This window comes from Onychomys torridus, chromosome X (genome assembly GCF_903995425.1).
Source record: "Onychomys torridus chromosome X, mOncTor1.1, whole genome shotgun sequence".
In the NCBI taxonomy this organism is placed as follows: domain Eukaryota; kingdom Metazoa; phylum Chordata; class Mammalia; order Rodentia; family Cricetidae; genus Onychomys; species Onychomys torridus.
Genome location: NC_050466.1, coordinates 15,033,546 through 15,105,634, shown reverse-complemented (window position 1 = coordinate 15,105,634; position 72,089 = coordinate 15,033,546). Strand labels below are relative to the sequence as shown.

The 72,089-nt window shown below is 38.1% G+C and overlaps 1 protein-coding gene across 1 annotated transcript; it reads right to left on the bottom strand.

Annotated features, from left to right (window-relative positions):
- Window positions 1–31,791: 31,791 nt before the first annotated feature.
- On the bottom strand, window positions 31,792–62,261 carry Slc6a14 (solute carrier family 6 member 14). The gene is made up of 14 exons (XM_036175306.1): window positions 61,967–62,261; window positions 60,740–60,905; window positions 58,114–58,245; window positions 55,370–55,531; window positions 54,473–54,608; window positions 52,217–52,349; window positions 50,550–50,690; window positions 45,591–45,819; window positions 42,525–42,650; window positions 40,637–40,755; window positions 40,025–40,124; window positions 39,644–39,753; window positions 34,152–34,319; window positions 31,792–33,171 (listed from the first exon to the last, which is right to left on the bottom strand). Exons 1-14 carry the CDS (start codon window positions 62,012–62,014, stop codon window positions 33,025–33,027), a joined length of 1,917 nt encoding a protein of 638 aa, XP_036031199.1. The 5' UTR covers window positions 62,015–62,261; the 3' UTR covers window positions 31,792–33,024.
- Window positions 62,262–72,089: the final 9,828 nt, after the last annotated feature.

Sequence of the window (72,089 nt, the reverse complement as noted above, 5' to 3'; positions counted from 1 at the left end):
TTTGTTATTAAATGTAATGATAGTTTTTGAAATTACTATATACTTTTATATTCCTCATGAATTTAAAAACAGAATAAATAATATGAATTTGGACTTTGTGTTTTTTCTTTAGAACACTCTTAATGGGTTTTGGGGATGTTTTATTTAGTGTTGTAAACATATCATCTCACATAGTACTTAAACAATGTAGAAACTTAGCAAATGATCATTGAGTAAATGTGGAACAATGAGAGAGTCCACTCAACATTTTGGGATGTGTTTGGAAATGTTTTTCAATTTATATCACATTTTTCTCTACAGAGAATCTTTTAGAGCAACACACAGACAAGTAAAAATGAAACAATTTTTAAATTTTAAAAATTGGGATAGAACATGCTGCTTATTCTCTTAGTCATCAAAAGGTCACTAACAGTGAACTTTATATATCAGTCAAAATAAAACAATGTAATTTAAAATGAAATATTAGTTGTAATAGACATCCTACTTATATAAACATTTCACTTTAAACATATTATATACTATGTTGCAACATCAAGAGTGCAGGTAAAGACTAAAAAATTTTGTGTTGTGTTTGACTTTTTCAGAACATACATACATATTCTTCATCCATTTTTCTTTTAAAAGAAAGAACATTATCTAATAATTTTTACTTAGATACGACTAATTTTAATTTCCAAATTCATTTTGCATGACTGTGTGAGTTTATTTGCACCATAAGTATGCAGGTGCTACAGAGGTCAGAATAAGACACTCAATACCCTGGAACTGGAGTTAAAGGTGGTTTTAAACTACATGATTATGGGAGCTGGGAACTGAACTTAGATCCACTACAAGAGCAGCAAGTACATTTAACTACTGAGCCATCTTTCCTGCTTCATATGACTAATTTTAAGTATCTCCAACACACAACGCTATGGTAATTTATATAAAGGGATTTATGATTATGGCATTGTGGACCAGTGATCTGAGTATATTTTACTACTACTCTACTTGTTTACTTGAGTGAATAATATGGTGTAACTCCAACTATAAAAAAAAATTCCATAGCGGAAAAAATAGAGCAACACAAGATAATTTATAAATGAAATACATCTGCAATGCCCTCTGTTGATGAAATGTGTGATAAGAGAATATGTGATCAGAAAGAAAACTTCAACATGGAAGTTTCTTAGTTTATTTTTATTTTAATTTAGATCAATTTCTAAAAGAAAAAGAAAGAAATCATATTTTTATGTAGTTTTTCAGAATTTAGTTTTGCTGCATACACTTGGAATGCCTTGTTTTTCTCTCAGTCAGCATAAAGTTATGTCACTTAATAGAAACTTGTCAAATTTTAAACTGTCAATGCAGTAGATTCTAGTGCATGGCCATGAGCAATCATGATCTAGTATGGTTCCAGGAGAATAAAATATGGAAAGAAGAACTAGTTTTTGACCATTTTAATTAAGTAACAGTTGAAGGGATAAACTGGTGATATTCTGAAAAAATTAAGGGAATGGTGTTAATTTTCACTAATGTTAAAATGTCAATAAAAAGCTTCAGCAATGGATGATCTCATTTGTGAATTATTAGCACAAGATTAGCTGGTATCTGAGAGAAATCTATATCTCCTCCTAAAGAATATATTACAGTTTGAGAAATAGCCTAGGGATAATTCTTATTTATCCTATCTTTAGTAACATAATCATAAATTTTATATTATTGTACTGGTCACTCACTTCTTAGCTTCATTTGCAGCAAACTTCAGCTATAAACATACATTCTAATGAAATAAAAGCAGCACCACAGAAAACTTTGGAAAAATATTTATATAACATAGCAAGCATGTCATTTTTTCAGTTTTCAAATGAGAGCAATTCAGAAACCTTGAACTGTGAAGTAGATGTATGAGGACAATAGCAAAGAGCCAGGATTCCAGATGGATTTGTAAATCTGTTCTCCTTGTGCTACATTTCATGGCTACTAATCAACTGGTATTATTTATTAAATTTATTTATTGTATTTTATGTTCTGTGGTATAGCTTAGTTAGTATACTGTTTGTCTAACATGCGTGAAAGCATGGCTTTAATTCCCAGTACTACATAACCAGGCATGGTGGGGAGCATCATTAATCTTAGCACTCAGGAGATGAAGACAGGAGGATAAAAAGTTAAAGGTCACCCACAGCCTTGTAATTAGTTAGTGTTGTTAGACGATATATCACTAGTCTCTACTAACCTTAAAGCTAAAAAATCTATCTTGTAAGATAACATATTAAATGTATTGAAAATATTTCCCTGCTGTGCTGCAGGCCATCTACCTGGTGCATCACCATTATGTGTATGAAATTTTTTATTTACAATTCTGTTTTGTTTTGTGACATTAAGAGTTCATATAAACTCTTCTAGTATGTACTATGACAGAGTATATTCCATTGGTTAAGATGCCTATTTAACTTGAGGTTTAATACTACAATTGTATGTCATGTGTAAATTTCCTATTAGATACAGAGGGAGAAAAAACACAGAACTGGTGTGATACAGACCAAGGGATATCTTCTTTAATAGGTTTAGCTGCTATTTCTCCCCAGAGGACTACTTTCCTGAAAACGCAGTCTCCACTTTATGAGATAGTATGAATGAGTGATTTGGTCTCCAGAAGCACAAAACATGATGCTTGGAGCTGGAACAGATGGCTCTGAGATTGAGAGTTCTTGTTGCTCTTTCAGAGGACCTGGGTTCACTTCCCAGCATCCACATGGTGGCTTACATCCATCATGTAACTACAGTTCAAAGGAATCTGACACTGTCTTCTAATCTCTATTGCACCAGGCACACAGAGGGTTCACATACATACATTCAGGAAAAACACCCATCACTTAATATGAATACATAATACAGTTGAAAGAAGCTCCTGATGCCTTAGCTTCTCTTCAACAAGGAACTGTACCTTGAACACTGAGCCAAAATAAACTATAAGCTGTTCCAAACAACAGGAAGTTAACTAACACACATATGAAATCTATAAAAGATATTTCTCCTCTCTACTGCAGCCAACCTCCCTGAATTCGCACAATCTATTTAGTAAATTCATTGCTTTATGACATTTTTCTTGTTCTGTGGCGAAAGAGTTTTCCACTGTGAAACATGATTCTACTGATGGGCCATGCTCACTCATATTTGGCTCAGAATAAATTATCTCTGGAGCAAAAGCTATGTTTTGCACTGAAAATTTTGGAGCCCAATATTTGATATTACTAAATTATTTTTGAACACTATGCTAGAATTCCTGGGCAATAAAATAGAAAATCATTAATAGAAAGTATACTTTAATTGAAATTTTAGAGCATCTACAAAAATGAATAGACATGTTAACTTACAAAAACTTATAGTTTTGAAGATTATCAAAATTTTATAAAGACATTAGAATGAGAAAATCAATTTTAAAAATTTAGAGAGTGCACTAAAACTAAAGATAAATCCTAAGTTTTCTCAAATTGCTGTTCCCATCTATTCTCCACAAAAACAATTTAAACTTCCTCTTCCATTACAATCCCCTCCAACTCTCCTCTCTAGCATTCACCAAAGATAAAGTTTTGTATAAAAAGGAAAGATTGTTATGACCTTACTTAAGATAAAACCTAAAGGGACAGGAGATCCTTGTACTAACTATGTTCTCTAAACAAAAGATTATCTAGAAATGTTGCATATAAAGTTTTCCGATCTGTACAGGACCCTCTTAGGTTTTCAAAACTAAATAGGAGCATCTTTCTGGCTTATGAGCAATGGTTTGCTGGCTTTAGGAAACAATGCTTATGGGTGGCTCTGTTTAGGAAATTATAGAAAGACCATAAGTACTTTAACAAAATAGATGTTGATGGTAAAACTACCTACAAAATACTAAGATAAGATACTTACTCTGCACTATGGTACCAAAAAATATTCCCAGAAGCTATTCATGAGACTAGAAAGACTTTAAGATAAGACCAAAAGAAACTATAACCAACTTGAAGACATCCATGGATTGTTTTATGTGAATGAGACTTTTGCCTACATGTATGTCTGTGCACTTCATACTTGGTGCTGGCAAAGGTCAGAAGGTCAGAAAACAGTTTCGGATACCCTGGGACTGGAGTTACAGACAGTTGGGAGCCACTATGTGGGTTCTAGAAATTTAAACCGGGCCCTCTACAAGGGCAGCCTGTGCTCCTAATACCTGAGGCATCTCTGCATCCCCTAGTTCAGACTTTTTAAAATACTTAAACAGGGCCAGTATGTAAATGTGTCCTGGAACCAAGTAGTGGGTAGAGCACATCTGTGGGCATATAAACAGGCATGTACACAATTGATTAAATAATAAATAAATGATAATATAGCCAAACTACACTCACTAATTCTTCCTGAGGACACTGAGTATGGCAAAAGTGATGCCTTATGCACTCTGCATTTACAGAAGTGCTAAGAGAGGAACTGGCCACTTTGATTACAGGAAACAACACAACATAAGCTATACTTGCCTCAAATAAACTCATTAACTTAGCAGCCAAACTCTCAGGCAAATGGACCTATTGATGCTTTCTATACTAAGAGAATTATTTATTCATAACTATTATTAAAAAATCCTGGCCCACTCAAAAAAAAAAAAAACTTGTGAGACTTACTTAAATAGGTGCTGTTCCAAAATGAAGAATAGACCTGTGAGAGAAAATTTGAATAAAAGTAAAGAACAAAATATGGCCACTCTGAAGTAATTCAGGGATATATTCCTTTTCTTCTTAATAACTTCTTAGAAGATATAATTATTAACAAAGAGAAAACAAAGGTCCTAATAGATATAATAGCTATATGGGCAATATTTTACAATTCACCAAGTTGGAACTGGAGATGCTATATGCATATGTGTGTGTGTGTGTGTGTGTGTGTGTGTGTGTGTGTGTGTGTGTATTAGCACTTGTATCCCCTGAGCAACATTCTAGGCTCAATTCCCTTCACTGCAAAAGAACAAAGAGCAAGAGAGTAAGAGTAAAACACAACCAAACTACAGGCCTGCTCTCCAGAGTGTTACTGCCAGGGTCGGCCAGTGCCTGGTCTGCAACTGTCTTGGCCTCAGGGCTAGCTCACTCACCCACCAGGGGTGACAAGGGGTGGGAGAAGGAGAGGGTCATCTCTTTCTCACCCACTCCACCACATGGCAGACGTGGGATGGGTCCTAATCTCCCTCCTGCATTCACATGTCCTGATCACCTGCACCCCCATTAAGGGGGTCAGCTCTCCTGTGCTGCCTGGCAGGGCCCACTCTCCTGAGTGCTGCAGTCTGTGAGGGGCAGGGTCAGCTCTTCCACTCTGGTGACCCTGGGACCAGCTTTTCCTGCCTGCAGTAGTTAAGGTAGGGCTAGGGGTGAGGGACGAGGGGTGAGGGGAAAGGGGCATCTCTTCCTTGCTCATGCTACCATGTGTCATACCATGGTGCTAGCTCTCCCACTCCCATGTCTTCAGGGCTGGCTCATCCGCACCCCCACCAGCAGGGACAGCTCTACTGTGCTGCCCAGGCAAAGTGCAGGGCCCTCTCTTCTGAGTGCTGCAGTTGGTGGTGGGCAGGGCCAGTTCTCCCTAGTGCTGCAGCCAGTGAGGGGCGGGACCAGCTCTGGCAGGCCTACCCTCACTGCTTTCAGGGGTAACAGGAACCAGGGACATCACCACAGACTACAGCTGCAGCAGGGTCACGGACCCAGACGTGACCACTGGCAGCAGCCCAGGCCCCGATGAAACCTTTGCCCTTGGTGACAGCACAGGCTACTCAGATCTGCAAGGCCCCGACAGAGGCTCAACCCTTGGACACTAATATGGCCCTAGGTGGTGGCCCAGACCCCTGACCTCTGAGTGGCCTTTCGTGGCAATATGGGCCACAGATAGCAATACAGACCCCAGCTGTGTTGGACCATGGACCCAGACACGGTCCTTGCTGCAGCCCAGCCCCAGATGACACCATGGCTCTGCTTGGCAATGCAGGTCCCTCTGATCAGCATGGACCCACTGGCAGCGTGGCCCTTGAACACCCACATGGGCCCAGGTGTAAGCCCAGATCCCCGGCATTCACAGGAGTCTCAGACATCAGTGCAGATTCTAGCTGTGGCAGGGTCACAGACCCAGACATGGCCTCTGCTGCAGCTTGGTCTGTATGATGCCCTGACCCTGGGTGGCAGCACTCAGGTCTGTATGGGCCTGGCAGCAGCACAGCCCTCAGGCACCAGGAAGGCCATAGGTGGAAGCCCAGACCTTAGGCATCAGTGTGCTGTTTGGTGGCAACATGGGCCATGAACATCAGCACAGACTCAGGGTGCAGCAGGACCACAGACCCAGACATGGAGAGCTTGCTTGGGTGGTGACAATGAGGGAAAGCTGGCAGGCTGAGCCAACCCAGCTACCACCCAGACCCAGAACCAGGATAACAAGGTAGTCCACCCCCACATCCACCCCATCTATGAACTGCTGGAGCATGTGAAGGGGCCGGTCCTTCAGACCCAAAGGTGCAGGGTCTCCATGACACAGGCCAACATCAGGATATCCAAGAGGAGTTCCAGTGAGGACCCAGCATCAATAGTGCAGCAGAAGCCAAGGGCCTCAACCAGACCAATGATTCCTTGCAATGAACACTTGCAAGTAAAGATGTATGGACTAAAGGATATACTGTGATACACTATAGCTTCCAGACGGAGATTTGGAGGCGGGGCTTGTTGTTTGATTTGTGTGTGTGTGTGTGTGTGTGTGTGTGTGTGTGTGTGCGTGTTTGGTTTGGGTTTTTAGTTTTACTTATAATTTTTTTGTTTTGGGGGGCAGGTTGCAAAGGCAGAGGGCAGAATCAAAGACACAGGGAAATGGGTGGGATAAGATGCATGATGTGAAATTCACAATGAATCAAGAAAAAGGTTGTAAAAAATTAAAAATAAAACACAATATTAATAAAAAAAACTAGAGATGGCATTAAAAATTCAAGAAACACTCAGTGTTTTACAGTATTGTATCTACCCTTTTAGATCTTTGTGGCATTCATGAGACTGCCTGGGTGCTTCCAGGATCACACATGGTACAGAGGGACACTGAATAGAAGGTGTATTTCCATAGTTCCAAAGGCCTCACCCCCCACCCCTCATGCAATCTATAGTTATAGAAGTGCCATGTTCTCCTCCATAGGGCTGGACTTCCTCAGGAGGTTACTGATCGGAAAGGCTCCCCAAGCCCTCTGAACTCCTGCTTCATTCTGACCCCTCACATGCAACAGGAGAGATGCAAGAGGGGCACCAGCAGATCAGGGGAGCAGAGGGGGAGCTGGAGTGGAGTTCTCCCCTAAGGACCTAAAACACGAGATGGGATGGAAACACCTGGATCCCCAAACAGGCTTTTAGGACAAAACTAAATTCACACAATTTTTTAAACAAACATGACTAATTTTAAAAACCAAATTCGGCCCATTGCTCACTGCTCGACAGGAAATTGAGAAGTGAGAGATGGAACTGATAAGATGAGATATGAAATGGCTATACATCTCTTTCTTTCCTTCCTTCCTTCCATTTTTTATTTATTTGTTTGTTTGTTTGTTGTTTGTTTGTTTGTTTAAGACAAAATGTCCTAGGCAGGGCTAAAACTCACTCTGAAACCAAGAATGACTTTGAAGTTATGATCTTCCTGTGTCACAAGTATTTCAGGCTGGGACACCCTGCCACTTTATGGAATTGGGGGGGGGGGCTCTAATCCAGGTTTTTATGCATGCTACACAAAGACGTGGCACAATGAGCCCAGAAATCCCCAGCCCAGAAATGAGTGTCTTTATAATCACAGCCAGAAACAGTTAAATAATTCAAAGGGCCCTGGACACTTCACCAACAGCAGATTCAGGTTATACAGCAAAGACAAAGGACAGGAATGACGCATGTGCTGCTTTAGTAGTGAAGTGGTTACCAAAACTGTGAGATAAATCTTTTCTTAGAGAAGAAATCCAGTACCAGGACTCTAGAATATTCCCACCCCAAAATAGGAACTTCCTGGACACATGCTAGTACTTCAGGGCCCCTCCTATTTTAAGAGTGACCAGAAAATGTTGGGAATAGTTGGCTGACTTGGAACCAGTCTGACCACATGCCAGCGAAGGGGCTGCTTGACTGACAGTTCTGGGATGGGAACCAGGGAATAGGTCTGCTCTTGACACTTTGACTATTCAGAGAAGACACCAGAAGTGTGTGAGGTGGGGGAGGGGGAGTGTGCAAGAGAAAGGTGAGGAACCTCAGCCCAGGTATGACAAGTCTCACAACTTTTGTCGGCACTCATGAAGGCTGAACAGTACTACTAAACTCCTCCCCAGTATCCCTGGTGAAGATGAGCCCTCTGATCTGCCTGCTGAACAGCGAGCAGGCCCTGCAACCCTGCCCATCTGCTGGAAAGGCAGAGCATGGAAGCATGACAGGATCTAACTTCATTTTCTGTGAAATTCCAAAGAAGAACCTCCCAGTTAAACACATTAGGTTAATATCCATTCTTTGCCAAGTACCAGGGACCCAGTGTGGAATACTAGACCAAGAGATATGCTCCACACATTTCCACAAGGCCTCCAGAGCTACTGGAGGAATCTCTTCTTACTGCCAGCACATCAGTTCCTGTAGTTGACCATCATGAGTTCCCTAGGAAGATAATTCACCAGGGCAAAAAGATGCATAAAGTTACAACTCGGAAGGGCCCTTTTATACTCCACTTGCCCAGGAGCCATGCCTTCCCTGCAAACACATCCAGCTCACTGAAGCTCCAAACTGCCCTCAATTTTGCACCTCAGAGGCTCAGTCCATAGAAACAGGAGGTTACCTGGAAGCCAGGACAGCACGCCCAGTATTGGATACATGCTAATATAAACCATGGGGCCCTGGTACCAGAAGCTAGGCCTTACTGGTTGAGAGGCCTTACTTCCGGGACGGTAGAGGGCTCCACCTCAGAATCTTCTTCAGCGGCCTTAAGGACAGCGAGCCGCAAGCGGCTCCGACGGTGTTCAGAACATGAAGCGTCAAAACGTCGATTACCTGCTTCATGTGGGACCTGACGAGGACGAGGAAAACTGGAGTGGTCAGTGTGTGCTAGGAACAGTGGGTTGGTGATGTCCGTGAGGGGAGAAATGGCCTTCAGAGGTGACCGGATGGGCCCTGCGCACTGCCGGCTTCGCCTTCCCTGGCGCCATAGTGACTTTGCACCACCCTGGGCCCTGTCACCCAATCTTTCTGTTTCCCCTCTTCTAGGTGCGAAGGCACCCATGGTCTTGCCGGACGGAGAGGGGAGAAATGAGGAAGCGAGTGGACAAGGCCAGCCTGGACGGGAAGCCGCAGCGGCGGCAGAAGGGGAAGGAGCCGGAGAATTAAGTGGAGAAGGCCCCTCTGCTGCTGATGCTGCAGGCCTCGCGGATGACGGGAACCAAGAGGGCGCCAGTGGCGGTGCCCGGGAGAATGAGCTGCTACCTCAGGAGCTGGTTCACGAGGGCATGGGAGACAACGAGGGTGTGCCGCCACCTGTGCCAGCACTGGTGACCCATGTACAGCCTACACCACGTACAGTATGTCATGTACAGCCTATATCAGTTACAGTTCCCCGGGTACAGCCTATTCCACCTATGTTGTCCCATGTACAGCCTGTGCCAGTTAGGGTGGTGGCCTGTGTACAGTCTATGCTAATTAATGTACATAGTATACCCCCTATGTCAGTTATGGTGCCCAGTGTGCAGCCTGTGCTAGTTACAGTGCCCAATGTACAGTTCATGTCAGGCTTCTGCCCGGATTAGAGCATATGCCACATATGGTGTCCCATGTACAGTTTATGTTAGTAATGGTACCTGTATGGCCTATGTCAGTAACAGTGCCTGCTACGCAGCCTATGCCAGTCACTGTGCTCAGGAGACAGATTGTGCCCGTTAGTGTGCCCTGTGTCCAGCCTATGCCAATCACTATGCCCAGGAGAGGGCCTGTGCCTGTTAATGTGCCTTGTGTACAGCCTATGCCAATCACTATTCCCAGGAGAGAGCCTGTGCCTGTTAATGTTCTCTGTGTACAGCCTATGCCAATCACTGTACCTCATGTACAGCCTATGCCAATCACTGTGTCCCATGTACAGTCTATGCCAATTACTATGCCCAGGAGACAGCCTGTACCTGTTAATGTGCCCTGTGTACAGCCTGTGCCAATCACAATGCCCAGGAGATGGCCTGTGCTTGTTAACGTGCCCTGTGTACAGCCTATGCAAATCACTATGACTAGGAGAGGGCCTGTACCTATTGATGTTCTCTGTGTACAGCCTATGACAATCACTGTACCCAGAAGACAGCCTATGCCTATTAATGTGCTCTGTGTACAGCCTGTGCCAATCACTATGCCTGAGAGAAGGCCTGTGCCTGTTAATGTGCCCCCTGTCCATCACATGCCAATCACTGTACCCAGAAGACAGCCTGTGCCTGTTAATGTACCCCATGTGCAGCCTATGCCAATCACCATGCTCCATAGACAGCCTATGCCAGTTAATGTACCCCATGTCCATCCTATTCCAGTTACTATGCCCAATGTACAACCTATGAGAGTTAAGGTAACTAGCACACCACATATGTCAATTACTATTGCACAGCCTATGCCAGGTAGGGTGGCCTCTGGACAGCCCACACCAATTACAGTACCCAGTGTTCAGTCTATGCCAGGTATGGTGCCCAATGTGCAACATGTGCCATTTATGGTATCCTGTGTCCAACCTATACCAGTTACAATGCCCCATGTTACACCTGTGCCAGCAATGATGCCCCATGTGCGGCCTGTGACAGCAACAATACCCCATGTGCAGCCTGTGCCACTTATGATGCCCTGTGTGTGGCCTGTGTCAGTTAGGATGCCACAAGTACAGAATATGCCAGTTACGGTGCCCAATGTACAGCCTCTGCCAGCACTGGTGTCGAGGCTGCACCTGCAGGAGCCAGAACAGTTTTTCTAGAGAAATGACTAACTGCTGAAGAAGGGTAAGGCCCTTGTGTGGCTTCAAGTCCTTTCATAGAGAACAAACTGGTACAGAGAGGCCTCTGGATTGCTGGCAGCTGTCCTTCTTGTCTTCATTTATTAAAAAGTTCAGATTACATTTTGAAGTTTTATTTTGTCTTGGCATGAGTGTGGGTGGGGGACATGGGGCAGGAGCTGTGTCTCACATTTGGAGGTCAGAGGACAGCTTGAAGGACTTGGTTCTCTCCTTCCAAGATGTGGGTCCTGGGCTCAAAATCATCTCCTGAGACTGACTGGCAAGCATGTTCATCCGCTAAGCCAGCAATGAGCAGGAGAAGGAGAGGAGGACACCAGGAGCCAGTCACCCAGCCACACAGCCAGCTACAGAATAAGAAGGAAAGAAAAGATATACAGAAATAGAGAAAGGTCAAAGCACAGAGGCAAAAGATATATGGAATAATTTAAGTTAAGGAAATCTGGCAAGAAACAAGCCAAACTAAGGTTGGGCATTCATAAGTAAGAATAAGTCTCTGTGTGTTTATTTTGGGAATTGGGTGGTGGACCCCCAAATAGTAAAAACAACAAAAACAAACTAAGTAACAAACTAAAACTACAATGCTCATTGATGTAGGACACTGCCTGCTCTTCCAGAAGAACAAAGTTTGATCCCAAGCACCCATATGAAGACTCACAAATACCTACCCGTAACTTCAGTTGCAGGGGGTCAGAATCTCTCTTCTGGCCTCCACAGGTACCAGGTACACATGTGCATTTATATATGCAGGCAAAACATTCACATACATAAAATAACTTAAAACTACATAAAATGATAATTTTAAAAAGAAGACAGAGATGGTCTTAAGCATAGGAGATATTTAGTGTCTACAGCCAACAATATATTCAATGTCCTTTACAAAGGAGTTAAAAATGACAACACAAAGATATATCAAGAGATTTCTGTCACCAATAGAACATGAGCAAAATACATTGGTCCCTAGGTATATTGCTATGCCATTCTGTTTTAATGATAGTACCTTTATATTATAGCTTGAAATGAGTAGGTATGATTTTTACAGTTCTCTTCCCTTCTCAAGGTCACTATGAATATCTGGGCTCTTCTCTGACTTCATGTGAACTTTAGGTTGTTTTTCATTTTTCTATGAAAAATGTTCTTGGAATTTTATACCTACTATGGATTGTGATAAAGGATGATAAAATATTACTTTACTGTTTATTATCAAGCAAAATGCATGCACAAATATCACAAGATATATGAGGAACCTGAAATGAGTCATTAGCTGACACTTGCACTCAGCTGAAGCCTCCTTCAACAGGGCCCATGCACCCCTTGGCCCTGCCTTTTCTTTCCATCATGGCCATTCCCAATGAAAACTCTGCCTCTTGAACCAAAACACTCCTCTCAATTGGTTAGCAGACCAGTGAGAAAATTCTTATAACAGGATTACTTTGTGAAGTATGGAAAATTTAATAATAAAATCCATGAACACAGAATATCTTTCCATCTATGTGTGTGTGTGTGTGTGTGTGTGTGTGTGAGAGAGAGAGAGTGTGTGTGTGTGTGTGTGTGTGTATGTGTGTGTGTGTATGAGAGAGAGAGAGAGAGAGGAGAGAGAGAGAGAGAGAGAGAATGGTACATATACATCCCTTTTGCAGTCCCCCTACCTTGTTCTCTTCTAATATCCACAAAATCACATATAGCATATTATTTATTTTTAAAAGTTGTATTTTACATGTATGAATATTTGTATATATATATATATATATATATATATATATATATATATATATATATATATATATATATATATATATATATATATATATACCAACTGGGTACCTGGTGCCCATGGAGGCAAGAAGGAAATGTAACATCTTCTATAATTGGAGTTAAAGATAGCTGTAGCCACCATGTGAGTGTTAGGAACTGAATCTGGGTCCTACACAGAGTAACCAGTACTCTTCTCCACTGAGCCATCTTTCTAATTCTTGGGAATTTTATACAAGCATACAGTGGAATATGATCTTACCCCAATTTTCCCTTCCAACACCCCAAGTTCCTCCAAACAGTACCCCCCCCCAATTTTATGACCTATCTTAATAATCCATTAAGTACAATTAGTGCTGCTCATATGTGTATGCACTGGTGTATAGCCAACCACTGGAGCAGTGGTTCTCAACCTTTCTTATGCTGTGACCCTTTAATATAGTTTCTCATGATGTGATGACCCCTAGCCATAAAATTATTTTCATTGCTACTTTACAACTATTTTTGCTACTGTTATGAATTGCAATGTAAATATCTGATATGTAGGATATCTGTTGTGCGACCCCTGTGAAAGGATCACTTGACCACCAAAGGGTCATGACCTACAAGTTGAGAACCACTGCACTAGAGTATGAAAAAACTATCAGTGGTTGTAGCTTAAAGTTTTCCTGTGTCCTGCCCAGTCTGCAGCTGCTCAGATCCAAGTAAACATCCATAAGCTTGTATTAATTAAAATTGTTCTGCTGTTAGCTCAGGTCTTCCATTGACTAGCTCCTACACTTAAACTCGGCCCATTTCTGTTAATCAGTAAATCACCACATTTTCCATGGCTTTACCTGCGTCCCATTACATGTTGCTCCTTGGGTGGCTCACTGGCATCTCCCTCCTCAGCCTTCCCATTCCCAGTATTCTCCTCTTCTACTTGTCCTACCTATATTTCCTGCCTGGCTACTGGCCAATCAGTGTTTTATTAAACCAGTGCACAATAACATTATCCCACAGCATTTCCCCTTTTCTGTTTAATTAAAAAGGAAAATTTTAACTTTAACATAGTAAAATTACATATAACAAACAGTTATCAAGCAAGAATTACAGTTACAATATCCAGTCTATTTGTATTTGGCAAAATTAAAGAAAATATTCTATCTATCCTATATTTGTGAGTCTTAAAGTTTTATATCTAATTTATCTTTTATGATAACCAAGGAAAATTTTAACTATATAGTCTTCAACTACATCAAAGACCTCAGAAGGATATAATATTACCTAAGTAAATAGGAAGTACATTGTAAGCAACTTCCAAAAATCTAGAATGACAGAGACAGCTGGCTGCTTAGATAGTCACCTAACGATCTTCTGCAATGTTGGGGTGTTCATTCTTCAGCCTACAGACCTAGGATCTCTCAGTCATTCCTTTCTGCATCCTGTTGAATATCTGGCAGTTTCTTCTGCAAAGCAGGAACTTGAAGGACCATCTCACCTTGCAAAGTTCAGTGGTCAACTTCCTATGGGTCCTGCATGACTAGTGTCAATACAACATTTTGTCAAGCAGTCCAGGAAAGAACAGTTTCTTGCCCAAATGGCTATTTTTTGCCAAGAAGAAGATAAATTTCATATGGAGTGTCTTCAAAGCTCATCCTCCTCTCTGAAGTAAATCGGTGCTGCCAAGAATAGACATGTCTTAGTGTCCAGGAGAGTCTAAGTTTTTTTTGTTTGTTTCTTTGTTTGTTTTGTTTTTTCAAGACAGGGTTTCTCTGTGTTCCTTTGTGCCTTTCTTGGATCTTGCTCTACAGACCAGGCTGGCCTGGAACTCACAAAGATCTGCCTGGCTCTGCCTCCTGAGTGCTGGGATTAAAGGTGTATGCCACCACCGCCCACTGAGTCTAAGTTTTTAAAACATTTTAAATGCCATATTCTGTAGGTCTTTGAAGTGTTTGAAGATTACCTAACTAATTGAATTATATATCTAGAAAACTGTATGTTTGACTATCATAGAAGACATTATTAATCTGTATTTCTTAATTATCCATTACAATTTAAATGAGTTACATAACATATACCTTGAAGAGTAGAAATATATGTATGTATATATGTATATATTATAACAAAATCAACTCTAAATTTGTATCAATAAACTAAAATCCATACCAATGTAAAACATTTTAAACAAGTTGCTCTTTAAAAGTAGGTTCAGCAATCCACCCTTTTATCCTATCATGTCTATATTCTATATTTCCATATCATATCCCCCTTTCCTCTTTTGGAAAGATATTGACTATGACCTATAGCTGGAGAGCTTCTCTCCAGATCCCACCAAGCCCCAGAAGTCCCACAACCCATGTATAAAATAATCACTCTGATGCTTATATTACTTAAAAACTGTATGGCCACAGCAGGCTTCTTGTTATCTACTTCTTCTATCTTAAATTAACCCATTTCTATTAATCTATAAGTTACCATGTGGCTCATGGCTTACTGGTACCTTACATCTCACTTGTGATGGGGGTGGCTGGCAGGTCTCTCTGCTTCTGCCTTCCACTTGCCCCAATTCTCTTCTGCTTGTTCCGCCTATACTTCCTGCCTGGCTACTGGCCAATCAGTGTTTTATTTATTAACCAATCAGGCCAACACACCACAGGTAACATACAGAGCATCCTACAGCACTTCCCCGCCCCCTTTTTTTAAAAGGAAAGTTTTAGCTTTCATGTAGTAAAATTACAGATAACAAAACAATTATCTAGCAAGAATTACGGTTATAATATCTAGTCTATTTAAAATAACTAGTTTATTTTGCAAATAATGAAGATATCCTATCTATCTTATATTTGTGAGTCTAAGGTTTCATATTTAACTTATCTTTTATCATAACTAAGGAAAATTGTAACTATCTAGCTTCAACTACATCAAAGACCTCAGAAGGATATACTATTACCTGAGAAATGGGAGAAGGATGCAAGCAACGTTCAGGAGTCTTGCGACAATAGACAGTGACAGCTGGCAGCCTGGATAGTCATCCAATGTTCCTTTGTAACATTGGGGCATCTGTCTTCAGCCCACAGGGCTAGAGTCTCTTAGTCATTTCTCTCTGTGTCCTATAGAATGTCTGGCAGTTTCCTCTGAGAAGAAGGAACCTGAAGGACCATTTCACCAAGCAAAGTTCAGTGGTCACCTTCCTATGGGTCCTGCATGTCCAGTTGTTCAAGAAGTCCAGGCAAGAACAGTTTCTTGCCCAAATGGCTATTTTTGCCAAGGTGAAGATAAACTCCATATGGAGTGTCTTTAATGCCCATCCTCCTCTCTGAAGTAAATCAGTGCTGCCAGCAGCAGACATGTCTCACTGTCTAGAAAGTCTGCATTTTTAAAATATTTTAAATGCCATATTCTGTAGGTCTTTGAAGTATTTGAAGATTACCTATCTATCTGAAATATATCTATGTATAACTAGAAGACTTAACTAACATGACTACGAATATGATTATCATAGATGACTAATTATTAATCTATTTTTAATTATCATTACAATTTTAAATGAGCTGTGCAAACATAATACCTTAAGCAAGAGTAGAATTATACACACAGTATAGCAAAATCAACAGTTTGTGTCAATAAACTAAAATCTATACTAATGTAAAACATTTTAAACAAGTTGTTGTTTAAAAGTAGGTACAGCAATTTACCCTTTTATCCTATCATATCTATATCATATCCCCTTTTCTTCTTTAAAAGGAGATTGCATTTATATTTAACCTGTTTTAAATAAAAATATTGGTTTTTCTCTGTCCCACACCAGAGGGCACTTCTGATTTGGGACACAAGAATCTCTTAACCTATTCTTCTAGTAATATGTCTGGGTTTAGAGAAGGAGTGAGCCAATTCCATCTCCAAAGCCAGCTTTGGGAATTTGGGTGTAGTTTCTCTTACTACTTCCTGCTGGAGGGGGGCTCTGTATCTTATTGGGACACAAAGAAAACTTTAGAATTATGGAGTAGTCTGTGAGGGTGTACCATCTGAGCCAGTTGCCTTGAAACTGTTGTGGATGTTGGATCATCTGGGCCATGGTGACATCAGAGACCTTTCAGGTGGTCTTGGCTGATCAAACCTGATGTACCTTAATCTGGAACAAATCCACAGCCTCTGGCTTTCTGTGGAAACAAAAGCAGAGCCTCTTTTCTAAAGCAACATATCCTTATATCCTAATTTTGAAGTCAAGGTACCTTTAAAATTTACATATTTGTTTAATTCAACATATTTTAGGATGAAATGTTTTTTGAAGTTAAAAATCCCAAAGACAACACAATCCAGATTCTCTGTGTAATATCCATCTTTAAGTGGCTTATTTTTTATATTACCTTTACTGTCTCTTTAAAGGCTTTATTTTTAAAAACTATATATTTCTTTATATTACTGTACATATATTTTCTCTCTCTTACAAGCCTACATACAGTTTTACACACATTGTAAAGCATTTAAAGTCTTGTTCCACCTGAATTTGTCTTTTTGTGAACCTATCGCTTTAAACTGCAGCATTTCTAAGACTGAAATGCCACTGTGGCTGCTGGCTCTGCCCACCTCAGCTTCCCAAGGTGGCAGTGGTACAGTTTACTGCCAGCTCTGGGTCTGGAGCCATGTGTACCATCAACTATCAGAAGCAGTTCTATCAAAGCAGCATGTAGCCCAGAAACCTCTTTTTTTTTTAACTAGCAAAAATTATATCCAACACACAGAATAGTGCACAGCTTGGAAATACCTCTGTGTAACATAACGTAGGTCAAGCCTGCATGCATGCATGCCACAAACCTGCCACTTACTTGAGAGAGACAACTAGGAAGCTGTTTTTAGCTCCGTTTTGAATTGTTTATTAAATATTTTCATGTTTAAGGTGTAAACTCAAGCCATTGGGCACCATTTATAGCTGGAGAGCTACTCTCCAGGTCCCACCAAGCCCCAGGAGTCCTACAACTCATGTATAAAATAATCACTCAGACACTTATATTACTTATAAACTGTATGGCTGTGGCAGGCTTCTTGTTATCTACTTCTTCTATCTTAAATTAACCCATTTCTATTAATCTATAAGTTGCCACGTGGCTCATAGCTTACCTGTACCTTACATCTCACTTGTCATGGCAGTGGCTGGCAGGTCTCTCTGCCTCTGCCTTCCACTTCCCCCAATTCTCTTCTCTTTGTCCTGCCTATACTTCCTGCCTGGCTACTGGCCAATCAATGTTTTATTTATTACCCAATTAGAGCAACACACTACACATCACATACAGAACATCCCACAGCAATGACCAATAACATTTTGTAACCAACAACCTAAATAAAGACATCCATAATTCATGTTATAGGAATGTGGGCATAGTATTTTAGGCTACTTCCTGTTGGATGAGGGTGCTGGCAATCTAATGGGAATCTTGAGAAAATTAAAATTTATGGTCAAGTCCTGACTGATTGTCTGAGCCAGTTGCCTTGAAACAATTCTGAATATTGGATCATCTGGGCCATGGTGTCATCGGAGACATTTCAGGGGGTCTTGGCTGGTCAAATCTGATCCATCTTAACCTGGAATAAATCCATAGCCTCTTACTTTCTGTGTAAATAAAAGCAGAGCCTTGCCGTGCGGTGGTGGTGCACGCCTGTAATCCCAGGACTAGGGAGGCAGAGGCAGGTGGATCTCTGTGAGTTTGAGGCCGGCCTGGTCTACAGAGCTAGTCCAGGACAGGCTCCAAAGCTACAGAGAAACTCTGTCTTGAAAAACCAAAAAGAAAAAAAAAGCAGAGCCTCCTTTCTAAAGCAACATATCCTTATATCCAAATTTTGAAGTCAAGATACCTTTAAAATATACATAGTGATTTAACTGAGCAGCCTTTATAATCAAATGTCTTTCTGCAAAAATACCAAAAACAACACAATCCATATTCTCTGTGTGATTTCCATCTTTAGGTGGCTTATTTTTATACTACCTTTACTGTCTCTTTAAAGACTTCATTTTTAAAACCATTTCTTTATATAACTATCCATATTCATTTTCTTCTCTCTTCCAAGCCTATGTACAATTTTACATACACTGTAAACCATTTAAAGTCTTATTCCATCTGAATCTGCCTTACTGTGAATCTAGTGCTTTAAATTGCAGTGGCTGGTACTGACTCAACCCATCTCAGCTTCTCAGCATGGTGGAGATAATTCACCACCAGCTCTGGGAGCCATGCTGTCTATTGACTCTGGGAGCAGCATGTATGCCAGAAACCTTTTTTTTTTTTTTTTTTTTTTTTTTTTTTTAGTAGCAAAAGCTATATCCACCATGCACCATATTGCACGGCTTGAATAAACCACTCTGTAACTTGGCGGGAATGTGTCATGATATAGCTCCAGCCCTCATGCCACAAACCCGCCATAGAGTAGCTCAAGCCCCCATGTTGCAGTGCAACATCTCTCCGCACACATGAGACATGAAGCAGGAACCTGCTTTTGGCTCCATTTAGACTTGCTTATTATTCTCAGGTTTGAGATGGAAGATCAAGCCATTGTGCACCATTTGTGGATTAAAGTTTTCTTGTTTCCCACCCATTCGGTAGCTGTTCAAATCCAAGTAAACACCCACAGGCTTATATTAATTAAAACTGCTCAGCCATTACATCAGGCCTCCCATTGACTAGCTCCTACACTTAAACTCAGCCCATTTCTGTTAACCTATAAATCACCATGTTTTCCATGGCTTCACCTGCATCCCATTACATGTTGCTCCTTGGGTGGCTCACTGGCTCTCCCTTTTCAGCCTTCCCATTCCCAGTATTCTCTTCTGCTTGTCCTGCCTATACTTCCTGCCTGGCTACTGGCCAATCAGCATTTTATTAAGCCAGTGTATAAAAACCATTATCCCACAGCAAGTGGCCATATGTTTTGTTTTGTTTTGTTTTGTTTTTAAGAATGATTCTCCCATGCCTATCAGCTTCAACTGAGCAGTTCCTCAGTAAAGGATAGGGACTGAAAAGCACCCCCCCATAGCAACATCAACTGGCAACAGTTCTTCAGTAAGGAATAGGGAATAGGTCTCACAGAGCTCATCCCTCATATCAGTTATAACTGCCAACAGCTCTTCAGTAAGGAATAGGACCCAGAGAACTCCTCCACCATCTTTGCTGGAAATTCGGCTAGCCTGATCTTGTGCATACCTGTTATGAATTCATGAATACAACATCCATGTCATGTCCTACAGTTTACATTTGACAGCAATCCTTCTCAGCTTCCAGCTCTTATATTCTTTGTCTTCTCTTCCATTATGCCCCCTTGAGCCTTAGTCAGGGTGTAGAGTGAAGGAAATGTCACATTTTAAGCTGAACATTTAATCTCTCATTCTCCACACCTTGGATAGTTATTCATTTCAGCACTGACTGCTGCCAAGTGCAAAGAACAGCTTCTCTGACCAAAGATGAATATTTAGAAGACAATATGACCATTTAGCAAAATAAGATATCAGGTTCTATGCTAAGACCAATGACTTCCCCAACCATGGGCTTTTGACCAGGAATACAGTCCTTGGCAAAAAAATCCCTCAAGTTCAAGCCTGAGATCCTATCAAAATTTAGTTATCATAATAGTCATGTGTTATAACATGCAGTGTCCAGCACTGAATAAGGCCATTGATATTTTTTCTCCCCCAGCAGCCTGGAAATATGAAAGTTAGGCAACAGGAATATCCTTCTCAGATATTTTAAATATTATTCAGGTGTATTGATGTTTTTCCTGTTTCTATATCTATGCACCACTTGCATGCTACATGCTCATAGAGGCCAGGGGAGACTCATATTCCTTGGAACTGGAGTTACAGATGGTTGTGAACCACCATGTGAATGTTGGGAATTGAACATGCATCCTCTGGAGGAGGAGCAAATGCTCTTAAGCACTGAGCAATATTCCCAGCCCTTTGAGGTATTTTTTAGATTAATGAAATTCTCTGTAATATTTATATGTTTTGTGTGATTCAACCTATGAAAACTATCTCATACATGTCAAGCTTTCTGACATTTTCATATCATTTTAACATGAGAAAAAGAATTAGATAATCACTAATGCTTTATTAAGGGATAGATATTTGGGAGTTACCAAGTTGAACTCACATTGTTAGAAACCCAGAGAAAGGTCACCAAAGTAGATCACTGAAATGCACAATTATTTCCTTTGGGGCATGTAAGATAATCTGTATATAGAAATAAAAGTCACTATTAGGCAGAGGCAAATGTTTCAGCAAAGTTGACAATATTGGAAATGATCAAGCCTGAGAAGTAATGTTTTTTCAAAAGCAACACATAGAACCTAATAGATTTGTGGTACACTCTCGAGAATCCAAAATAAGACAAGAACACAAAGAGAAGGAAGACAACTTGAAGAAATGATGACAGAAAACTTCCCAGATTTGAGAAAATATACAAATGTACAAACTTGAATAAGTATCAAGTAGAACAAAGCAAAAGATACACATACCAAGATATATTTCTGAAAACAAAAATACAGAGAACTGTAAAATATCAAGCATTATCGGCAAATGCCCCCGTACATATATGAGTGGAATTCTTAGGTGATACCACAAGAACAGAAGATACTGAGACAATATATTTAAAGTGGCAAAAGACAAGGTCTACTGAAAATTATGTATTCATAAAAAATTAGTATTTAAATTAAGGTATGCCAAGCATGATGGCACATGCCTGTAATCCCAGCACTTGGGAAGCCAAGGCAGGGCAATTTTCTGTGTGTTCAGTCACCACTCTTGGCTCTATTCCCTAGTATGGCTCTGCTTGGCAAATGACTGGATTAAGGGCGTGTGCTCCCACTGCCTGACGTTTGTGTTTATTTAAAATGCCCTGCTATTTCCTCTCATCTCCAGGCAAACTTTATTTATTAACATACAAATAAAATATCAACACATTTCAGCACAAGTAAATTATCACCACATAAATAGGTGAGCAAATGTAAAAATATACAAATTTAGTGTGCACCTCTTTTATTTTCTTAGTATGAAAGTGTTTTTAAAAGACACAAAGCCAGGCGGTGGTGGCACATTCCTTTAATCCCAGCACTCAGGAGGCAGAACCAGGCAGATCTCAGTGAGTTTGAGGCAAGCCTGGGCTATCAAGTGAGTTCCAGGAAAAAGGCACAAAGCTACACAGAGAAATCCTGTCTCAAAAAATCAAAATAGATAGATAGATAGATAGATAGATAGATAAAAGACATGAGTAGATTTGAGGGAAAGAAAGCTTAGGGGGGCAGGAGATCCCAGCTGGATCAAGAACAGAAAGGGAGAATGAGGAATAATAGACCATGATAAATGAAGACCACATGAGAACAGGAATAGGCAGAGTGCTAGAGAGGTCCCCAGAAATCCACAATGATACATCCTCTGTAGTCTGCTGGCAATGGTCGAGAGAAAGCCTGATCTGACCTAGTCTGGTAATCAGATAGCCAAAAAACCTAACAGTCGTCTTGGAACTCTCATCCAATAACTGATGGAAGTGGATGCAGAGATCCTCAGCCAGGCCCCAGGTAGAGCTCCAGGCGTCCAACTGTCGAGAAAGAGGAGAGTCTGCAAGAGCGTGAATTGTTGAATCCAAGATTGCAAAAAGCACAGGGACAAATAGCCAAATGAATGAAAGCACATGAATTATGAACCAAAGGCTGTGGAGCCCCCAGCTGGATCAGGCCCTCTGGATAAGTGAGACCATTGAATAGCTTGATCTGTTTGGGAGGCACCCAGTATGTTGGACCAGGATCTGTCCTTAGTGCATGAGCTGGCTGTTTGGAACCTTGGGCTTACACAGGGACACTTTGCTCAGTCTGGAAGGAGGTGACAGGACCTGCCTGTATTGAATCCACCTGGTTGAAATGAATCCCCAGGGGAGTCTTGGCCCTGGAGGAGATGGGAATGGAGGGGAGGGGCTGGGGGGAAGGTGGGAGCAGGGACGGGAGGGAGGAGGACAGGGGAGCCCATGGCTGATGTATAAAATTTAAAACACATAATAATAAAGAAAAAAATATTTAAAAAGACATGAGTACAAATTATATTTATGTTAGATATTTGTGGTAGTTTGAATGTAATTGGCCTCCATAATCTCATAAGGAGTAGCACTATTAGGAGGTGTGGCATTGTTGGAGTGGGTATGGCCTTGTTGAAGGAAGTGTGTCACTGTGGGGGTGGACTTTGAGGTGTCCTATGCTCAGGATACCATCCAGTGTCTCAGTCAACTTCCTATTGCCTACAAAATGTAGGACTCTCAGCTACTGCTCGAGCAACACATTTGCCTGCATGTTGCCATGTTCCCTGTCATGATGATAATGGACTGAAACTCTAAAATTGTAAGTAAGCCACCCCAATTAAATGTTTTCTTCGTAAGAGTTGCCATGGTCATGGTGTCTTTTCACAGCATTGGAAACCCTAGCTAAGACAAAATATAATATATGCATATGTATGCATGTATTTATAGCATTAATAACATAAAGTTAGGTTAAAGGATCCCTAAATTGATCAGTTTATTTACATACTGAGATGTAATGGAGTTGGAGATACTGCTCAGTGGTTGCTTGCTACACATCTAGAACAGAGTTTGGTTCCCAACAATCACATTTGGCAGTTCACTACCACCTGGAACTCCAAGGGATCCAGGATCCAGTGTCCTCCTCTGGCCTCTGTAGGCACATACAGAGAGAGAGAGAGAGAGGGAGGGAGGGAGGGAGGGAGGGAGGGAGGGAGGGAGAGAGAGAGATCTTAGAGTTGGAGACATGGCTTGAGAGTTAGGAGCATTGATTTCACTTGTAAAGGGCTCAGAATCAGTTCTCAGCACCCACATGGCAACTAACAACAGACTGTAACCAGAGTTCCATGGGATCTGGTCCTTCTTGATTCTTGGAGACACATACTATACATACATATATGCACAAAATCAGTTTTATATTTTTATAAATATATATATATATATATATATATATATATTTATATATATATTTAAAAAATTAAAAAGCAATGCAAGCATGCCAGCTTTTCATCTACTTATGAATGGATAATAAAATATTCCAAATATACATAAATGAGATTTTATTCAGCTGTAATGAAAAATAAAATCATGAAATGGATGAAACTGAGAGGAAAACAACAATATGCTGAGCAAGGTAATCCATGCCTAAAGGCAAATGCTGTATGTTCTATCTCATATGTAAATCCTAGCTTCAACCCTTTAATTCTGGTTGTTTAACACCAAGTACTTGTTAAAAAAATAGGAAAGAACAATGAGGAGATTGCTGGAGGAAAAGGAGTATAGTAGAATGTAGGTAGAAGGAATGAAAAGAGGTAGAATAGTGTGGGTAGTAAGGTTTAAGCAGAAAGGGAAGTAGGAGGGTTGAGAAGAAACGTGTATGCAAAGAGAGGGAGGATTAATAAGGATAAAGTCTAAAGAAGCCATGCAGAAGCCTATTGTCTTATAACCCAAATAAAAAATATAAAAGAGGGATTGAAGATAGTTATCCAGCATTACTTGGTGGCAATGCTCCTAGATAATATGGATTATTGAACATAATTCCCAGTCACAGATATCAGATGCCTCCACAGGAGGGTCAAGGAAGCCACAGAAGTTCCCAAAACACTACAAGCTCTTGTCAATCCTTTTGGCTGCCCACTAGAACTAAAGGATAAGATCATATTATGGAAGAGACCACATATCTTGGTTGTAAGATACAGAGATAACAAACTAGCACTGGGCTCTAAATTTCCTCCATGTTGGCTAGCACTCAAACCATCTGAGGGTACTGAGTGGGTAGCTGGGGGGAAAGACACCATTGGTCTTACTGAGCTATGAACCCTTAGAACCAGAATTGCAACCTGCTGGGCAAGATATGCCCACCTGCATAAGAGGCCTCACTGTGGTAGGTATAACTAGCTTCCCTCTGGCTTTGAGGACTGCTCCACAGGGAAGTAATGCAGGCAGCACATGTCTGGTACCGTGAGTCCTAGTAATAATCCAAGCTTGGGCAGGTTTTAGGCCCAGAAAGGAAACTAATTACTGATGTTTAACAAATTAACAAAGCAAACAGAGAAAACCTGCTTTCATGGTTTTTCTTTTTACTTATTCTTCTCTCATACAATATATCCTAACTGCCCTCCCCTTCCTCCAATCCTCCCAACCCTCCCCCAACATCCTTTTCCCAAGATCTACTGCTTCTCCATTTCCCTTTAGAAAAGAGCAGCCCTCCTATAGATATCAACTGAACAGAATATAGCAATATTCAATAAGACTAGGTACAAACCCTCATATCAAGGCTGGGCAAGGCAACTCAGCAGGAGGAAAACGGTCCTAAGAGCAGGAAAAAGAGTAAGAGACACCCCACTCCCAATGCTAGGAGTCCCACAAAAACTCCAAGCTAAACAACTGCAGCATGTACCAAGAGAAGCCATGTATGCACAGACCCATGCACGCTCTATGATTGCTGCGTCAGTCTCTGTGAGCCACTATAAGTCCTGCTTAGTTGATTCCGTGAGCACCATTCTCCTGGTGTCTTTGACCCCTCTGGCTCCTCCAATCCTTCCTCCCCTTCTTCTGTAGGGTTCCCTGAGCTCCACCTAATGTTTGGGTGTTGGTTTCTTCATTTGCTTCCACCTGCTGCTAGAGGAAGCCTCTCTGATGATGACTAGACTAGGCCTTGAGCTATGTGTATAGAACATTATTAAGAATCATTTCACAGATTTATTTTTTTTTAGTCGTCTTTAGTTCTACCCTAGGTGTCTGGGCTATACACCTTCTAGTTCCTGGCCATCCAGGCCAAATGGGGCATGGGCTCCTTCTCATGGCATGGGCCTCAAGTTAGAACAATCATTTGTTGGCCATTTCCACAAGCTCTGAACCACCATTGGGACTCATTGATCTCCCTGGGAGGAGGAAATAGAATGGAATTTACTAGCAGACTGGGACAATATGAGGGTGGGGTGAGAAGAGACAGCTGGAATTGGGGAAGCATTACAGGGTGTGTTGAAACTTTGTGCAATGTAAACTTCCTTGAATCTATGAAAGTGATCCTAAAGAGGACCTAAGATAAGGGAATACAGAGCATTAGCTGGCCATCTCTTGTAGCCAGGCAAGGTTTCCAGTGGCAGGTCTGGGTTGCATTCAATTGAATTGTTGGCCAAGGGGGTTCCATGAAAATCCCCTACAAAACCCAAGGTATTGCTAAGTCAGTGATTTGCTTTCTGCAAATTGACACCAGCAGGCCCCACTGCTCAGGACAACACCCACACAACTCATTGAATGTGGAGTGTTTCTGTTATTAAAAACAAAATTGGTTAAGTGAATGATGGATGTTGCAGCAAAGCATCATTAAAGCAAAAAAAGGAGGGATTAATGTTTTTTACTTCACACATTTGATAGATCTGTTTATAACCTGTGCTTTTCTCAGCATCGTTGTAATTAAGTCCCACCCTCATTCTCTCTTTCTCTCCAACCTAATGAGCTGATCCTACACCCAGTCAGGCAGTGCCAGGATGCATCCCCCTTCAGAATGGCCAGGACCGTTCTGCCTGAGGGGAGCAGGGAGGATTATGAGGTGTCAATGAAGAGTGCTGACCTCATCTGTAGTATATAAGGCAAGGCGGCAGGCAGCTTATGCCAGTTATCGCCAGGAGGTGAAGGAGTTGTCGATTCTTGATCCTAGACTCTGGCACCTTGCCTGCTAGATACGGCTGCTGGGGCTCCCTCCGCCTGGTGCCTACTGGGCACCTGGGTGCAACCATGAACATCGTATTCATCCTTGTGAGCGGTGTTGCCATCACTCTTGTTCTTTCATTATTAAAAATACTGCACCAGGTAAACTGCCTAAGATTAGACTGCGCTAAGATTAAACTAGCTGAATATTGGATGGGCATGTGATTGTAAGACCACGGAAAGAGGAAAAGAACCCAGGGAAGAACTTCAGTTGCCACTTGCGGTCTCCAAAGAGCCCTGGCATTTGTTGTCTCTCCCGCATGAACTTCTCAAGCTTTCAGCACTGTACTCGATAGTTGTGGTCAGTTAGAAGATGGACGTGGGTCACTAATGATTTGATCAACTTTCTAGGGAACCTCTCACTAACCATGAAAGAACAGGAAAGCTGTAAGTGCCAGTCCCTACCAACACCGTCTCATGTTAAAAATTGGCCACTTCTCTTCTATAGCTTTTCCAATTGCAGCCTATAGGGAACTTTATGGGTACTCAGTTATTTCTTCTCCAAACTGGAGTGTCCTGGTATTTAAAGTCATAAGTGAAGTGTTTTCACATAGGATTAGTGGCAGGGATGGCGGCTACTACTACACTTCCCAAGGCATAAACAAGACACTTGGGCTTTGTACAAGGTGACCTCCATATTTTCCCTTGAATCCGTACCTGCACAAAACACACTTGTGAATCAGTTTCCTTTCAACGTATTTCTTTTTTAAATTTAATTAATTAATTTATTTTACACCCAGATCACATTTCCCTCCTTCCTCTCTTCCCACTGTCTCCCCCTATATCCCCTCTGTTCCCACCCCTCAATCCACTCCTCCCCTGTTTCTGTTCAGAAAGGGACAGGCCTCCCATAGGTATCAACAAAGCATGACATATAAAGTTTCAGTAAGGCTAAGCACCTCCCCCTGTATTCAGGCTGGGCAAGGCAGTAAAGTATGAGGAATAGATTCCCAAGAGCCAGCCAAAGCACCAGGGACATCCCCTGCTCCCATTGCCAAGAGTCCCACAAATAGACCAAGCTACACAACTGCATTTGTCCCCTGCAGCCACTGCCCTGAGTGGAGCCTGTGCAGATGGCTTTAAAGTCATGGGTGCTTGTCAATCACTGTCATACAGACAAGTGACCCTTCCGGCTCAAAACAGGAATGAGGAGACCCACACATTCGTTCCCATACAGACTCTCTGGTTGTTGGTTCAGACTCTGTGAATTCCTGTGAGCCAGGTTAGTTGTTTCCGTGGGTTTTCTTTTGATATTCTTGACCAACTCTGGCTCCTATAATCCTTCCCCCATGTCTGCAGCAGGATTCCCTGAGCTGGGCCTAATGTTTGTTTAGCTGTGGGTCTCTACATCTCCTTCTATCAATTACTGGATGAAGGCTCTCTGATGACAATTGGGTTAGTCACCAATCTGATCCCAGGAGAAGGCCAGTTCAGGCTACCTATCCGCTATTGCTAGGAGTCTTAGCTTGGGTCATCCTAACATATTTCTAACCTCTAGTTGTTAGTATGAACCAGTGAACTTGTCTAACTAGATTGTCACGAAGTAGGATTTGGAACTGGCCTGGCTGCAGTAAGCTACTTAGGTGTAGTAAATATATGACTTGTCTATAATTTCCTTTACAGATAACCATATACAAAGCCACCACAGGCCCATTTATTTTATTTTTTTGTATTAGCATGCAAAGTATTGGGTATCATTGTGACATTTTCAAACAATTCATGTTGCAGTTAGTCGGTTCACCTTAGTTCTCCTCACCCCCATCTCCCTCCCTTCCCTGCCTCCCCTACTTTCAGCTTTTCTGTCACATGTATTCTCTTTACTGGGGGATCTCTTTTTCCTCCTATCTATTTTTCTTTCTAGATGTTTTGTCTTTACCTATGTTTACACCCATTTATATGTATGCGTGTACAGATTACATAGTAAATTCTTCTTGGGAGAACATGCTATTTTTGTCTTTCAGAATTTGCATCACTTTAGTTAGTATTTAACCTTCTAGATACATCCATTTCTATTCAAATTTCATTTTTTCCTTACATCTGAGTGACACTACTCATTTCTTAGTGGACATCTGTGGTGATGTATTGTGTACCCTAATAAACTTTGCCTGAAGATCAGAGAACAGAACAAGCCACTAGATTAAACACCTTTAATCCCAGCACTAGTAAGGAAGTGATGCCTGGATGGAGAAAGGTATATAAAACGTGAGGAGACAGGAACTGAAAGAAGCATCTCTTTCGGCTGAAGCCCTTTCGGCTGGAGCTTTTTCAGGCTGAAGAGTTGATGAGGTAAGAGGTGGTGGTTGTGGCTTGCTCTGCTTCTTTGACCTTTCAGCTTTCACCCCAGTATCAGGCTCTGGGATTTTTTATTAAAAGATCATTTAGGAATTCATGTTATAGACATCTATGCTGGTTCCATTTCTTAGCTGTTGTGTGTGTGAATAGAGATAGCAAAAAGCATGAATGTGCAGTAATCTTCTTGGTGAGACATGGAGTCCTTTTGGAAGTATGCTAAAGAATGGCACATCTAGGTTACATGGTACTTTAATTTTTAGAGAAATCTCAATATTTATTTCTGTAATTTACAAGTGTGCATGCCCACCAGCAGTGAATGTGGGTTACTCTTTCCCTATGTCTTTGGAATACTGTTTTTGTTTGTTTTCTTGATGGTGGCCATTCTATCTGGCATGAGATGGAATCTCACAGTTGTTTTACTTGCATTTGCCTTGTAGTTAGGAAAATGAACTACTTTTTAAAATGTCTGTTGGCCATTTGTGTTTCTTGTTTTGAAGAAGATTCATTTTACTAGCCCATTGTTGATTCACAGGAGACTTTTAGCAGTTTAAATTTTGAAGTCTTTTGCAAAATCTGGATATTAGTTCCCTCCTTTACATATAGTTGGCAAAGATTATCTTCCATTCTGCAAGCTATTTGCTCCTCTGATAATAACTTACTTTCTGTGCAAAAAAATCATTTTCATTTCAGGTAGTTCTGTTAATTCTTGGGGCTCTTTCCTGTGTTATTGCATTCTCATTTCAGAAGGTTCCTGTCTATCCCTACATCTTGAAGTGTATTCCCTACCTTTCAACTTTCATAAAAATCAATCCAAAGTGGACCTAATGTCTTAATTTAAAACTGCAATTTCATTTTAGCAATCAATCCCTCTTCTCTCACTTTCCCTATTACACTCTAAGTCACCCTACCCCATAGCCAAGTTCCTGTTTACCCTGTTTTGTTTTTCTTCTGCCATGGCTCCACTAAACTAGATAAGTGTAATCACCTTTACAGGAAAGTGCATGAATGGCCACCATGATCCCATTTATTTTATTTTTTATCAGTTTCCTAAGTGGAAACTTTATGTATATTCAAATATTTCAGGTCTAAATGCAGGTCACTTGGTGTTGAAAATTTCAAGTGAAGTGCTTTTACATAAAAGTCAAAGGCATCGGTGGAGGATACTATTAGACTTCCCAGAAAATTTATGTAAAAATATAGCACTTTGACATTACAAAGTAACTTCTATGGCTTTTTTCCCTCAGTCTACACATAAGCAAAGCATACCTATGAATCAGGGTCACCCTTCAAAACATTTCTAATTTCTAGCTCTTAGGGTGGATCAGTTGGTTTATATAATTAAATTGGCATGAGGTGAGATCCAGAAATTGTCATGCTCTGATAAAGCACAATGCTATAATTTCTTATCCAGATAATCACGAATAAAAGGCCATCCAAGCCATCTTCTCCAGCACAAAGAAGAAGCACTGCTTTGTCCTCCACCGGAAACAGCAAGGTATACATCCCAGTCAATGCCTTCAATCGCAAAATTTTAACTGGTTCCACGCAGATACTTGCTGATAAACAGAAGATACTGCTCAATATAAAAATTTTAGAATGCAAGCTTGACAAACTGGATCACTTTATGTTGATCAATTGCCTATATGGCTGTGTGAAAATAATTAAGATTTCCACTGCAAGAGTTGTGAATGATGGTAGTGACAGTAATGATTAAAACTGTGGTGGGATTTAACTGATGATGTTTCTTGCAAAAGAGATATTATTTAAAGGAGTACGAGTGTCTGATACAGATTCCAGACACTTACTGCTTTGCTTGCATCTTATTTTAATAATCATTTACATGCATTGCCTAATATACATTGTAGGGGAAGGATGTAGAAGCATACTGTACAGAAAAGGAAAGCCAGTTCAAATATAGCTGACAAATAGCAATGATAACCTCAAGTTTAAAAATCTTCATCTACTTGATTACAGCCTAATATTACATTTGCCTACAAGTTTAACCAAAGCGAGGAGAATTACATGGAGCTGTTGTCTATTATGCAAATGACCACCTACTAGTGTTTTTAAAATGTTTAAAATGAAAAGAAAAGCTGTCATTTTCCACCCTGCAATATATGTTTGCCATAAATTAAGATGGTGATTAAGATCTATTTTTTTTTAACACATAAAGGTAGTGATACAAGCCTTTAACTACTCCTTTTGGCTAGATTTTGAAAAGCATTTATTTCCATTATATCCTCTCTCTGCTCAAATTTTCTCTACAGATTCCAGATGTCACCTCTAAAATTTGCATGCACATATTTAACTAGTGAAAACTCCAACCCTCAAATAGCACCAAAATACAATGGGAGAATGTTTTAATACAAATTGAATTACGATGAAGAAAAATAATTCTAAGCTTTCATCTGTCATCTATATCACATAATATTCGATAAAATAAAGTGTATCTAGAACATAATCTCTTTATTTTTGCTCATACCATTGGATCTATCAACAAAGAGCCTTCAAAATATCAAAACAAGTTCATCTTATATATGAATTATTGAGATGAATTACTTATAGGCCTATTGTTATGCCTGCATATCACCTCCTTTCAGAATCACTTACTTGTACTAATTAAAGAAACACCTTAATCAGTTTGCTCCTTTGATCTTTAATCAAAAGAAGAAGGAAGGAGGAGATTTGATGCATGAGAAAATTGTTCCCTTTTTGGTACTCAGTTGCCAAGTACAAATTAGGTAGTAGTATATGGTTATTAAAGGGCAGGTTCCTTTTACATTTTCATGAAAACAATGGACTCACTCTCCACCAAAAGGCAAATGTACATCCACAGAAAATGATACTTACAATTTTAGTCTTGTAATCTGCTAATGCTCAGCATGACTTGTGAAAAGTTCCCTATCTATTTAGCGTATATTTTATAGTCTTAAACTGTAATTTTTAAATCATATGTCAAAAATACATAATAGAGCACAAGGTATCATCATTTGTGAGGAAATTAGAGTATAAAAATTGTATTAGTGACAATTAACATCAATAAATATATGAATACTTTATTACTCTTAGGAAAATATGAATCCATAAAAGACAAGATTATTGCCCTTGATCTGTTATACATATATCATTATCAAAAAATGCCAGATCAGTAATAATTTCATCCAAATTCTTTCTGCAATTAAATTTAGAATTCAGAGAATACAATGAACTACTTATGTTTTGAAACTCAATAGAAATTAAATGAGCCATGTTTTTATTCCAAATACAACCTAAAGAAGAAAGGTATTATGAAGGGTAAAATGTATTCAAATTTTCAATATTTCATTTTCTAGACTTATCCCTTTTTGGCCACCTGTTACTCATTTTTTTGTCTTACTTCATTCTAAAAAAAGTATAACTTTAAAGTTTACATAGAAAAATCTGAACTATAATAAATGGATGACATGTTTAGACATATTTGTGTCATAGGTATTAAACAGTCCTCATATCATATACAGTCCCTCTCCCTACATATTTGTGACATTTCTTTTTTAAAAGAGATTGATTCATTTTTATTTTCTGTGTATGGGTATTTGCCTGCATTGTACGTACACCATATGCATCCAGTGTCATGGGGATCAGAAGAAGACACTGGATCTCCTGGAACTAGAGTTACAGACAGTATTAGTCACCATGTGGATGTTGAGAATTGACCTTTGCTCTTAATCAATGAGTGATCTCTCCAGGTCCCATTTGTGACTTTGATACATGAGGTCTTTAATTGTATAACTCTTGCCTTTAACTGTATTGACTTATTGTTTCTTCATTCTATGAAAAAGAAAAGTGCATATTAAGACTACAGAAACAAATAATGTCTTTAAAATCACCAAATACAAAGCTTGACTATTTCCTAAGTAATCAGGTCACAGGAAAACTTCAGTATACTAAAAAAGAAAAAACAAGAAATATTACAGTCATATTTACAAAATATCATTGTAAAACAGAACTGGCTGTATGTATTAACAAATAGCTATTCCTAAAGGTACACAAGCACATTATTAAACATTCATAAATTCACATTTTTATATTTCATTTTTGATTAGGTGAAAAAAATACTTACAACCCTGTACTGAGCATGGCATGTACATTTCCCTGCTTGATTAACACACAAATAAATTAAAAAAATTCCCTTACTCTATAAAATCACATTATATAACAAACAGATATTTTCAAAAGGGACATTTTATTCTGGTTTTCTACTGCCACTAATAGTAGGTATTTCATGGTCAGTCTCCTTTGCAGGTTCAGCCATGTCTTTATATCTCTCTCCACGATGTTTTTCCAGGTAGGGGCCCCAATTAGAAGCTGGTCTACAGCAGCTTATGATACGCTGAAATGCAACAACAATAACAAAATCTTGCATTAGAACTTAAGTGTTATCATCCATTTAAAAAAGCAAATATTAAACTACACTTCTACTGTAAGTGCCTTTGCTAGCAACAATGACATAACAATGACAGAAAAGTAAAGAAGTGATAGTCTAAATTTTTAAAACACAATTGGATAAGAAATTGTAGTCAAGTAAATTGTTATTGTTACTAGAAGTATTCTACTAAACCAAAAATAATGAATAATTTCAGTAGGAAGGTATATGAGCCCATTAGAATAATGATGTCACTCTAAGCAGCTTTCCTGAATCCATTTTGTCAGATTCACAAAGGGTCAGATGGAAAGCTAAACTATTGTGCACTGGAATATGTTTCAAAAACTGAGATAAGGGACTTCCAGGTACTGAGCCATTTATTTGGATCTGTTCTTGGATCTGCATAGGATTTTTTTAATTAACTCCCTAAGCCTATCTTGTCATTGTTCTAGTATGAATAGTGATCTTTACTACCCTAGGCCTCTATTGAAGAAAGATGACTCAAGGGCTACAAAGGATTCAAGACAATTTAAGCTCATTCCTTTTAAATACATTACTAGGACTTGTATTATAGCCAGATGAAGATTCAAGAGAGGTTACATATAGAAGTAAATCAGTCATGTGCTTTTTAACATGCACAATGGTGACTGTCCAAATATAGAGATCACCATTGCTACATGCTAAGGAATATAATAGGGCCTGAGGATAGAGTAATGGGCTTCTACAAGAAACTTATAGTAAAATAAAAATAGATACACAAATTTATATAAATATTATCTTATTTCCATATATAATATAATGTCAAACATGATACTATTGTGTGTAAAAATAGTCAGAGGGAAGGAAAAGTGATTATTTTCAACCCATGTACTCTCTTATCTCTTCTGTATAATTAATCTGCATTTTATCACAAGTGCTTATATAAAATAAGAATTGAATATGCTTACCTGAAGGATGTTTCCTTCAGCCTGAACTATTTTTATAATCGCCATAATTGGTATCCAAATAATGCAGAAAATAATCATACACCAGCCTAGAGCAACTCCCCAGTCAGGATATGGAATGTCCCCATAATCAGGCCTGTGAAATTTCACCAGTGACCAGATGAGAATGGCCTAAGAAAGTTAAGCATTCAAAAGACCAAGTTAAAAATTAGACTTGGTGTAATAAATGAGTCATAATTTGAAATTTATTAAACAATAAAATGAATATATAATTAAGGAAATAAGATAAATGGGTAACAAGCCAGAAGACAACAATATGAAGTGAACCAAATTTCTATTTTTACTTTGAAAAATTTTAAAGCCTCGATTTATTAATAAAAGATCTAATATTCAATGTATAAACCTGAGGTGTGTTTTACTGTTAAGCCTTTGATGTTTTTTCTTTTGTATTATTTCATGTGTGTGGATGTTTTGCCTGCATGTATGTCTGTGCACCATGTGCAGTCCTAGTACCCACAGACACCAGAAGAGGACAGCAGATGCCTTAGAACTCAAGTTACAGTTGTAAGCTGCTATGTGGATGCTGGGAATGAAACATGGTTCTTTCGGAAGAGCAGTCAGTGCTCTTACCATCTGAGTCAACCCTCTAGCCTAATTTTTTTTCTTGTGTTTTTGGAAATAGGCTCCCCCTCTGTATATATCTCTCTGGCTTGCCTTGGTGTAGACTAGGCTGATCTTGAGTGCTGGAATTAAAGATGTCTACCACTGTACCCAGCCATTTCCTTTTTAACAGATAATCAAAAGTATAAAAACTAACATAAGTTGAGTACCATATTAAGTTTTCATACATGAGCATACTGTATAATGTGTATACCAGGATAAATATTGCTTAAAACTTTACTCTTTATGGCAATTATTTTCATAATTCATTATATTATAAATTGTTAAATTATATAGTACATTATTGTCCATTGTTTCCCTCCTATGCAATTATATAGAAGAATGTCTTGCTCTAATTGAACTGTGACTTAGTATCTACTCATCAGCTCCCATCTCCACTGTTCAAGACCTCTAACTATTGCCATTCTGTTCTCACTTAAACTAGATAACTTATTTAGGTTCCTCATCTGAATGAGTTTCTGCAATATTTCCTTTACTATGCTAACAGTCTTCCCTCCCATTCATGTCAAAATTGTAAAGATCTAATTATTTATTATATGGCTGAACAGAGTTCAGTGTGTAAATGTATCACATTTTCTTGTTTTGATATACAGTCTCACTCTCTAACCCAGGCTGGCATTGAATTTATTGCAGCCTAGTTTGGTTCTGTAACCAAAGAAACCATTACACTTTAACTTCCTGAATGCTTGCATTGCCAGTGAGCCACCATGCCTGGTATCTGTACTAAGTACCCATTTTGCTTCATCTAGTTATCATTTGGCAGACACTTCAACTGTTTTCATTCCTTAGCTTAGGTGAATAGTGCAACAACATACTGACTTCACATCTTTGAATATATCCAATACTGGAATTGTTTACATGGGTATGGGAAAAAAGCCCTTGCATACCATTTCTTGGAATGTAAATTTAGATCACAATCACTATAGAAAGCATTACAGAGTTTTCTCAAAACTAAATAAGTAGCTACATTATCCAACACCCCTCTTGTTAATACATATATAAGGAGATAGAATTATCTTATCCAAAACCCCTTTTGTGGGTATGTATACAAGGAGATTGTACTGTTAGCATGGCTTCATTCTAGGCCATAAGTTTGCCAGCATATATATTAAAAATCCAGTGAGAATGTAAAAGTACACTTTAGAGATATGTTTCTGTCCTTCCTCAGCAACTGTTTATTATTCATTACACAAGACACTACCTTCCTATAACTCAAATATAAACACGTAGTACTGGCACATGTTTACCAAAGCACAATTCCCTCCTAGGCTCTTCTTGACCAAAAAAGTTTGATGTAAATTCAAGTAGTGTGGCAAAAATGTGGGATTTGTCTGAAATCTCTGCATTCAAAGGATGGAGGCAGGAGGATCAGGAGTTCAAAGTGATGCTCAGCTACATACTGATTCTAAGGCCATCCTGAAATACAGAAGACCCTCCCTCAAAAAAGGTGATAAAACATCAGAAAACACAATTATTTGCATTACGATTCATATTAATAGCAAAATTATTGTTATGAAGTAGCAATTAAAATAATAATAATAATATGGTTGGTGTTCACCACACATGAGGAACTGTGCTAAAGGGACAAAGCATTGGTAAATTTGAAAACCACTATTTCAAATGATTTTTAGATATTTTTCAAAATTCATTAAAAATAAAGAAGCTATTTAGGAGAAGGTCTGATAGCTAATCTCTGACTTACACTGTTCTTTTCCAAAAATAAAGGTATATTTTACTGTCAAATGGATACACATCCACACACATGCATGTGGAACACACCATTTACGTATGTGAAAAGAAGAGAACCAGTTGGAGCTGGCAAGGGAATTATTAAAAACAAAGTAAAATCATACATGTATACACACATACAAAGACTCATGTATTTGCTAACTTAAAATTAATTTCAAAAGTTACCAGTCAGGCCTTCTATGGGGAAAACCCTTTAATCCTAGCATTCAGGAGGCAGGGGCAAGCAGATACTTGAGAGTGTGAGGCTAGCCTGATCTACATAATGAATGCCAGACTAATTAGGGCTACATAGTAACACCCTGTCTCAAAAAACAAACAAAACCTGTTACCAACCAGTACTCAAGGAGTACTAGGAATAGTACTCTCTTTGCCTTAGTCTATTTGGGTTCTCACCCAGAAGTGCCCAATGCTGTAGAGACTCAGTTCTTGAACTTTCAAAGAAACATCCACTGTGAGTACTCCCCAAAAGATTGGAGTCTAATTTCTATGAGTTTGAGGTATGTTTTTATTATGAGTATATCTGCAGCTTTGGGAAGCTTTTCCAGAGTTGTATAAGGTGGTAGATTAGAATTGTAAGTAAACAAGAAGAGTAGATTAGTAATGAATTTACTTTATTCCAAAGAGAGGGAGATTAGAATGTTATCAGAAAATTGAAAAAAAAAATGACTCCTCTCAAAGTTGCTTAGTGGGTAAGGGAGCTTGCCACCAAGATTAAGGACTGTGTTCAATCCCTGGAATCTAAATGGTAAAAAGAGAGAACTGACTCCTACCAGGAGCACTACTTCCCTCCTCCCCTCTCTCTGTAGGTTAAAACTTAAGTGATAGAGCAGGTGGAAAATGTAGAGATTCAGAAGATGACATGGTGAAATGGAGTGGGCCATACATAGCTACCCAGTGTGGGGAAAAGAAACAGAAGCCCAATCTAAGTGGCAAAGCACATAACTCTGATGAAAAAAAATCATATGACAAGCCAATAGTTCTCACAAGTCTTGGATCTATTTATAGTATCTGGTGAAACAGTGACTCATCCTGTGTCAGAATTGAAGAGGGAATCTATGTTGTTACTCCCCAAGTCTTGCAGGGCCATGACTAGTAACCATCTAGACTTAATCGCCCCTCTGCAGTTTCATATAACACACCTCTTCACACTTGATAATTGCTGACACAGCACCAAACCACGTTCAGTGGACAAAAAAAAAAAAAAAAAAAAAAAAAAAAAAGTCTGTGTGCCATGTGGATCACTGAGGTTTGGGCCAAACTGGGTTTTTATCATCTACACCTTTCTACCTAACCCAAAGGTGTTTGAAATTTAGCAGGATTTCAAAACAGCGAGGTTGGTCTTTAGTACATATCTCAGTAACAAATTTATGGTTTGAACATTAGCCACCTTGTGTATGTAGAGATTCTGCTCCGTGGTTGAATCTGCCCATGGGCTGCAAAGCTAAGTGTAGTTAGCAGAAGCTCCTGGTACACAAAGAAGGGAAGGTTCTGAAAAGAAAGAAATGCTACTGGATGTTTGTCCCTGAACTGTCTCAGAATAAGCATACGAGGTAAGAAAGACAAGAGACTCAATTGAATCCACACCTCCGTATAGCAAACTGTAGATAAAAGAAAACCAGAAATAAAGGGTATTATAATACTTTGTAATCCTTTGTGGTTAAATATAAACAATGTAGATTTATTAAGCCATAAAAAAGAATGAAATTCCAATATTTGCAGAAAATAAGTAGAATTGGAGTTCATTGCGCTAAGAACTATAAAACATCATAATTTTCTATTACATAAAAGGGAATACCACTGTTTTCTTAGATAATGAAAGGCTTAGTTGCAATCACCAGTAGGGCCAGAAAAGAAATTAGAATTTAGATCTTGTAAGTTTACAGGATGCTTATTTTATTGAAAAGACTTCAAATAAGGAAAATGTTATTTAGTGACACTTTCAAACACATCTAGCAAGGCTATAGAGCATACAAATGTTTAGATTATTCAAATATAGTCCTACTCACTACCTAAAAGCAATAACAAATATTACAACACAAAAATCTGAAATATCTAAAAGCAATCAAATATTATGGCATGGAAGTGATTCGAATATAACTAGTCCATGGTGTTCTTTAGGAAATCCTTTGAATGTCATGAGAGCAACACATCTTCAAAGCCTTGCTATTCTCTACCTGTTTGATTAACTCTGGACCACAGTAATTCTCCATCTTGAGAACTGTTCAATTTTGGCACTCGGGAACCTAATCTACTGGACTGTTCTTTGAAGATCTTAGATCTGTGTATCAAAGATATTCAAGAAACAATCATTTACTTTTTCTCAGCTCCTAAGTAGTGTCTATCATTAAATTTATCGATATAAAGCATTGCATGTATTGATATAAGTGAGTTTCTTTTAGTAATTTCAGATAATAAATACCTGACCCATCAACTAAAAAAGTACACATTAGTATCTGAATGTTGTTTTTTTTTAAATAATAGTTATTTAAATACAACATATGGTTTGGCATTAGTGGTGCACGCCTTTAATCCCAGCACTTGGGAGAAAGAGACAGGCAGATCTCTGTAAGTTTGAGGCCAGCCTGATCTACAGAGCAAGTTCCATGACAGCTAGGACTACACAGACATGTCTCAAAAAACAAAACAATAAAAAAATAAGAAAAATAAAAACATCATCTGGTTCTTGTCTGGCTTTGTATTTTCTGGCAGAGAAGTTAAGAAATGGTTCACCATATCTTTCAAAGAATGAGTAAATTTATTATTTTCTTTTGTTTATCCTACTGATACTTTTATTCTATCAGTCATTTTAAGTTGTTGATACTTGTAATTCTGTAGAGAGCTGTTTATTGTCTCAAATGGGCAATGTTCAAACTCATGGTGTCAAAAATAACACTACAAAGGGCATTTTAATTCAGACAGTGTGAAGGCACTGGAAGTGAAAACTATTCATCCCCCAAATTATGTACTTATTTTCACCAATGGGAATTGTGCTCCAAGTTCTTTACTAGCATCTAAAGGTATGAGTTAGAGTACTGATACCTGATTCATTGTATATTGGTACTTACAGACAAGAGGATAGGTGTGATGACAAACCAGCAAGCTCTCCACCAGAGCCAGAATATCCATCTCTTGGCTCCAATCATCATTTCTATGTCTTCAATGAATCTATTCCCTCCTGGAGAAGACAGTTTCAGACCGTGAGCCCTTTCCTACAGGGTTCCATGGAGACTGTCATACATATTATCCTTCTTCATTTAAACGTGTTGCTAAAAGCCAACAGTGAAACACACACCTGGAATTCCATTTCATTCATAATGTATTTTGCTGAACAGATCACATTTTACTATTATATGTGTAATTAAAATTGGATGATTACATAATCTTAATGAAAAGGAATCAAATGATACTGTATGAGACTATTAAACAAATCTGCAATCACCACTTACCATAAATCCAGATGATTCCTGCAATTTCCAAGATAGCTGCAATCAAAATCCCCCATCCAGCACAGAAGTGATCAATCAAATGAACCCAGTAAATTCCAGCCTACAAGAAAACAAAAACAAAAACAGAAAAACAAACTCACATCAGTTATTTACAAGTATATTTTATCTATTTTTCATTTTTGTTAATTATTCATGTAGAAAACATTTTGAAACAATATATGAAAAGTATGTTTCATGTATAAACCCAAATATGGGTTTAATTACCTAAAAAAACAGTTTTTTTATTATGTACTAGGACATGGACAAAATGTAAGCATTTAAAACAGTTGATTGTGAAAATGACATGTATTATCTATGAGCTCTGTAATAGCCACCAAGAAATATACAGTTTATAATAAGTTTGTTACTTGGAAAATTGTCATTATTGGGCCTCATTGTCTGAAAAATGTGTACTAGCAAAGTTACAAAGGAGAAAATGGCTGAAATGTGGAAAGCATCCTAAATAGAAATAGGACCTATCACAAGCACCCCCTTGAATCTTAGCATATTTTTTAGATTTAAAGGTATATTCCAACTAACATTTGTCTACAGAAGTTAAAAGCTATACTGTACCTGAGTCACACAGACGAGACCAAGGAGAAACAGAACCAAGCAGCAACCCAAAGTGATGGGAACCCTCATGCGTTTCATTGCTTTGGGAAACAAATCTTGAATTGTTGTTGTAATTGTTTCTAAAGGAGGGGGAAATGAGTTGTTATGTTTCAAGTGGGTAAGACTAATCACAGAATTCAGTATCTATTAATCAAATTTACACATATAAACTGGGAGTATACTGTGGGCATTGCTCATTTCTAACAGTCAAGAAGGTCCTCTCTCTCACAGTTTTTTGTTTGTTTGTTTTTCAAGACAGGGTTCCTCTGTGAAACAGTCCTGGCTGTCTTGGAACTCACGCTGTAAACCAGGCTGGCCTCGAACTCACAGAGATCCGCCTGCCTCTGCCTCACAAGTGCTGGGAATTAAGGTGTGTGCCACCACTGCCAGGCAAGGGTTTTTCTCTTAGCCCTTGGGTTTAGTTCCCAGCATACAGAGAGAGGAAGGAAGAGAGAGGACAGTTTGCAGAACAAGGAATAAGAGGAGGCAGGGAAGAGAGGAGGAGGAGGAAGTGGAGAATGGGAGTAGGAAGACAAGACAGAAGATAAAAGGGCAGAGATGAAGAGATAGGAAGAAAAAGGAGGGGGGAAGGGGGAAAGAAGGAAAAAATAGTGTCTTCTAAACAAGGACTTATCTAAAAGTAGAAAATATGTAAGCCAAAAGATTTATAATAAATATTTTTGACATTTTTGAAGGCTTTGGAAATCAAGCAGAGGAACCTTGATTACTTCTAGATGAGAGTAAGATTCAGTTTTCTGTAAAGGTGTGGCAGTTAGTAGATCATCCAAGCTTCTGTGGATAGCCTGCTATGTATATGGGCAGGGCAAATTGGACACAGTGGCTTATTAAGAAAAAAGAAAACACGAAATTTGGAAGGATATAGAAGTAAGAGTGGATCTCAAAGGAGTCAGGGGTGAATTTGACCTAAATATATTGTATGAAATTCTCAAAGAATTAATAAAAATAATTTTCAAACTTGCTTCAAAGTTTCTCTTTGTATACCTTCAGAAAGTTTCTTTTGTATACCCAGAACCATACATAAGAAGAATGCATTCACTGTGTGAAATTTGTGTTTCTGTATGAGAGTATATGCAAGCACATGTGTGACTCCCGAGTGTTGGGATTAAAGGCGTGCGCCACCACTGCCTGGCAGTGTGTAGAAGTTTAATAAGAGGAATCAAATTACCCATCAATAGGGTAATATGTTATCAATTAAATAGATCCATATGTCTTGTTAAAGTAGCATATATAAACTTTATAGTCATATGAATTTGTTACCAATGGTCATACATTATATATATACATACATACATACATACATACATACATATATACATATATTCATATATGTGTGTACATACACACACTCATGTGTGTGCATGCACATGGACCAAATTATTCCCTCTCAAAAAATGAGAGTTTTGTTAAAACTCTCTTAAGGAAGAACCAAGTTTTCAGGGAGAAATGAGGTGTCCAGGGAACCGTCCCTAGGTATAGAGAGTAGGAAAGAAAAAGTGGTAGCCAGTTTTTCATTGTTTTGTATAGTGTACATTGAATTAAGAAACAAATGCAAAATTCTGACTCTAAAGGGATCAAAAGTGATTCCTTCTAAAATATCTGTCTGGAGCAAATGTAACAAAGCATTAATGTTTGTTTTTTGTTTAAAGTGCAATGTAATTAAGTATATTTTATTTTTATGTATTTAATTTTTAAGTTTAAATAACTCAAAAGATTCATTCTGTTAATAGCACCTAAAAGGAGATACTATGATAATAAAGCAGGATGTTTCCAAATTAACAAAAAAAGGAACAAAATATCACAGTCATTTAACACTAGAAGTATTACTTACCAATCGATGCAAACTGAGAATCCAGACCCAACGTTAAAAGCATGAAGAAAAATAATATGGACCAAAATGGACCACCTGGGAGTTGGGCTAGAGCTTCTGGATAGGCAATGAATGCCAAATCAAAACCTAAGAAAGATGTGTTGTATTTTAAATTAATTGCCAAGAAAATTTGATATTTGAATGTTTTCAATTACAATATAATTTTATATAATATAATATACTTTAATAATCCCATCATGATTTGACATTGCAATCCATGACATACACTCTTTACCAATTAACTTCTTAAAATATTTTACTTGGAGGCCAGAGAGATGGCTTATTGGGTAAATGCACTTGTCACTCAAGCTTGATGACCTAAGATCGATCTCCAGAACCCACAGTGGGAGGAGAGAACAGATTTCTGAAAATCCTACTCTGATCTTCACACAAACACTGTGACATGCACATGCCCTCGCTCACTCCCTTCCTCTCTTTCTCTCCCTCTCCTCCACTCCCTCTCTCTCCCTCCCTCCACCCATTCCTCCTTCTCTCTAATACACAGTAATAAGAAATAAATATACAAACTGTTTTAATTGTTACACTAATGTGAATGTGTGATATGAATTAAGCTAATTCAATTTTTCATGAAAGTTGTTTTAGATTATTAAATCTTTTAATATTTTAATTTCTCTCTCTCTCTCTCTCTGTGTGTGTGTGTGTGTGTGTGTGTGTGTGTGTGTGTGTGTGTGTGTGTCTGTGTGTCTGTGTGTCTGTGTGTCTGTGTGTGTGCATGTGTTCGTTTAGGAATTCAAATGCCACAGTGTGTATGTGCAAAGAATGGCCTTGGATGTTGGTCTTTGCTTTCTGTCTAGTTGAAATGTGGGATCTTTGTTGTTTTTTCTGCTGGATATTCCCAGATAGTTGGCCCATGAGCAAGGATTTTCTTATCTTTGCCTCTCATCTCTCCATTGGAGTTCTGGTATTACAGATTTTCACACTATACATAGACACATTACACATACATGGATTTGGGAGATTTGAACTCAGATTTTTATGCTTAGATAGCAACTGTTTTTATCCAGTCCATAATCAAATGATTAATGGGAGGTGTGATGGTACACACCTATTATCTCAGGACTTTGGATGTAGGAGAAGGGAGGATCAGAAGTTCAAGGTCATCCTCCACCTCAAACAGAATTTGGCACCAGCCTGGCCTCCATAACTCCCTGTCTCAAACAACAACTGTAGCAAAAATATTGGTGAAGGAGAAGAACATATTTCTTAAATGACAAAAGCTTAACTTCACCTTGTTCTAAAATTTGTAAAAAAAAAGAAAGAAAAATTGAACTATCTAGAAAAACACAGGTATAGAATGAAATTTTGTGGTTGTTGTTGCTTTTTGGGATGGTCTTTCTATGTAGCCCTGGCTGTTCTGGAATTTTTCAGGTACATCAGATTGGCCTCACACTCACAAAAATCTGCAGTCCTCTATCTTCCTAGTGCTAGGAATAAAGGCGTGCACTGCCATGTCTAGCTGGAATGAATTTAGTCTTCCACTATCTTGTCATTTGTTTACCCAGAATTATTATGAGTAATACTATTTCAGTTTACTGATACCTGCAAAGTTGTATATAATAAAGTTCTAGATGGAATCTCATTTTCTATTTGACATTACCTTTAAAAGCACTTTGTAATTTAGCTTCCAATTTTTCTATGTGACCCTCAGTTTTAAGTGTTTTCTGTTTCTCTACCTTCCCAGAGGACAGAAATAGAATTCATAGCATGAGATTTTAATGTAGGCTCCATCAGTTTCTAAACATTCACACTTATGCATAACATAGCATTTATGTGTACCAGTGCACTATGAGGAAATGGACACAAAATGATCTCCAAAATCTCTTCTAATACAGGGATTCTGCTATCATCCATCTCCATCGGTGTTTCTATTATATTATACTAAATATAATAAAAGTTTTCGAGGGTTCCTGTTTAAGACTTCTAAGATTCTTTTTCCACTGTACTTTAGCTGGATAGTAAACGTTCCTTAACTACTGTCTATAAGGTTAGAAAGTTCATTATTCAGATTCCTTGAAAACTGGGCACAATTAAACACCGAGTCACTTTAATCATCCTATTACATTGATAAGTTTAAAAATTCAAACCCAATACTGTAATTGCATGTGGGAAAATTTGGTCATAAATGTTTCTCTCATAAAGCATAGAACACATGCTTAGTATAATATGTGAACCTTATAATTGTGTTGAGTGATTCACATTAAGGATTAAATAAAAATAAAGAAAAAAATTTTAAGACAGTCTCATATAGCCTCAGCTGGCCTCAATTTCTCTCAGTAGATGAGGCTAGACTTGAACTTCTAATTCTCCTATCTCAACTTCCTAAGTGCTGTGGTTACATACACATGACACAGCACCTGGTTTATGAGGTGCTAGCAAACAAAACCCAGGGCACTGTGCATGTTTGATAAGCACTCCACCAACTGAACTGTGTATGATGGGTTTTTGCAGCACTCTTGTCCCCAAGGAAAAGTCACGACACATAACAGAATCCACTAACAAGAGTTTTATCAAAACAAAGAGAAAGGGGTAGAGGTGATGTGGCCTGTGGAAGGACATGGGAGAAAGAGGATGGGAGAACATGGGGCCTGCCTTATAAAGGCCAGCACACACCTGTGCATACAGGCCCATGTGGCTATTCCATGCATGCTCATAGATCACATGGTCACATCCAAGCAACTGCATGACCACGTAGCCATGGGGCATGAGTTACGCAGGATGTATGAACCTGAAATGACTAGGCGGAGATAACTGAGTGTCATGCATGACCATGGGGGTGTGGCTGGAATTCCTATCAATGTTCTCAATGATGTCTTCTTGAATAACTGTTCCCTGAAATACTCTTGTGTATCCAGATCTTTTAGGAACTATTATATTAAAATACATTATTTCAAATGAACCAAGAAAATACAATAACTCTAAACATAAGTATAGTTGACTATAAATTATACCAGAGTTCTACAAGTGAGCATATTCAATTAATCCTTGGGAGCATCTAGAATTACATACCTGATTTCACAACTTGAGAGACTTCCTTTTCAGATATATGAGCCATGTGTCCCAATATAGAAAAAATAGCAAAGCCAGCAAACACACTAGTGAGGCAATTTGTCAAGCAAACCACAATGGCATCTGAGTAACAGTTATTGTTGAACTTGTTGTAAGATGATAGAGCAACTAGGCCACCCCAAGCCACAGAAAGTGAATAAAATATCTGGGTGGCAGCATCTTTCCAAACCTGTAAGGGAAATTTTTTAAAAGTTTTAAACATAGCCTCTTAAATTTAACTCATATAAAAGAGTTCGCAAGTAAATATGAATGCATAGTATAAAATAATGAAATGAATGCTGACATGTCAACCATCAAGACAGAAAATAATGGTATGAGGTTTTTTTTAATGCTTAATGTTTCCGTGTGTTTTTATTCATATTCCAGTAGTAACTGTGGGTTGAAACCCCTGCATATCAGATATTTACTTTATGATTCATAACAGTAGCAAAATTACAGTTATGAAATAGAAATGAAAATAATTTTATGGTCACCACAGCATGAGGAACTGTATTAAAGGGTGGCAGCATTAGGAAGGTTGAGAACCACTGCTCTTTAACATTGGCAATACTTCATCAGAATTTTTCATTTGACCTAATCTAAGGGCTTTGAATTAAGAGTTTTGATTACACTCATTACTTACAAAAAGTTAGGATTTTCTACAGGACTTTCTTTTTGTAAAATTTCTGTTCACATACTTTACCTTTTTGGATTATTTCCTTTACTTGATTTCTAGGAAACCAATCACTCTCTGTCTCTCTCTCTGTCTCTCTCTCTCTCTCTCTCTCTCCCCCCCTCTCTCTCTGTCTTTCTCTGTGTGTGTTTCTCTTTATGTCTCTCTGTCTCCGTCTCTTTCTGTTTAATAAAATGGGGTTTGTGTAAACCAGGCTGATCTGGAATACCATAAACAGAGCTCACAGAGATCTGTCTGCTTCTGCCTCTAAAAGTACATGGTAAAATTTAAATTATGCATACCACACGACACCCAGGAATTCATTTTTGAAAATGAATTCTAATATTTTCTGTGTTGTATATCTTGAGGGCTTTACTCCCTCCCAATCTCTGGCATATTTTTTGTCCTCTTTAGTTTGTGTCCTTGGATGAGGCAAAGTATTTTTTATTTCTGTTTAATTATTCAGCTTTGTTAGCTGTGTGTTTATTCATCTGTGTTGTCTGAAAACAAAGCTTAGCTTAAGATAATAAGAATGCTATTCTGTATCCTCTAAATGAAATAGTTTTGCTTAGAATATCAAAATTTCAATTCCCCTGCAATTTATGTTACATGTATTAATTACACACATGCTACACATAATTTATGTAGTGGGTAGCCATTCCAGCTTTGATCTGGAAGTTCCAACCCCCATTGAGGCTTTGGTAACTGTCATGCCTACAAGGCAAGGGCAGAGAGAGGACCCTGAAGATCCAAGATCCAGATGCACCAGCTCTCTTGGTTCTTGTACCCTGGACGCTGGAGGTAGATTGAGCAGAGTTACCCAGAGAACACCTCTGGGCTGCGCTATACCTTTCCCAGACCCTGTTACATATCTCTTCACTTGTAAGTTACCCCACAAAATAAACCTCCCTTTTAACTAAGAGGAGTGCCCTTAATAATTTCACCAATAAATTTATGCTACACATATTTCCACTTCACATTATTTTCAATTGTTTAAGGATAACTGACATTATAAATGACATCTTTTGGATCATCCATCCTTTCCAGATTGAAATGATTTGTTACCTCAGATGCATACCAAGCTCTGTTCCTTATAAATATGTTTTTAAGATTACTATTCTGTACCACCTATCTGTATATCTGTTCCTATGCTAAAACCTCATGTTTTTAATTACTACAGTATTTTAGTGCTTTTTGGAATACTGTCTTGTGTCTGAAATGAGAATTTCTCCACACTTATCTGTGTTGGGAATTTGATTGGAATTCTATTGATTCTGTATACCAATGTGACATTAAAACCACATTAATTCTTAGCAAGGATGTTACTAGAAAGCTCAGCCTGGCTTTGTGCTATTTTTCTAATTACACTCCTTTATCATTACTGACATTACAATTTACTCCTCCTTCCACATTGTTAAAGGGCAACAGTTAAGTCAGAGATTTATTCAGGTTCATCTTTTTTAAGACTGGAATTCTTTGAATATAATATCACCCAAAAGAGAAAAATTGACTGGTGTACATTTCAAATAACAGGGTTGATTTACATTTGACCAAAAGTGTCTTTTCAGTCCTGGTAACATCACACTAGTCAGTGGAAAGCAGATTGACTAGCATGACTGTATGCGAATAACAATTTTGGTTCGAGAATTAAAAAGAATAAATTTACATCTAAACCGTTCATCCTTCTTTAACTTATTGGTACGTACAAGCAATGACAATAATAATTAAAAGATGACCAATGGTAGTTATAATTGTTATTATGACAAACCACATATAGTGATTTTGGTTTATTGTATACATGTTAAAAACAATAATTTTCATTTGAATATATTTCAATAGAAGTAAGTTTTCTAATGAGTAAAATATACCAGATCTTTAGAATACACTTTTTATGATAGATTATAGTAAGTTTGTATGAAGGGAGATAGATAGGTGGGTAAACACATAGATAGATACATACAGAGAGTCACACATAGACCAAGATAATTTCATTTAGATATTATAAAATCAGGTTAGAAATAAAATATCTATCTTAGGAGATGACTCTCTTGTTTATGTTGGTCTCTGAACCACTGTACTTGATATGTTATGCATGCATATGTGATTTAATAGGAGCTGAGGTGGATGAGTCAGATCAATGTTGAGAAAGAATGCTAATCTGAGGAAAACTATTGTCATCACCAGCAAACCCAAAACACATGGAATGTGGTCATTTGCTACGGGGAGTGGATGAGTAAGAGGACTAAATTGCATGTTTCACAAGGAGCTTTAAGTGCAGGTCTGATTCTTTTTTAATAATACAGACACAGAAACAGAGACAATATAAAATGCACATCACATGAAAACGTTAAGATAGCTTCAAAGGAGTATAAAGCATAAGTGTCTGAGACTTATAAAAAGCCACTTAAAGGTATCAAAGGGGCTTTTCTTCTGTGACCAGAGTTATGCAGTTTCAGGAAAATGGAGGGTGTGTACTTCTTAGGGAAAATGAAGTAACTATACAGTGATGTACCATCGATCATTAAAATAATTGTACATCAGCTCACATTTACATGAGTTATCTATTTCCACAGTATATTAACTTATTTTATCCTATTTTATAACCTAATGGAAAATGATCACCTATTTGGGAATGGATTAGTAAACAAGGTAAAAAAGAGTAAGAACTAAGACTAATTAAGAAATGCATTAAGATGTCCTGTGGACATACCAAAGTCATTAATATTCAAGACTATAATAATAAAGTGTCATAGTTCTAAAATAATTAGTACTGGTATGTTTAATCACTGAGTGAAAATTATTGAGCACAGCAAAAGAAACCAAAGATCAGAAATTTACTTTCAATTTTTCAAAAGTTAAATCATAGATTTCCATGACTAAAATTGATCAAGTTGACATTGGCTACCAGAAAAATTCTACAATTAAATAAATATCTGATTTTTAAGTATTTAAAAAGAAAATGTCAGCTGGGTGGTGATGGCACATGCCTTTAATCCCAGCACACAGGAGGCAGAGCCAGGCAGATCTCTGTGAGTTTGAGGGCAGCCTGGTCTCCAATGCAAATTCCAGGAAAGATGCAAAGCTACATAGAGAAACACTGTCTCAAAAAAAAAAAAGAATTAAAGAAAAGAAAGAAAGAAAAAGAAAATATCAATGGCTGGGAGTCAGTATGTTTTTTATTTAAAAGAAAATAGGAACCTAAAACTATCTGTTTTGGATAGCACTACTAATGTGGCAAGTAATATTAGCACAGGTTTTTTCCTCATCAACTTTAATTATTCATTTAATTTAAGTAAGTAAGCTTAATATATGTGAAGAATTTGATGTAACTACTAAAAACATGTAAGCCTCCTTGGGCTATATTAACAGAAGCGTGGTAACTGTATAAGCTTATTGTTAATGCTCTGCACAGTTAAAATTGTAAAACATTTTACGTGCCCATGATACACAGCCATTATCTGGAAATAGAGTACATTTAAAAGAGAGCTGTTCAGGGCCAGAGACATGACTCTGAATAACAATACTTGCTGCTAAGCCTGATGACCCAAGTTCCCTGAAACTAACATAATGGAAGGAGAGTCCTGATTCCTCAAAACTGCCTTCTCACTTCCATCTGTACAGCATGTCCTGTGTGTACCTTGTCATGTTCATCTCCCCAACACACAAAATAAATAATTTATATTCAATACATGTGTTTCTATTTGTCGTAGAAATGATAGTTTTATTTCTGGAATACTTAATCCATGTCAAGCTTCTATTCAAATTCTATAATCCACTGAGCAAAATTTGATCTTACCTTTGACATATTAACTTTACAAGGTAACCAAATGTGTATTAGACCATCAGACTTTCTCTAGTATTCTTTAAAGCTACTAAAAGATTGTCCAATAATCCTAGCTTTTAATTTGTAGGTCTTAAGGTATGAAATATTCTTTTATTCTTAATAGTAAATCCCTAAAACCTGTGGTCAAATAGAATAAGTTACAATAATACAGTGAGTTGTAAAAATATTACTAAAATTGATCTTACTTCCAATGAGAGTATTAGTGTTTTTACATACCTTGATCAGATGTGCTAGTGGATAGAAATAATTGTTTGACTACACATGCTTTAAGAAAATACTATAGTGTAGAGTCTGTGTGTGTGTGTGTGTGTGTGTGTCTGTGTGTCTATATGTAACCAAACCTCTTATTTTTGGTTTTAAGATTTAACTTCTCAGGCAATTTTAAATCCAAATTAAGTCTTACCTCAGCTTCCTTGAGTTTTGTAAAATTTGACTGTACTCCAATGTAATATGAAATGCCTTTTGATGCACCTTCCAAAGTTGCACCTCGTATTAACAGAATGAGAAGGACCACATATGGGAAGAGAGCTGTAAAATATACCACCTACCAAATAGAGCAACTGAAAGTTAATGACACTTTAAAATCATGGTATATAATTTTTTATGAGCAAAATCAGTAGTCAGTTGTAGTTCGACAAATAATTTACTCCAGGTTTCAAAAGTTAAGTAAGTTCAATGATATCAATACCAACTCTTAGCATAATTTCCTTTCTCTGTTGTCACCACTCCAAAAATGGATCCATGTTTAAAAATGCTTTGATGCAGGGAGCAGTATTTCTAAGGTTTGTGCTGTGAACAAACAATTATCAACAGTGATTACTTGGGATCTAGATGGAATGCTGTCCTACATGTATCCTTACAAATGTCAGAGGGACTGAATGTCTCCTTTCAGTCAGCATATGTACTGGGATGAGAAACGTAAAACTGGCAATATGAGTATACTCAGTTCCTAAGGACAAGGTAAATATCTTCTAGGACATGTCCAGAGCTCATGAAAAATTCACTAAAGTGAATAGAGATCACACTGAATACTTTACTTAAAGCTACCCTTAGAAGAGGTTGAGAAGATACAAATAGACACACAAGTCCTGTCTTAGGGTTTCATATGTATAGATTGCCCTTGAGGCTGGCTACAATACATGTAATTTCTTTGATCCATAGATATCCTATGTTTGATAATATGCCCAAGGAGATGATTTAAATAAGTCACCCAAGATACCAATAAATTCCTATTGCCTGATTAAATTGCCTTTCATGGACTTGTTGCAAGAAAACTTACTGCATCATAAAGGAACCAAGGGTCTAGAAATTGTGTAAATGGAGTACATAGGAAAGTTTCCACTGGATTTGAAATATTTGCAGTATTTTTTTCAAAGAAATCACATGTGTCATTGCATTCACATTAATTCAACATACTGTATATTGTACTAGGAAGACAACAAGTGTGTGCAATTATTACTGCCCTTGAACTTTTATGTAGCCTCACTCTGGTCAGTTAAAAACATATAAAAATACACTTTGCTGGGTAGTGTGCAGTTCTTAACAGGAAAATGTTTCTGTTCTTCTTTTAAGTTGTAACTAGGCTCTCTGAATTTTTTTTAAAAGATGCAGGGGAAAAGGAGGATGTTTTTGCAGAAGAGGCCCCTTCAATGACAGAGAAGAGTCTTACTCCATTGGGAAAGATTAATTCAAAGGAATGGTTGCATATTATTTTTCTTTGTGTTTTCAAATGATATCTAATATGCCAGAAAACATTCTACAATGACCATCATGTCATTCAAGCTGCTTATTGTGGGACAGAACATTTCAAAAGACACTCTCAAGCCCCAGAATGCTGTATCAGCTAGTAGAGTCTGAGTTTTAAGCAATTACACAAAGATTGTATTCATTTTTGCTTTGTTTTTAACAATAACACTCTATGTATATGTGTAAAACTAGAATGTCTTATGTAGAAAGGCTTTAAAGTGTTTGAATGTTCCTATTATACAAAACTCTATTAATAATTTTATATTTGATGAAGCTACAATCAAGTTGGAGAGCAATCGCATCACTAATGTGACTCCAACCTACCTTACCAGATGACTTGATTCCTTTAAACAGTGCTGCTCCAACTATGAGCCAAGCTAGAAGGAGACAAAGTGCTAAATACCACACAATTACTCCAGTTTCATCCATTCCACTTGACCGCTGAAGTGTCAGTTTACTGAAATACATAAGACCTTTTATAAGCACAGAATCAATTGTCTTTGTTAAAAAAACGTCAATGGGCTTTGTACTATGTTTCATCCAAAGGGAAACCAGTATTGTAGCTTAGTCTTCTAAGCCTCTTATTGATAGATAATGTTGTGTGAAGGGACAAATATTATTCCCTCAAAAGGCAGGCTTTGTAATTCAAGGTTACCCAAAGGCAGTCCAAACTGCAAGCATCTTAAATAAAGCTTTATTTGTGTTTTTCCCAACATTTTAATATCCTTTATGTAAAGAAATTAAACTTTTATCTGGTAGCTTCACGTGACTCAATATGGGATTTTCTCAAAATTAATTCATGATTAAGACATTTAACATTGCATTATGTATTTACTTATTAAAAACTTGTACATAAAATCAAACTGAAATGGCCTGACTCTTCATATATTCCAAGAGTTTCTGTAAAATTCCATGATTTCCCAGAGTAACTTCTGTGGATCTATAATCCAGGTTCTGAAGCTAGAGTGAAGCTAGAGAGATAATTCAAACTTCAGAATACTATCTACTCTTCCAGTGGACCTGAAGTGGGTTCCCAGCACTCACATTAGGTAGCTCACAACCACTTATAAGTCTGTCTCTAGGAAGATTTGATTCCTCTGGCCTTTTCAGGGGCACACAGACACACACACACACACACACACACACACACACACACACACACACACACTAAAATAATACAAAATAAACTTAAAAATTCAGAACCCCAATTTTTAGCATAACATTTGGAAAAATTTAAAGACTGAAAATGTTAAAGCACCATGCTAGAGAAAAACTTATTGATCCCCAAATTAAAAATATATCCATCATATCATTTAGCAGTCCCACTATTTAGTGTATATTCAATAGAAATGATATCAGGATGTCCAAGAGAGAACTACACTGCCAAGTTTAATTATAGTACTATTCATAAAAGTCAATACAAATAAACAACTTAAGTGGCCATCAAATGGATGAATGGATAAAGAAAATATAATACACACACCTCACTAGAATACCATTCTTCCATATATATTTCTTTTCCTAAATTTACTCAGATACCTATTGTTTTTTGTATAGGGTAGAGGACATGTGGGCTTCCCCATCTACTTGGAAATGTCCATTGGTGTCATCCTTGTTCAGCTCATGTTCTGGCAATAATTTCATTGAGGTTTTATATGTGCAGTTTCTAACTTTATTAGGAGACATAATCTCATAGCAAACTACCTGATCCTCTTGCTTTTTATAGTCCTTTGACCTTTCTTCTGAAATGTTCCCTGAACATTGAGTATGGAAATGGTGGTTGATATTTTTATAACACATTCATTTTATGTTATGTGTATGTGTGTTTTGCCTGCATATGTGTATATGAGCATATGCATGCCTGGTGCTCATAGAGGCTAAAAGAGGGCATTGGATCCCCTGGAATTGAAGTCACAGACAGTTATGAACCACCATGTAGGTACTGAGAACCAAAATCTGGTCCTTTGCAAGAATAATGAATGCTCTTAACTGCTGAGTCATCTCTCCAGACCCTAATTGCTTATCATTAGAATGTTCTTATTATATTAATTTTTGTGTGTATGCATATTCCACTGCACGTGGGTGGTAGTCAGAGGACACTTTTAGGAGTCAGTTTTTTCCTTCTACCATGTGTGCTCCAAGAATCAAGTTCGGATCATCAGGCTTAGCAACAGGCACTTTCATGTGCTGAGCAGTCTCACAAGCTCTATAATTCTCCAACTTTAACTTTTAACTAGTAATTATGAATAAACCATTACTTAAGTGCTATATGCACTGAACAACTAACTTGTAAAAGATATGTTGTCAACAATGAGCTAAATTTTCAGGTACTTCAACTCACCTATGATAGGTAAACACTTGAACCAATTGAAGTATTTATCTGTCATGGTTCTCCTTTCTTCTATTTATGGGAGTTAAAAAGAGGGAAGGTATATAGGTAAAGAGAAATATGCTCAACTCACAATATATACCATATTAAAATTATAAAATAAAATGAATAATAAAAAAGCTGACCAATATTTCATTGTAGTTCATAAAGCTTTTCAGTAACACCTGTTTAAGAAGTCAGTCAATACTTACTCCCAATACTGTTCACTGGGAAGTTGTCCTGGCCGAAAAACTTCACTACCATTCAAGCAGGTCAAGTTGTTGATATTTACCCAGCTCATGTTCATAAACATCTCTCCTGCCCCTGTACTCACATTACAGCCAGTTACTAAAAAATGATAGATACATAGATAAATAAACAGATATACACATATACAGATAGATAGATAGATAGATAGATAGATAGATACATACATACATACATACATACATACATACTTACTTTTGTGAAGAGATAAAGGGATTTTAATGGAAAATTTAAGTTTAAGTTCTTAATTAAGTTGCTACTTAGTAAAGGTAGAATAAATAAATTACAAATAGAATAGAGCATGTTACATTCAATGCATCAAATCTTCTCTACCACCAATTGGTAAAGTACATAATACTAACTATCCATTTAAACTGTGGTCATATTATAGTAATAACTGCTATAGAATAAGAGTTATCGCAGTTAAGACTTAAAACTTAACAGAAATTTCAGTAGGGAGACTTAGCTAACCTATATAGATATGCTAACCCCTTTATACCCTTCTAAAGCATTAAAGCTCCATCTGATGGGTATGGATAATCCCAATTACAATATCCTCCATTATTAATGCTAAGTATCTCATATTCACCTTGGCAGCACCCAGTCTTTATATTCACTATTTAATGCTGTAAAAGATAGCACTTAAAAAAACACTATCTTATTTCTTACTATCTCCTGCTTAGAACACAGTCTTCTAAGAATTACTTCTGGGTGTGGTTTTGCCTTTCACAAAAATACACTTAAAGTGGTTAGAAAATTATTTAATCATTTGAGCTTATTTAAAGAATATAACAGAATTATACATTTAGTAGTATTTTAAAAGTTAAGCCAATGGAATTTACCTATTGGTGATCTGCTACAGTTATCATCTGCCCAAGAAGAACAATTAGCCCATGGTAGTACACTTTGAAAAGAAGCAAACAAGTAGTACAGACTGTAGGCAATAATGACATTATAGTAGATTGTCACAAAAATGGATATCAGGACCATTGTGATTCCCACACCTGAAAAACAAAACCACGACAAAGTGAGATTTATTTTGCTGATCTATGAAAAGAGCTGAGTTCAGTTTCTACAAGAGCTTAATAAATGAGAAGACTCTTTCACATAATTCTATGTTGTAATTCAGAAAAAGTGTGCCCTCTCAATACATTTCTTTCAAAATTTAAAAGAATTTATCTTTATTATCTTAACTATATTTGGCATTGGATGCCCTGGAGCTGGAGTTACAGGAGACTCTGAAATGCTGAGTAATCTCTCCAGCTTCCTCTTTCAAATGTGAAACAATTCTGATGACTGGTTTTGGGAAAATGTTTTTCAGTTGGCGAGAAAAACTTACTACAGCTAAGGGAGGAATACTTATATTTAGCCACAAAATTCACAAAAGTCCTATATCAATTATTCTTCCTTACTAAGTCTTCACATCCCCGTCTCATAGCAGGAAATGCAGTTATTAAGAGTTCCAATGCTTATACCCTATGGACTCATCTACCAAAGTTCACATCTTTATGTATAAAACAATGGTTAAATAGTATATGTTCTGTATGCTGTGAACATGTTGCTCTGATTGGTTGATAAATAAAATGCTGATTGGCCAGTATTCAGGCAGGAAGTATATAGGCAGGACAAGAAGAGAAGAGAATGCTGGGAAAAGGAAGGCTGAGTCAGGAGTTACCAGCCAGACACAGAGGAAAAGAGATGTAAAAGTACCATGAAATTTATAGATTAATAGAAATAGGTTAATTTAAGATATAAGAACAGATAGTCTCTGTGTTTTTATGTGGGTCCAGCCACAGGGCCACAGGAGCTGAACAGAACCAGGAAAACTTTAGCTACAATCCATTATTTCTACAAGAAAGTGTGGAAAAATGTACAAATTCAGAAACAATCTGCATTTAAACTTCCAAAACTTCTATAACTCAGTAAGTTCACAATGGAGCTTATCATACTGATTATTCTTAAGACTAACATTTGAATCAGCTCTCCAATCTTCCAGCAAAGCGTTCTATTCACCTCATTATTATATATTCTCACTGCTGCACTGAGGATTTTGTAAATAGTTTGCAGTGACTAGTGAATGCTAAAATGATATTTAGTCTTCAGAGATAAAGGAAGTTCAATGTTTAACAATAATAAAGGCATTTTTCATCTGGAATGTTTTCCTATCAGAAGTATCCAAGAGAAAATAGTGGCCCATCCTCCAGCTTTCCTCAGTGAGGCTTTATAAAAGATATGCAAAGACAGCAAAACCGATATGTACAAGAAGTATCTTAAATGACAGAGCCTTGGGGGCTGGCTCTGTGGTTAGGAATATGTGCTGCTCATTCAGAGGACCAGAAGAAAAGAGTTCAGACCCCATATTGGGTGGCCCACAACTTCCTGTAAGTCCAACTTCCAGGGAATCCAATGCCCTTTTCTGGCCTCTACAGGAGCTCACATACATGTGGCATATACTCATGTGCACATACACATAAATTAAAATAAAAATAGTACATTTTTTAAAGCTGTTGCCTTGAAGCTAATGCACAATAGGACTATGTGACAAAATAAAAGGTGAAAATTGTCAATCATCTTTTTAGTGTCCTTTCCTAACCCTTCCTGTATGTGCATCCAGGTAAGAAGAAAAGTTAACATTTGAAGGCTGGGAAGGTGTCTTGGTGGGTAAAGTATTTGTCATATCTATGGAGGAATAAATACCTGAAATTAGCACCTGTGTTTAAAAAGAAAAACCTGCTGTAATAGAATGCACCTAAAATCCCAGCACTGAAGAAGCAGAGACAGGGTCTCTCCAGTGCTTGTTGTCCATTCGGTCTAGAAAAACAATGAGCTTCAGGGTCAATGAGAAACCATTTCAAAGTAATTAAAGAAGATACATGGCCTTGACTTTCATGTGCTACATGCATGCATACATGGGAATATGTATATGTGTCTGAACTATATATAATGCCATCAATGCCCTAGCATGTCATTTTTTGTATTTTAGTTGAAAGATAAAACTGTATTTTTCTTGTACTGTGTGATGCTTGAATTGTATATATATTGTGGAATGAATTAATGTTCTGATTAGGAAGCATATTACTCCAGGTGACTATCATTTTGTTGGTATGAATATTTAATGACTACTGTCTGTATTTATGAGGTTATAATATATTGTCTGTCATCAACTATATAAACCATGCTGTAGTTCTTATTTTTTTCATTTCTCCAATTTATAGATCTATAGATTGTAGCTTTCTTAAATTTGTTTCTTTTTCTCAGACAGAGATTTCCTGTGTAGCCCTGGCTGTCCTGGAACTCACTCTATATGCCAGGCTGTCCTTGAACTCCAAGATCTGCCTGCATCTGTCTCCTGAGTACTGTGTTTAAAGGTATACACCACCATACCCAGCACATTTATTTTTCTTAACTAAAACTGTATCTTTTTTTTTTTTTTTTTACCAATATGGCTTCTTCCTTCAGGTCCACTTCTGCCTCTGTGAGCATCTCTGCTATACTTCTCTGAGGTTAAATGAGCCAGAACTTTAACTTCTCTTTTCTTCCACAAAGTGAAAAACAGTCATGATGATGAAAAGTCTTAAATACCAACCTTGAAACAATGGCAGAATCCTCCAAACTGAAACCGGACCTAAGCTGGCAAACTGTCCCAGTGAACACTCCAGGAAGAACAAAGGTAAACCAGCCAATGCTAGCATAATTGCATAGGGTATCAAAAAAGCACCTAAAAAGCAAAGAGGTAAATATACTATTATATTTGAAAGTCTAGTCTTGGGGGCACTTTGACAAGGAGTATAATATTTTAAAGTGTCCTAATACGGTGTAATTGAAGGGATTTGGCTTGAGGTCCAAGATTTATTACTTTTTGTGAGAAAGTACTTAATTGCCTTAACTGTGGGTTTCCCATTAATCAAACGGGAATGGGAAATGTTATCTAGTGAAGTTTTTACTATTACTAAAGACAATAGCTTATAGAAAGTTTGCCAGTGAAGCTGAATGATCAGAGAATATAGAGCCAAATAGATCTGCATTACAATGCTGGCTCTATCATCTATCAGTTATTTTACATAGGGCAAATTACTAATTTGTGAACTTTTCCTTCTTAAGAAAGGGGGACACAATATCAACTCATCACTTTTTGTTACAAGTTCAAATACTGGGCCTCTAGCAATTACTAATCAAATAGACTAATTTACTGATCAAACAGTGGCAACACTGCAAGCAGATGACACGTTTTCAGTGTTAGTTCCTCTCCCTCTCTTCCTTCCTTCCTTCCTTCCTTCCTTCCTTCCTTCCTTCCTACCACCTTTGTTCCTTCTTTCCTTACTTCTTCCCTTCCTCCCTCCCTCCTCCCCCCTCAACAATACATGGATTACTTTTAAGACTGAAGATATAAATGATAAGTACAGTTCAGAATGTAAATTACTGCAATTAAGTTCACAATTCTTTTAATAGTCACAAGGCTCTTTAGTCAATGTTAATAAGAATTGTGTTTTTTAGAAGACTGATCTTTGGAGATTTACTCAGTTAACTTCCATTATCACAGGAACTTAACTCCCACATAAGAATATCCACCCCCTCCCATTCTTTTAATCCATTTCTTTTACTTTTTTACCCATATTTGATTTGTGATACTGCTCGTTAGTATATTTACCAGATTACAAGCTGAAACAGAGACGTAATGTTAAATGCCTCAGCCAAACAATCTAGAAGTCTTGACAACAGTTAGTAAAAGCAAGATAGAGCTCAATGAATCAAGACAGGTTTTCTGATTATGTACGCTTCATTTATTCTGTCACAATTATCCTCAATTATTTCTCTTGCTACCCATGAATTTAAAAAGCAATTAGAGGGTGTTCATTATCTATTACTTAAATTTTATGATCTTTAAAATTTGAGAACCAATGTGTCATATTAACTTTTAGAGGAAATAGGAGAGAAAGATGCAATAGCATGGGAAAAATAACATTATTTCATTTGCATTGTATTTTAAAATTCTGTATTAAAATTAGTTTAATTCATTTCCTAGAAAGTTTTGGTGATTACTGAGTGAATGTATGATGTCAAGTTACAGGGTATATCTTATTGTAAACATAATTGTAAGATGTTCAAAGGAGCCTTAGGACATAGACACCAAAAATATCATAATTATTGACTCATTTTCCTGCTAATACTTACATCAAAACCACTATCAGATAACCTAAGTCTTAGATGAGGGAATTTAAGGTACCCACACTTAAGGTGTTTAATAAACAGAGCTCCTTTCTTGAGTCTCTGAAAGCCGGTATGAATGTTTTAATACATTCAGTTAACGAGAAATGTGGTTGAAACATCACCACACACAATCCCATTGTGCCAAGAGAAAAATAATTATACTGGCAAAATTTCAATGGTTTCCAATTATGAAATACAGGCACATGCCACCTCTATACTTCTAACAGAACCTGTAAGCACAAGTAAGTTAAAATGGTGTAAGTGAAAAGCTGTTTCCACATTACTAGAATATTGCGCAATTCATTTTCTTCCCCTTTGTGTGTCACCTTAGTTATTTTGTGTTCTAATTGAGCCTACCTTAATGACTTACAAGCTATAAAAAGTATCATTTTTGCAACAATAAAGCCACATAGCCTTGAACTAAATTCTATTGTATTTTACTTATATTCTATATGGCAGATAGCATTTGAAATATATGTAACTGAATAGTGCAACTTAAAATATTAATTAATAACCATTTCTGTTCACACTTAAGTTATGAATATGTCTAACTAAGCAAACAGTTTCCTTGAGCTTTTAAAATATCTAGATTTTCCTCCTTTTTCATACTTCTAACTTAAGCAAACCTCAACTTGAGTCTGAATATATTTTTGAAAGTCTTAGTTGAAGATTATATGGTATCTCAAATCAACTCAGAAGTACTGCATGAAACACTTTTATCAAATTTATGTCAGAGATTCCTGAATCAGTTTCCAAACTTGAACTAGTAGCTCACAGTCCATCAGTAAATGTCTTGCTTCTTTCTCATTCTCTTTACTAACTCAAAGTATCATATACCTCTATCATATATATATATATATATATATATATATATATGTTGTGTTACATAAATATTTAAAATTTTCTATACACACATACATATGTGTATGTATGTATGTATATATGTATATAAAGAAGTTATACAACATCCCACTGGAGGAAAAAGAAGGGAAGGAAAAGCCTACCTCCACCATTGGTGTAGGTCAGATATGGGAATCTCCACACATTTCCCAATCCCACTGCATATCCAACCATAGATAGAAGATAATCTGATTTTTTGGACCAGTTACCACGGTCCGTATTTTCATCATTTTCACCAACATGGAAGTTCTCCGATGAAGCAGTCACTTTCTAAAGAAGGAAAAATTATCAGCATCATCCCTTCCTGTTACAAATTCCACAGAAGCATAATTTCCCAAGTCCACAGAGTTATAGGAAGGGAGGTTGAAAAACACATGGGGAATTCTTCTCAAAATCAAGATTTCTCCCATCCAAGTACTGACCAGGCCCAACCTTGCTTATCCTCTAAGGTCAGATTGAGAACACTCAGAGTGGTATAGCCATATGCAAAAATAAGAAGATTACTGCTAGTAGCTACTTTTACTAAGCATTTGCTTCTTCAAATTAAAGAAAGAAATCTGTAAGTATATATTTTACTGCCCTTTCAGCTAACATCATGCTAAGTTTAATGTCACCCCAACATGAAGAGCAAATGAAAGCAGACAAATCAAGCGTCAAATACAAAAGTTTTGAGTATAAATTAGGAAGAGTCAATATTCCTGATATTATAGCAGGTCATTGAGAGGCATGAAACATAGCTTGTAATTAAATAAAAATCATTCCATACACTTTTTATGTGATGTTAGCTTCTCTCTGTGTCATAGAGCATATACATAATCAGTGTTTTCTTAAAATCATGGAATAGTATAAAGAGACAAATTTTCCTGTCCCATCAGGTGGAACAACTCTCTCTCTCTCTCTCTCTCTCTCTCTCTCTCTCTCTCTCTCTCTCTCTCCCTCCCTCCCTCCCTCCCTCCCTCTACTTAGGGAGGGATTCTCTTCCAACCTGTTAGCTGCTTGAGTATGGAATGCAGGATCCTAGGGTCAGATAAGGACAGTCCATTTTTGCATTTCCCTGCAGCATATGAGCACAGTGTAGAGAAAGACAAAGAACAGCATTCTATATAGTTCCAAAGGTACAGGGTGAGGTGCTCCTAAGTATCCTAACTACCAGCACAAAAGTTGTTTTTCATGTCGACTTTGTGGGAGCATAGCAGGCATACTTGAAAAGAGTTGAGGAGAAAGAATGTGAAAAATAAGGAACAGCTACAGAAAGCAAAACTTGAGACTCGCCCCACTCCCGTCTTTTTCACTCTGTCCCTCTACACCTCCAGAAGCTTACAGACCCATACCTCTTTTTCTCTGCACTTAAGGAAGCTCGGGCACTTCAGTCTGTCCATGGTTCACTCGCTCCCTTGACTTGCTCCGCCTTGCCTCTTCTCACAGTCTGGCGGAGCTCGGCTGGTGGCAGGTGCACACTCCTCGGTTGCTACCTGCCAAAGTGAGCCACCTTGCCCAGGGGTGGGACCATTTATGGAGGGAAGCTCTCTCCTCCCCTTCCCTGTCGCCCAGTCCTTTCAATTACCGGAAGGGACCAAAGTGAGCCTCTGGTTTTTCCCCTAGGTAATCCTGCATGTAGCAATTCCTGCCCCAGCCCTAAAGGGCTGGGCTGTGAGTGAGTGAACTAGCAAGCAGAGCAAAGAACACTAACAACTTTTGGCTCTGAGCTGTGCCTCCTTTCCTGGATACCCGGCTTCCTCCTAACTTGTCTTCTCAGTCAGGTCTCTGTCCTGGGGCCAAGTGCTGACCTCCCCTGGCGCTGGAGCTGGGAGAGACCCAACCCATGGGGCTCATTTTGTTTGCTATGATTTTTGTGAACAGACCACACAGCTCTGGACCTCTGATTTCCCCAAGTTTTGCCCCTCACTAGAAAGCTCTTCATCACGTGGGGCAAACACTGCTCCCAGAGGGGAAAGCCCCTGAATTGGGCACCTTGAAATGTAGCCAGTTAAGATAAGGTTACCCAGCTGCCTCTACCTAAAAAGAGAGACTTTGAATCTATGTCTTGAGCTCCTTTCTCAGCCTTCAGGACAGTTTTGCCTTTTACAAGGATTGCTTTGTGCCGTGTTTCAAAGAAGCCAAACACAAACAAATTATTGAGCAGGTTTACGGGAAATTTGAACCCTAACAAAGGACTTCACTAGGCTGAGAAAGGTAAGGCCTAGAAAGTAAACTGCAAGGAAACAGCCTAGCTTACCACAGAGGAAAGCCTTACTGTAATTCTGATCACGAGTGCAGCATCTTTTCATCAGAAATTCAAAGAATCTACACTCAAGCTGTCCATGCCAGAGATGGTGGCAGTTCTACCAATTGTATAAATTCAGGCAAGCCGAGGAATCAGCAGAGAGCCAAACTTTCATATATGTTCCTTTATTCCACACTTGCTGAGAAGAATTTTCCATTTGCAATAGAAATATGCCCTCAGGAGTCCAAGTGGAGAGAGCAAAGTAGAAGGGGCTGTAGAGAGGGTATGAGTAGACTGTATCAGTGCCTTGACCTTGGTGGTGACAATCACACAGGCTGGGTTGGGATCTTATATACACAAATACTTACATCACACATGTATATAAGTATATATGGAGAAATTGAAAAAGATCATTCAAATGTCCCCTTTATAATATTCTAGACTACTGGTATGACTTAAAGGCTAAGATAAAGGAGTTATTAGCCTATCTTGACCATAGAGGAAAAGGTGGTATGGGGGCTTTATAAAAGAGCCAAAAAGCAAGTCACAGTTCACTGAATGAGCAATGTCTCATAGGAAGGGAAGTAAACCACCATGGGCCAGTGTAAACAGCAGGTAACTAAGGAAGTAGAAGAAAAAAAAATCATGATGATGGGAAAATTGTGGGGAACACAATGTATATAGAACAGGCAACATTACACAGTAGAGAGCTTTCAGTCACTATTGAGATTAGAGCAACTAAGGCACAAAATTTATGATAAAATGTATTTTAGTGAATATACACTTTGTGATTTATTGGGAAAGAACATTTGTCCCATTACCAAGCACGGCATTTCATGACCTTGCTAACGCCTACTACATATTTGTATGATATCATCTCTTGCCATTCTTTGACACTAACTCTTAAGCTTGTGTGTCCTATTCTGTACATGGTGTTTCTCACCTATGTGACTTTACTTGTGTTATTTTTTTTTCTTCTGGGAAATTCCAACCCTCCTCCATATTTGGTGAACTACTACCCAGTCATCCTTTAAACTCATGCTTAGGTGTCATCTTCTCTGGACCTTTCCACAGAGTTTCCTCCTGTATTACAACAGACTCTACTTAGATGCTTCTCTTCTGCATTCCTATGCTACCTTACATTCGTGGGAAATTGTGTCCTTTGAGTGCAAGAAGACTATCTTAAGCCTCCTTGTATTCTAAGCACTAGTGCACAGTGCAGGTCAGCAAATGTATATCATTTGACTAAGAGCTGTGTGTGGTAGTACAGAGAGAGTGAGGCAGGAGGAGCGGGAATTTAATGTCATCCTTGGCTACATAATGAGTTCAAGACCTGTCTGGGTTACAGGGCACTCTATTTCAAAACAAACAAAAATGTGACTCAGGTAGGCCGCTTAATGACTTTACTACCAAAGCAAAAGAAAACAAAACTGGTGTGAAGAATTTACTCTCCAGGACGAGAGAGGTGGTTCAGCAGTTAAGAGGATATTGTTCCCACTGCCTGCGTGCCTCCCAAACAGTTCAAGCTATTCAATTGTCTCACTTATCCAGAGGGCCTGATCCAGCTGGGGGCTCCCCAGCTTTTGGTTCATAATTCATGTGCTTCCATTCATTTGGCTATTTGTCCCTGTGCTTTTTACAATCTTGGTCTCAACAATTCACACTCTACAGTCCCTCCTCTTTCTCGACAATTGGACTCCTGGAGCTCCCCCTGGGGCCTGGCCGGACCTGTCCTTAGTGCGTGAGCTAGCTGTTTGGAACCTTGGGCTTACACAGGGACACTTTGCTCAGCCTGGGGACTGGACCTGCCTGTACTGAATCCACCAGGTTGAATTGAAACCCAGGGGAGTCTTGGCCCTGGAGGAGATGGGAATGGAGGGGAGGGGCTGGGGGGAAGGTGGGGGCAGGAGGGGGGAGGGGGGAGGACAGGGTAACCCATGGCTAATGTGTAAAACACAAATATAATAAATAAAAAAGGAGAAAAAATAATAAATATATATTTTTAAAAAAGGGGATGTTGTTCTCAGATGACACAGGTTCACTTCTCAGAACCCATATTAGGCAGCTCACAACTCCCTGTAACTCCAACTCCAGAAGATTCAATGCCTTGTTTTCACTTCCTAGGGCACCTGTACTTACAAGTTGCACACCCAGAGAAGCAGGCACAAACACATACATAAAACAAAAAAATATGTATTTTTTAAAAAGAATTCACTTCCAAGACATTGTGTAATGGAAGAATATTTTGTCTCCTTTGGGGTCTATCGTATCAACTGACGAACAAAACACATTTGTGAATTGTGTGTTTTCAAATTAGAAGGAAGATAGAAGTGAAGCTGGTGACATGTCTTAGAGGGTAAAAGTGCTTGCCAATAGGCCTGATGTCCTCAATTCAATCCCCAGGAACTAGCTTGCGATAAGGAAAGAACATACTCCTGTCTTCTAACTTCCATATGTGCATAGTGTCTCATACACACACATGCATGAGCACACACACATGTGCATGAGTATACAGAGAGAAAGAGAGAGAGAGAGAGAGAGAGAGAGAGAGAGAGAGAGAGAGAGAAATAACATATGTTATGTATACAAAATGAGTGGACAAAAGAGACAGAACCACAGAAACTCATTCACAGGATTATGAATGAGTAGGTGTGGGAGCTCTTAACAGTAGTACGTTTATAGTTGGAGTAACAAGAAATAAGGTTGGGGAAAGAGTTGATGGACATGACTGTGTGAGGAAACCCCAAGCTATGGTTCAATAGGCAATAATAAAGTGATAATTACCTTGGGAATGGCACATGACAAGCTCTGATTTGGCTGTGAAAAAAAAAGCCCTAAATGAAGGTAATGACCCCTATTCACTGGGTTATGCAGTGATGAACTTTCAGCTAAGGTTCAGCTTTTTCTTAACATGTACATACCACAGACCAGAATATAACTGGCTTTTTAAAAGACCTATTGTCAGAAATAGGAAGGTTTATTTAGAAGTAAGTTACCAGCAAGTAAAGATCAGTTTCTAACTGTAATTTTGTTCAGGAAACAAGGTTGATTTTCTAAGAAACAAAATTTATTCACAAAAGATGGTCACTGGGCTAGAAATCTTGCATAGCATGTGAAAGATCTTGAATTAAATTTTCAGAATCAGACTTGGGGAGAAGGAGGGAGAGAGAGAAAGAGACTCTGTTACCTAGATCTTACTGTCAGAGGAAGTGCTATATCAATGAATAAATGAACGGAGAATTCACACAATGCCCTCATACAGAATTTGAAGGCTAACATGCCAGAGAAAGTTTGAAACTAAACACTAGCTAGTGATATCTAATTCTACACTGGTTCTTTCTAACTTCAGAAGGCAAATCTGTAAAGGTGATGATTTTTATTTCTACATTGGCTATAGCATACCACAATCCTTTCTTAAAGTTCAAACTAACTTTGTATTGAAGTGGACAAACTACTGCCCAACTGAAAACATGTTCAAGAAACAGTAATACCAGCATATTCGAAGATTATACATTATACTTGCAAAGTTAACCACTATCTTGACTTTTAACATTATAAATCACTTTTGGCTAATTTTGAGCTTCAAAAAATGGAAAATGATAATATATAGACTTCTTGAAAGATTTATCCTTTTTGTTCTTTAGAACATTTCTTAATTTATTTTTATGTACATTGGTGTTTTGCTGGCAGATATGTCTGTTTGAGAGCATTGAATCCCCGGGAACAGGAGTTACAGACAGTTGTGAGATGTCATGTGGGTGCTGTCTTTATTCTTAATTATGTGTTTGTATACAGAGAGGTATGTGATGCATGTACCTGTAGTATCCATAGACATCCAATTCCCTTAGAGCTGGAGTTTCAGATCAATTAGCATGTTAACTATTTTACTAAATAAGAAGCTAAGGACAAAAACATCTTAGATTTGTTGGGCATCCCTGAGGCATAGAGCTTGATATTTTATTGGTGTTAATGATAACATGAAATAATCAAGCATCATTTGACTTTTCCATATAAAATAGAATATTACACCTGAATGAAATTATATGTAGCCTCTTTCTCAGTAAGACTTAATATACTTCTCTGTGTGTAGTCTTTAAAGAAGGAAAAGCTTAGTCCACACCTGTGTCTCTATCCAATGTGTGTCTCACATTGAGAATTTACAGGAGCCAACTATGAGAAATTGAGATTCAGCTGAGGCATATGAGGACAGTCATATGCCTCATACTAGTACTGAGTGCTCCAGGACAGCTAGATTTCAGCAGCTATAGCCTAGATTCAAATACAGACACATTTTACCTAAAGTACTACAGACACACAGAGTTTGATACCTTGGAAACACATACATGTGCAGATAACCATCAGACACAGTACACCATTTTCCTAAATCTCTTTCACCAAACTAAATCCTTAATGTGACATATTTGAATTAATTTGACAATGGAGATGATTCAGCTTTGGGGGTATTCTTTAGTAAATAAACTAAAAAAAAAAAGTTTCTCTTCACACAGAAGTTGAATATTAGTAGCCACTGGATTCACTCTTTAAGTTGTTAGTACTAGTAAATATTTTGACTTAACCTGGTTACTTGGTGCTATTGCAATGGGGCATTAAATGCACCCCAGAAACACAGGTATTTCTCCTTTTAAATGCATTGCTGTAAGAGATGCTTATCTCTAGTTTGCGTGCACACTACTTAACTCTGTCAGAAATATGTGCCGTGGATTTAAATCTAGGTCCTTAAGAAAGTAGGAGGCTGAATCTCTTGATTTCCTACCTAAGGAAATCATTCACTTCATAAGTTCCATAGAAAGATTGCTCTTGTGACCTACTTGAAAAATAAACGTGAGAATTTCACCTTGGAACTTACTTGTAATCTTTCTACTACTAGCTTAATATGAACAGATGAGAATAAACCAACAGATATGAGTTGCTAATATTGCATTTATGTACAATTGTCTTCAATATCTTTTTTAAATCTGATTAGAGTTAAACTGTACCACTACATATTTTAAAGCATTGTAAAAGGAAGTGCAAAAAACCAATCATGTGAAAAAATTATAGCTTTAATTTTTTGCGCTTCACTGAAGCACTTTCATGTGAAAGTGACATGCAGTAGGATGTGAGTGTGGTCTTATACCTTGGTTGCCATGTCCCCAAACATCCTAGCTTCTTTTGCTACAATTGACCCCCAGAAGGCTATCTGAGACATTCTTCATTAATGCACTTTCTGTTCTTAATTAACATTATGACAGTTGATTTGTTTGTATTTTATCACAGTCAGACAAGATTGCAATAACCACCACCATACTGTGAACCTTTTTTGAACACCTACCATATACCCATACCCTACATAAGTGTTGTTTTCAATCACCAGAACAGCTTACCTCCCCAAAAGTACTAGCATTATTCCTACTTGTACAGATGAGCAAAACAGCAACAGAGAAGTGACATAACTATCTAAAATAGTAAAAGCTAGAAAACATTGGGCTGGCATTCAGATCAGGTAACAAACCCTGATCTGTTCCCAAATAATTATACTGTGGTGTGTGAATATGCCTCCTTACCATTTTAGCATTTTCTGATTATTCTCTGGCTTCTTTCCTGCCTCTCAACATTCCTCCCTCTTGTTTACTTCTTCTACTGAGCTGTGCCTCACCCAGTCCTTGTTCCAAACTATTTTCCCCTTCCAGGTAGGCTTCCCTCTTCTACCCCTCCCCTCTCAGTCTCCCCTTAAAATACAAACAAATGGCAATTAACATGCCCCACTAGACTGAATAGATAGCACCTTAATGCCTGTTGATGTCTCACTGCTAAAGTCAGGCCAACCTTCTTGGGAAACTGCTAAGGGGTGCAAGGATGATCTCATGTATAAGTCCATTGGATTCATATCCTAGGTTTTGCTCCCTACAGTCAGAGATTAGTTTATGAAAATAACAGCAGGACCTCTACCAATACCCATGGGAGAAGTTGCAAATATAGTGAAGTTCAACTCTGTTACTGGCATTCATACGGTTCTTAGTATCAGTGAGATGCATCAATCATTTACTAGTGCTCTGGGTGCCCATGACCCTGTGTTATTGGGATATTGTTGTGTTCAGGCCTAAGAGCTGTGATACACCTGTCCTGTAATTACACAACACCAGCTAATGCCTCAGTGTGGGTTACAGCCTGACTCACTTGTTTAGAGCTTTTGTGTCTAGAAATGAAGGAAGCTGTATGATTAAAACTTACAGGAAACTATTACCTGAAAATACAGAAAGTTAAAAGCCTCTTTATCACTTTGCTAAGTGCTTTGACCAAGTAGAGTCACTAATTCCAACGAGGAGCACTGAGTGAAATAGGTACCATGTGCACTATGTCTATTTATCTAAATTAAGAAGAAAACACTCATATTGCTATTATGTAACTTCTTTATGAAAGGAAAGCTAGGGATTGGTAAAATGCAAATTTCCTAACACATAGCTTATTCTAACTGGAGAGCCTCTAGGAAACAGGAAACTACCAATACTTACATCCAGTCTTTCAAGCAGCAGTAGATACAAATACTTGCTTTTTTTCTTTTTTCTAAGTACTTCCTTGGCCAGAGTATATTCAATTTCCATTTTTTTTCTTGAGACAGGGTTTCATGTAGCACAACTCACCAGGTAGGCAACAATGACTTTGAACTTCTGATCTCCCTGTCTCCACTCCTAAAGTGCAGGCATTAGAGCTAGCAAGTCTTGTTTGTTCCATGCTACAATGTTGTATAAGCTAGGCAAGCACAAGCTAGGCAAGCACACTAAGAGCTGAACTACATCCCCAGCATCAAACTCCATGTCACTTATATATATACTGAAAAGTCCAAACTAACCTTTCCTAGCCTTTTGTGTTTCCACTCCTTCTGCTTATCCCAGTACCCAATGACTACTATTTGACTCTGTTTTATGAGATTGCTGGTTCTGGCTTTCCACAACAAAATAAGGTAACTAATATCTACAATAGGTATGGATATGGACGTGTACAATTTCTTGAGTTTATAGGGTTTGAAATCAAGCAGAGGCTTACACATACTAGGAATGCACTGCTGAGCTAAACCCTCAACTCTTCTTATTACTTAAGTTTGAGACAAAGTCTCATTAAGTTGCACTTGCAATCCCCCAACTTTCCTTAGTACCCACCACTAAGTCCAGCTCACAGTAAAACTAATTAGAAGAATATTAAATTACTAGTGCTCAGACATGATTAACATTGGAGGAGAAGGAAGTATTCATTATACTATTTTGATCAGTATGTGCATATGTGCATATTGAATTTTCATCTGCATCTCATGGGCAATTCTTTTTTTTTTGTTTTGTTTTTGTTTTTTGTTTTTTGTTTTTTTTTTCCAGACAGGGTTTCTTTGTGTAGTTTTGGTGCCTGTCATGGATCTCGCTCTGTAGACCAGGCTGGCCTCAAACTCACAGAAATCTGGCTGGCTCTGCTTCCCAAGTGCTGGGATTAAAGGCATGCACCACCATGGCCCAGCTAACATGAGCAATTCTTATAAATCAATGAAAAACACTGACTAGCCAGATGTGGTGGTGCATACCTTTAATCCAAGCACTTGGAAAGGATAGGTGGGCTGCCCTCAGTGAATCTGAGGCCAGCCTGGGCTACATATGAGACCCTGTATCAACAACAACAACAACAAAAAGGTTTAAGAAAAAAAAAACAGGAAAAGTTTAGCCTAGAATCACCTATAGATTAAAATATCTATCCAGGCCAGCTAGATGACACGTAGAATAGAGGTACCTGATATTAAAGATAAAGGGGACTCAGGTTCAATCCCTGGGCCAGTGGTCAAAGTAGAGAACTGACTCCCAGAGATTGTCTTCTCATCTACACACATACAATAACATTAAAAACACAATGGTGATGATGTTATTGATGAGGATGATGATGAGATATTAATTTTCAAAACAAAATATTCACATAAAAAACTAAAATTTTAAGTGAATGCAGTTCACCATTTGTTCTGCTAACCCACAGCTACTTCCACAGTTCACTTCAAGGAGCTTGGCAAAGTGAGGGATTACAAATTCCTCTTTGATTTCTCACTTGTCTTTTGAAAGCCCCTTTCTCCTCTGCAGGGTCAGAGGTAGGAAGAGTTATTGGTACAACCTGTGCTTAACTGTCACCAAATCACTGGCTATGAATGGATGCTCCTCAATGCCTACTGCATTACAAATGTTCAAATCATGGGTGCATGGGAGCTTTTGGGAGGTGTGTAAGCGTGTAACTTCTGATATATTGTTCTAGGACATCAACTTTCAACCTCTTGGGCTGGAGATAGAGCACAAAACAAACTTGTGTTTGAAAATATTGTGAACTCTTTGAAGTTTCTCTCAGCTTCCTCATCTTATAGTCTTCCAGAGAACCTCTTATTGCTGAGAACACATTCATCAATTGGCATCTCTCTTGGATTACATATTATCCAGAAGACCCAATCCTGGCTCCCTTTATTAATCTGCTGGGCCAATAGGAAACGCATGCATGCTTTTGATGCCAAGCTTAAGTTCAGTCTGTTCTGCTGACATGTCCATTCGTTATTCTGCCATCTAATATTTTCCTTTGTTTTTTAATTAGCCATAGAGGAGAACTAAAATGTCCTATTAGGTAAGCACTGGTTAAAACAAAAACATGCTAATAGCTCCTTTTATCCAGGAAAGTAGTTATTTTGCAGTTCCCTTTATGCTTGCTTGACTTTGAAATGCCAAGAAGAAAGGAAAAAAGCTATAAAAACTTTTACCATATAAATTCTCATATGCTCTTCCTAATAACACCATGAAATATATAGCAAAGTGGTCAGTTTCTCCTTTTCCACAGGGAGAACTGAAAGCACAAGGAGTCTAGTATTCTACAAGATACTGTGTTTTCAACATCCTCTCCTCAAGTGCTAGATGATGACTCACTAACTGATCTTACTTGCTGTTCTTCCTGAGGACCAGAGCTTGTTTCCTAGCACCTGAGTCACATTGCTCACAATCACCTGAAACTCCAGTGTCAGGGGAATCCAGCACTCTCTTCTGGACTCCTAGGACACCTGCACTGACACATACACATACCCACACACAGACACACATATATACACATAATTTAAAATAAAACATTTCAAATCCTTTATATTGAGTAGCAATGCCAAAAATATATTCAGATTTCTTGTCTCTGTGGGGCTTTTGCCTCCAGGAATTCAGTCTTATTCTTGTAGATGG

Excerpts from the sequence above, each read along its gene's own strand:
- Slc6a14 (XM_036175306.1), bottom strand. The coding sequence starts at position 62,014 with ATGGACAGACTGAAGTGCCCGAGCTTCCTTAAGTGCAGAGAAAAAGAG. Across the intron at positions 52,350-54,472 it reads CCCAGTGAACAGTATTGGGA|TAAACTGACACTTCAGCGGT; the intron begins GTAAGTATTGAC and ends TATGTATTTCAG. Across the intron at positions 34,320-39,643 it reads TCACACCTATCCTCTTGTCT|GCCATTCTCATCTGGTCACT; the intron begins GTAAGTACCAAT and ends TAACTTTCTTAG.